Consider the following 72089-nt stretch of genomic DNA (forward strand, 5'->3'; position numbering starts at 1 on the left):
TATTTCATAGACACGTACAAAGTTTAACATAGGTCTTCCCAATAATGAAAATAGATGCTTGAAAGCTCCCCCAATTTGCCATTACATAGAAAATTACCTCTTTATTTGCTCAGCTTCAAGGCTTTTGTTTCCTTTGCTTGTGTTTCCTAAGCGGTATGAATTTCTCTAGAAATAAAAGAGATTTTTAATATGGCTACTCTAAGATAAATCAAGCCTCTGGTTTTAACTGTGCCAGGAACATAGTAGAGAATCAGTAATGGTTTGAAGATTGAAGGAATGATTGAATAGTTCCCTGAACTGTAGGTATTGATTTATGTTAATGTACACCTCTATATTTATTTACACAGGCATGTGCTTTCTTAAGTGGAGTAGTCAATGTTTTGACTCAGTTGACAAGTTCTTATCTTAATGTCTCATTTAATTGATCAGTGACTTAAATTCAGTCAGTTAATCGGTTGCTTTGGTATTATGTAAATATATTTAAAAACTTTTGTATCCTTGAATTTTTCTTCTTTGTATTTCCCATCATCATCTATATTTAATCAATATACATTGAGTAGTTTAAGATAAGACCTCATTTCTCTGAGACTACAGTTTGAAATACGCGTGCAGTATAAGTCAGGTATACCAAATCCTGGAACAGAATTTAACTTCTTTTCTCATACTTCCTGATGGGAGACCTTGAATGACCAGCAGAGCTAATGGTAGCACAGGGGTCAAAAAATTTATTCCTATAAGGTGACAGAAGGAAAAAGCACATCGTTGCTTCAGAATTCTGTAATTAATGCTAATTACAAGTCACAATCTATGGTTGTGTTCTAAGAAGCATTTTGCCCAAACAATGCTAGGTGAAGCAGTTGCCAGTGTTGTCTGGACCGGACACCTGCTTTTTACAGACTTATGGGGGCATGGGGACCTAGGGCTCAGACACATGCATTATTCACTGTTTCTTTCTCTGCTTATTAGCCTTGTGGGTAAGGGCAGCATTAACCACCGGCCCAGCAGCCTTTGAGAACACCATGGCCAAATTCAAGAAAACACACAGTCTTGTGTTTGGGGCTTTAAGAGACTCTAAGGTGACTTGGTGCTCAGGAGGATTTGAGAACATATTGGCTTATAGCCATTACTGTTGGCTAATAATTGCACTAATCTTTTCGAGGTGGGGGTTAGTATTCCCCCCTCCCTCAATCTCCAAGACAGAGAACAATGGGAGAATTGTATTTCTGCACTATTCCATGAGATAGGGTCGGGACTGCAACTGGGTGGATATAAGGTCTTCAGGGGATGACCCACCAGGTGTTAGCCCCAAACCATTGTTAAGAAACCCAGGACCTGAGCATTACAGCTTTGGCCTAATGATAGGGAAGCATTTCCCTAGCTGAGCCATTTCAACAGCAGCTGTTTTGGGGTTCTCAAAAGTATCCTTTGGGTGCTCAGAAGCAAATGCAGTGCTCGCTGGAAGAGAAAGGGGAATGAAAGGGTGTGTGTGTTTGACCTGCACATGTTTCACTTAGTAAAACCATTTTGTCTTCTTTAGCATGGATGATGTTAAACTGAAATTTGGAATTGCAATGCCACGTGGAGATACCTCTGTAGAATGAATTGTGAATGTGTGTGTGTGTGTGGGGGGGGGGTTGTTGGTGGTGGGGGCCATATTTGTCTTTAATATTAAAGTCAAGTTATCAATTCTACTACCAGGAGTTAAAATAATCTACAAGATTAATCTATGCAGAGGGTGTATCCTCTGATGTGGAAAGTATCATTTAAATGTAAAGTTGTGATAAGCAGGCATCCTCTAATTTAGAAAGTACGTGCACAGTAGAAACTCATGCCTAGAAGGTTCCACTAAGAAGTTCAAGTGTTCTTAGATCCAAGGGGCAGGTAAACCTCAGAATATATTTGTCACAGTTCGTCCTAATCTCCTTCACTTTTCCCAAAACGGGGCCCATGATCATTTTAAAGATCTTAAGCCTACCCGTTCCTTTTAGGGAATTTCCACGGGCTAGTTGTTCAAATATGGGGCACTGAGAAAGCCAGGTCCTTGCCACATACCGACTGGGATGGGTGCAGAGCATTTTATTTCTCCTCTGCCTCTCCACCCAAGGTTTCCCTCGTGCTTGAGAGTTCCAGCCCTTTCTCCATCTGCCGCCTGTTAAGCAGCTGCTGGGTTCAGCAACAAGTAGGCTGGTGTGGCTGGTGGACGGAGAACACTGTTAGTGTAACTTGGCAGGAGGTTGCACGCTGGCACAGAGGGGCGGTGAAAACGAGAGGGGGTGAGAATGTCTCCACGGGGTGGGGGGCGGAGGACAGAGAAGGGGGACGACCACTAGGAGACCCACTGCCCCTGGGCTGGAGCTCTTAGGGAGTGGCTGGTCCAAATTGGATGGGGATCCAGCAAAGGCACAGTGTCTCCCCTCCCAGACCCCAGGAGTTCTCCAGCCTGCATTTTCCAGCTCCCCACGAACATTTCCAAATTAAAAAATAAAATAAAAATACGTGTGGAAAAATACAGTAAAAGTGACAGCGCCTTCCCGGTTTCCGACTGTTCTGTTTTGACTTCACAATCAGCCAAACTGGAGCCCCTGAGTAGCCAGCTTAATTTGTCACCTTGAGTTATTAACCGTTTCCCTGCCTCTCTCGGTGGGTGTCCTCCTGGCTCCTCGCCCTGGCTGGCTCAGTGACCTGTTAATCTTGTGCCCTTTCTCTCGGGCTTATGGCTCTGCCTGGAGAGCCCTGTTTCCCTCTTGGAGTCAAATTTGAATTCATTTCACAGTCACCACTCAGCTGGTTTTTGCCAAGTGGTGGCTGAAACAGAAGGGTGATGGGAAAATGCAGGAAAGAATGGCTCCAGAGGCAGCTCTCGCGGGGTCCCTGGTGTCCTTTAGAAGTTCAACAGTTCAGTCTGTTTCTCTTGGTTAAGGGCCAAGAGGCAGAGGGAGGCTCACTTTAGAACTGGGATGATATAGAATGTAGTCTATTGGGAAGCAGAGGAGAGCTAATCCTGATACATTTTTTATGTCAGCAAAGTTAGTATGCATGGTATTCTATCTCTCTTTCCATTATCCCTCTGGTACCTCATACTTTCATGTCTCATGCAGGCTTGGGACTTTTTTGGACAATATCCCAAGAACACCACTATCCAATGTTCCCTTTTTTCTGAAGACTTACATACCCCTCATACCATTCATCCTTGAAGCCTTGTACTTTAGGACATCCAACTTATGAATACAAGCAATGAATCCAAGTTAATGAATTCTCTGGGGGAGCTACTGGTTTAATGTGTTACTCAGAGTACTAAGGTGTCTTTTAGAAAAAATGTAAAATGTAAATTAAAATTTCTTTTTTATTCTTATAAGATGTAAATTTTCTTATATTTAAAGAGGTAGTATGGTTGCATGAACTATAATTCAAAATATAAAAATAAAACCACCTCCCCTAGCAACTCAAGTCCTTTTCTAGAGGCAACTGCAATGATTAGTTTATTGCTTATCTTCCCACAGATGTTTATGCACATGTGGGCAATTATAAAATCTCTACCACTTTTTTTTTATTATTATACTTTAAGTTCTAGGGTACATGTGTACAACATGCAGGTTTGTTACATAGGTATACATGTGCCATGTTTGTTTGCTGCACCCATTAATTCGTCATTTATATTAGGTATTTCTCCTAATGCTATCCCTCCCCCGGCTCCCCACCCCATGACAGGCCCCAGGGTGTGATGTTCCCCACCCTGTATCCAAGTGTTCTCACTGTTCAATTCCCACCTATGAGTGAGAACATGCAGTATCTGGCTTTCTGTCCTTGTGATAGTTTGCTCAGAATGATGGTTTCCAGCGTCATCCATGGCCCTGCAAAGGACAAGAACTCATCCTTTTTTATGGCTGCATAGTATTCCATGGTGTATATGTGCCACATTTTCTTAATCCATTTTCTTAATCTTAATAATTAATATTAATTATTAATAAATGCTATACTTTAGACCAGTTTTAAATTTAAGGAAAAGTTGTAAAGATAATTACAGAGTCTCCATTTACTGCATCATCCAGTTTTCCCTTTTGTTAACATCTCATAGTTTTGTGGTACATTTCTCACAGCTGGGGAATCAACATTTGTATATTAGAACTAATTAAATTCCACGGTTTATCAGGTTTCACTAGTTTTACCCCAGTGCCCCTTCTCGGTTCCAGGATCCCATCTTAAATTGAGCCGTCATGTCTTCTTAGATGCCTCTGATCTGGGACGGTTTCTCAGACTTTCCTTGTTTTTGATGATCTGGACATTTTTGAGGAGGGCTGGTCAAGTATTTTGCAGAAGATTCCTGAATTTGAGTTCGACTGATGTTTTTCTCATGGTTAGACAAGGGTTTTTGAGACAATGACCTCAGAGATGAAGCGCCTTTCTCATCATGTGATATCAAGGGTACGTACTTTAGTATGACTTATTGCTGATGATGTTAACCTTGATCACCTGGCAAAAGTAGTGTGTGTCAGGTTTCTCCAGTGTGAGGTTACTTCTCCTCGCTTCCATACTGTAATCTTTGGGAGAAAGTCACCAAATGCAGTCCAAACTCAATGAGTGGAGAGTTACAGTCCCTCTCCTTGTGGCCCCTTTAATTTTCAACAACATGACAACATACCCTACGGGCTTTGCCTTTTTGTTTGAAACAACATATTTTAGAGATTGTCTCATGTCAATAACTCAACAACTTCCATATTTTCTATTAATTTGCATTTATTCTATGGATGTATGAATACCATAATTGAGTCAACCAGTGATGCCATTTGTGACGGGCATTTAGGTTGCTTCAATATTTTGGTCTTGTAAACAATGCTGAAATAAATAACCTGGTACACGCTCAAGTATACCTGCAGAATAAATTTCTGAATGTTAAATGGCTACTTAAAAAGGTGTGATTTGTCATTTCTTTTTTTTTTTCTTCTTCTTTTTTTTTCTGAGACAGAGTCTCGCTCTGTCACCCAGGCTGGAGTGCAGTGGTGGGGTCTCAGCTCACTGCAAGCTCCGCCTCCCTGGTTCACACCATTCTCCTGCCTCAGCCTCTAAAGTAGCTGGGACTGCAGATACCCGCCACCACGCCCAGCTAATTTTTTTGGTATTTTTAGTAGAGACGGGGTTTCACTGTGTTAGCCAGGATGGTCTCGATCTCCTGACCTCGTGATCTGCCCGCCTCGGCCTCCCAAAGTGCTGGGATTACAGGCTTGAGCCACCGCACCTGGCCTAGTGATTTGTAATTTCATGAGCTGTTGCTGTATTGCCTTCCACAGACAGTCAATTTATAATCCCTCAGTATTATATAATCAGGAAGATTCAGTGAATGGAATTTTGGGTTGGTGGAGGACATATTTTTTAATTGGTAGACCACTGAGTGCTTTTGCAAATCTCCTTAAATCACATTACAGCAGGAACAACTATAGAAAATACAATTATTTAGGAGCAACCTGATCTGTGAGCTAATTTAATGAGTGGAGCCCAGCCTACATGCTGAAGAGCTCACATGCCTCCTACCTAGTTCCTTAACTAGGTTTTCACTTATGCCCATTTTATCATACTCTTGAAACCTTCCTATCTTTGCATAGAACATTATTCTTTCCACTCCCACCTTCTTCCCCAACCAATCATGTACCTGTTGAAAGTTTGTATCTTGGCTAGGCCTATGTGACTCATTCTTTGCTGTTGTAGCACAAATTCACTCCATCTACCTTATATTTATTTGCACCTGTATATTGCTACATTCAGCCTCTTAAGTCATTGTTATATTGAAGACACTTTTGCCTCACATGTACATTATGAAAATGCCAGGGTAAGAGGTTGTATCTTCTCTTTATTGCATCATTCCCCAAGGGCTCTTGAACCCAATGTGAAGAAAGTCCACATTGCTAGTAGACTGCTGGCTGCTCCTCTTCTCCTCAGTTCGCCTCCATCACCTGCTACAAGAGTCACCTGGGAGGAAACCATTGCTGTGAAGATGTCTGCCTATCCCTGGCTTCTTGGTGCTGAGACTCTTTCCTGAAAATAACTTGAGAGGGACAAATATTTTATTGGTGGCTAAGTGACAATTTCACAGGGGTAGTGAGGAATAGCTATAAAGATCACCAGAGAGAACTGAAATTATCCGAAACCACTGGAAATCACAGTGGAGTAACTTTTTTTTTTTTTTTTTTTTGAGATGGAGTCTTGCCCTGTCGCCCAGGCTGGAGTGCAGTGGCACGATCTCAGCTCACTGCAACCTCCGCCTCCTGGGTTCAAGCAATTCTTCTGCCTCAGCCTCCCAAGTAGCTGGGACTAAAGGCACGTGCCACCATGCCTGGCTAATTTTTCTATTTTTAGTAGAGATGGGGTTTCACCATATTGGCCAGGCTGGTCTCCTGACCTCATGATCCGCCCGCCTTGGCCTCCCAAAGTGCTGGGATTACAGGCATGAACCACTGTGCCCAGCCCAGAGTGGAGTAACTTTGGGCCACAAAGGCATGGTGGATGCTAGGGACCATGTCTTCTCTGCTGTGTTGGTGCTGGCTGCCTTGAATTTATTTACTGCAGCTGGGTGGGCTGGCAACCGAGAAGGTTCTCCCTCTTGGCCATTCTGGTATTACACTAGCTGTTTTAATCTGTTCTGGCTGCTGTAAGAGAATACCACACGTTGGGTGGCTTAAAAATAACATACATTTATTTCTCACAGTTTTGGAGGCTGGAAAGTCCAAGATCAAGGCATTAGCAGATATGGTATCTGGTGAGAGTCCACTTTCTGGTTCACAGATGAAGCCTTCTCTCTGTGTTCTTATATGGTGGAACGGATGAGGACTCTCTCTGGAGCCTGTTTTGTAACGACACTAATTCCGTTCATGAGGGTTTCACCCCTATGACCTAATGATGCCTCAAAGGCCCCACCTGAAATTAATATGATGGTTAGAATTTCAATATATTAATGTGGGGGAAACACAGATATTTAGACCATAGCACTAGGGTTTTTTTACTTTTTATTTTTTTCTGAAAATCCAAGTTGAGACAGACATACTCTGCTCTAATGTAGTTGTCTTTTGTCTAAGTCTCTGAAACCTAGCCTTCCTGAGATCAGAACATTGAGAAAGTCAGACATCTGGCCTTTGGGAACGGGCTTATTATTATTATTATTATTTTGTCTAGTGAAACATCCTCCATTGCACTTCTGCTTTGTAACCCTTTTAGCCCATACACACATCTATGGAGATAGTTTATTCATTTGGTTCTTACTCATTCAATCTGTTTAAATGATGAGATTTTAGAGTTAGTAAGGTGTCTTGGAACCCCAAAGGGAAAGTCTCTCTCAAGGTCACAAAGCTGGTTGCAGAAGTCCAGGGTCATCTCAGACAGGTCTCTAACACTCACAAGTTAGTTTCTCTCTATCAGACTCCTTTATTTACCGAGTATCAAATAATAATAACAACAGTAGTGATTAATGGCTGGCACTTACTGAGTACTTTCCATGAACCTATGATACGATAAATGCTTTCCATGTATTGTTTTCTTCCCTTTTTTTTTTTTTTTGACAGAGTCTCACTTTGTCACCCAGGCTGGAGTGCAGCGGCGCAATCTCAGATCACTGCAAACTCCACCTCCCGGGTTCAAGCAATTCTTCTGCCTCAGCCTCCCGAGTAGCTGGGATTACAAGCACCTGCCACTGCGCCCAGCTGATTTTGTATTTTTAGTAGAAACAGGGTTTCTTGGCCAGGCTGGTCTTGAACTCCTGACCTCATGATCCACCCGCCTCGGCCTCCCAAAGTGCTGGGATTACAGGCGTGAGCCACCGCGCCCAGCCCCCATGTATTGTGTTCTTATAACCACTCTCTAAGTCAGGCAACTATCATTATCCCCATTTAGCAGATGAGGAAATTTAGGAAACAGTGACTAAGTTACTTGTCCAAGATCACAGGGCTAATAACAGGTGAAGTCAGGACAGTCAGATTGCTGAGCTTTCACACTTATCCTTGCTATGATGCCTTTCTGTGCTACATTACAGAGCAAAGTGGCACATGGAATGCAGGAAGGACATGGCAGAAACAGTCTCAGCCTTTGAGGGTTTCCATTATAGCCCAGGGGGCAAGATGTGGGGATAGGATTGCCTATAAAATACAGAACACCCAGTTACACTTGAATTCTGGATAGACACTGATTTTTTTGTTCTTGAGTCTAAGTATGTCTCAGATATTGCCTGGGGCATATTTATCCTGAAAACCATATGTGTTGTTAATCTGAAATTCAGATTTCACTGGGTATCCTGCATGTTTATGTGCTCAATCAGGCAAGATTTTATGGGGAAAATAAAGCTTATAAGCTATACACTTTTCCTTTTCCTCGACCCCAGATGATCTTCTCTTTGTTCTCCTTTCCTTCTTCTGCACCTCTTGCTATTGGGCCCCTCTCCCTGCTGTGTGCACTCCTTCCAAGATATGCAACCTTGGGACACAGCAGTAGGTTCTAGAGCTATGTACCAGGCTGCCCAGCAGTCAGTGTGAAAACATTTTCCCTTCTCCCTGGGAGCTCAGCCCTGGGGTGTGCCCTGTAACGCCCGAGGCCTTGACTCTTCTGCGGGAACACTCTTCCTCTTGGCTCTCTCCATTTGCTCTGCTCAACCTGTACGCCACGCCAGACATATTTTACCAGGGTTCCCACCCCGTCCAGTCCAGTGGCTTGCACTGATTTGCATCGGGTCACTTGGTATTCATTAATATTCACCTACATCCCTGAACCCAAAGGGAATGAGGCAGCAAAGGAGCCTGGCTGCTTCTTTGTTCTGTCTCTGAGATAGGCTTTCATGGGAATCGGATGAACCGTTGGGGTGGGGTGGGCAGCTGCTCCGAGCACACTAGCTGTAGTCACTGCCTGTGTACTCTCTGGGATGGGGGCATTCCACTGGCTATTTTAAGGCCAGACTGGTGAATGTTAGGTTCCCCTTCGTTTACCTAGGCTTTCAATATTTTCCCTGGCACATGCTAAGGTGGTCACAGAATGTGGGAAACCAGGCAAGGGAAAAAATTAATGCAGTGTGATGACGCCCCTGGTAGCTGCTGCTAGATTCCATGGAAAAGATGGGGGGCTTGCTATCTGTGTCCAAGGGGGCCTCCTAAAGCTGTTAGCTGTGTTGGCACCTGCTCAACTCCAGAGATGCTGGAAAAAGAAAACTGGCTGCAAACTTGGTCCGCAGCCTGCCTGGTAGCCCCAGCTCCACCCATTCCCGTGGAGTGGCTTTGCCCACTGTGAATGCCCCTTTATCATTACTGAGCGATAATGACTTTTCAAAAATACTGTGTAGGCCTTGTGTCCCGGATGCCTGTGGTACGGAGGCTCTGCTTCCCTTTCAAGGGTGTTGGCTTAAAAACTCACCCAGAAACCTGAGAAAAATATCTCCACTTGGCAGCTCAGGAGGCTGACACCAACCACCTTCTGTGTTTCAGCCTCCTGGCCATGAGCTAACTAGCGGACAGTTATTATAACGGAAGGAAGCAACTTCAGTACAGAGAATTATGCAGCAGGCAAATGATAGTTATCTAAAGTCCTACAGGGAATATTCCCCGTGTCACTTAGACCTGCATGGTGAGGATTTAATTCAGAACCTTCCCTGAGCTGTAGATTGGCTTTGCAGGAATGTCCCCTCTTGGCCTCCTGCAGTCCTAACCTCTTGGTTAGCATTGTGTCATTACAGCCTATAGTGGAAATCAAGTCCTCCTGTGGGTCTGAAGTTGGGTATGTAGTTGGGTATTGGTCTTTCCCGTGGGTCAAACATTTGTTAAGTGCCTACTGTGTACTAGGCACTCGACAGTCATGTAATGCTGTGTACCTTATGTCTATCAGCCTGCATTCACAACAACTCTGTGTGGTAGGTGTCATTGGATCTGCTCTACAGATGCCATCCTCAGTAGCTTGACTATGGTCACCAGACAAGGTCAGCCTGGAAGACCTCCTGTGCAGTGTCTTCCTTTACACAAAGACTCCAAAATAGCAGAACTTTAATCTTGAGCATGCGTTTTTCCATCTAGTTGCAGCTTTACTCTGGAAAAATAGGTCATACCCAGAGGTGATGGGTCCACTTGAAGATTTTTATTTTGGTCATTTATCACATATTAGCAACTGAGTTCTATTCAGATACAGGTAACATAATTTCATTACTTTTTAGTGACTGATATGGTTTGGCTCTGGGTCCCCACCCAAATCTCATGTTGAATTGTAACGTTGGGAGAGGGATCCAGTGACAGGTGATTGGATTACGGGGGCAGACTTTTCCCTTGCTGTTCTTGTGATAGTGAGTGTGTTCTCACAAGATCTGGTTGTTTTAAAAGTGTATATCACTTCCCTTTTCACTCCCTCTCTCCTGCTGTGCCATGTGAAGATTGTGCCTGCTTCCCTTTCACCTTCCATCATGATTGTAAGTTTCCTGAGGCCTCCCCAGCCAGGATTCCTGTACAGCCTGTGGAACCATGAGCCAGGTAAACCTCTGCTCTTTATAAATTATCCAGTTTCAGGTAGTTCTTTATAGCAGCGTGAGAACAGACTAATACAGTGACATCAAGTGAAAAATGCCTCAACCCAAAGCTGTTGTCTTTCTGTCATGTCTGAGTGGGTTCTGTTGACTGGAGGACCACTTACATCCTCAACTGACCAGAAGATAGAGATGGTTCAATGTGGTCTCCAAATTGACTCACACTGGTCACTGAGATGTCAAAGGCAAACTCTTCTATTAAGAGTGTGAAATGCTCCATATGAGCTTTTGTTCCTGCAGAGGTAATGCCCAGTGTGCGCACGTTAAGTGTTGCTAACTTACTGGTGGAAAGTGAGCATTGGGAAAGTGCTTAGAGTCCCTGATGTTTGACTCAATCCAGGCAAAATCATAATCACGGTGTTATTGATTGGTCCTCAGGGTGATCCTAATCCCTTGCCCTCCATGAATGTTACCCTCCCTGACTGTGGTGACTGTGGGCTAGCCTTCATTTGAAGAGTCCCAAGAGCATGTATAAGTGAAATACCTGTTATTAATATCAGTTATGATTTTTAATTAAGTTCTTGACAGCCCAAAGGATCACAGCCTTCTTGTAATAGGCAGACCCTCTCCCTGCCTGGAAGACAGGAGTGAGCAAAGCACAAATATCTAGAAAAAAAATTCTATTCTAGTTCTTACCTCAGAAGACATAAACCCAGCTTCCTGGAAAGTATGGAGAGATGGCCAACCCCCCAAACCTTCCTGTCATTCTTCCTCCCATGATGAACATTTAATATAACATTATGCAGATTTGGGGGCAAGTTGGTTGTTTACTTTTACTGCTTAAGCTTTTGCCAAGCTTTCTACATGTTCTTTATATTGCTCATCAAAGGCCATTCATTCCATACCATTTCTCAAGAACATGCTGTGGACAAATCCCTATGCTTGGTGCTCTGAAGGACATAGATGGGGTCAAGGGTAAACAAGGGAGACTAAATGACCATACTAAAAACAAGCCAACAACTGTAAGGCAACAGACTGTACAACCATGGTACTGACACTGTATCGCAAACCATACATTCTTCTGCCAAAACAATCAATTAACACTCCTAGAAATGAATTAGAATAGTACACTGTTTTCCTGCAGATGCCCTAGTTTGCTGAGGATAATGGCTTCCAGCTGCATCCATGTGCCTGCAAAGGACATGATCCCGTTCCTGTTTATGGCTTCATAGCATTCAATGGTGTATATGTACCACATTTTCTTTATCCAGTCTATCACTGATGGACAGTTGGGTTGATTCCATGTCTTTGCTATTGTGAATAGTGCTGCAATGAACATACGCATGCATGTATCTTTGTAATAGAATGATTTATCTTCTTTTGGGTGTATTCCCAGTAATGGGATTGCTGGGTCAAATGGGGAGGGAGAGCATTAGGAAAAATAGCTAATGCATGCTGGGCTTAATACCTAGGTGATGGGTTGATAGGTGCAGCAAACCACCATGGCACACGTTTACCTATGTAACAAACCTGCACATCCTGCACATGTACCCCCGAACTTAAAATTAAAAAAAGTACATTCACTACTTCATTCTGATATTCACTCAACAAGTGCTTCTTGAGGGTCTTTAATGTCAAACTTCTGCATTAAGCCCTAAGAAGAAAGTAGAATGGTGAAAGATAAGCTCCGTACTTCTAAGAGCTTATAATTAGGCCGATAGGAGAGATTATAAGTAGGTCTTTCTTATATTGTTATTGTGTAGGATAAATAGGGAGTCTGTTGTTTACGAGGAAATTTATGTTTGAAATGCAAACACACAGGTCAAATTCAAACAGACATCACTCTTTTTTAGGCACCCATACATTAAAAATTATGAAAATTTAAAATAAGAGAGAAGAAAGTTTGACACTAAAGTGAATGATTTTTTAAGCATTTCTCTGTGATAAGATCTCCAATTGATGAGGAATGTGTAGATGCACAGGAAGGGTATGGTCATGGAGTGTATTTAATCAGGGCAACAAACCCTCCTGTGTGGCTTAGATTCAAGGCAGCTTTAGTAGAACTTGAAGGTGACAGACATACCTCCAGGAAATGGTAGGGCTTAAGCAGAGTGGAAATAGGGAGAGAGGAAGTCCACACTGTGGTGGGAATGGAGGACAGGAAAAGATTCTCCTAATGTGAATGGAGGAGCAAAGCTGTGGGGTAAGGAAAGAGAAGGATAAAGGGAAGGAATAAATGTAGGGTATGAGTGCTAGCTAGACTGAGGGCTTTTGTTTTAAATCAAAACAAACTTTTGTATAGGTTAAATCTGTGCATGATACAAAAATCAAAGGGTCCAAAAAAACATATTGTGCAAAAATTCAGTCCCCTCCTGGCCTTAGCTCCTAGCCATCCAGTCCCCTACCCCACAGGCACCAGTGGTGCTTCTGGGTATCCTTCCAGGGATAGTATGTGCGTTTATTCAAGCACTAGAACAGTGGTTCCCAACCAGGGGGGATTTTACCCTCCAGGGAACACTTGGAAATGTCTGGAGACTTTTTGATGGTGATGATGGAGAGGGTGGTGGTCTGTGGGTGGGGTGCTAACATCTGGTGGACAGAAGCTAAGGATGTTGCTAAACATCTTATAATGCACAAGACACATACAATCTAGTTAGAAAGGTTATAGAGAGGAAGGAGATAGATTGTCAACTGCCCATACTATTAGGCACTTTGACATTTTTAATTTAAAATATAACTTGAAGACCTTTTTATTTAATTCAACACACACAGAATGGCTTGTATGGATGTAAAATACCGAAACACAGACAGCTGTCTTTGTAAAGCTCCGTAATATTCTATTATATGGCTATGCCATACATTTCTTCCCCCATTGTTGGACATTAGGTTTTTTCTCACAGTCTTCTGCATTATTCCGCACAGCATTAGAGACAATGCTTTTACATTCACCTTTCTATAGATCTGGAAGTATATTTTGTTAAGATTAATTCCTTGAAGTAGAATTGCAGGGTCAAGGATGGTGTATGTTTGAATTCTGATAGATATTTAGAGTAATATTAAATTTGCCATGATCAGGTTTTTTGTTTTTTGTTGTTGTTTTTTTTTTTTTTTTTTTAGAAATTACACCTGCTGTTCTTTGTTTTAGATGTCTGGAGATATGTTCTGGTACTGTGGGCAACAGAAGCAGATAGCACAATGCAGTGCTTTCTCAACTTACACAATCTTAGGAAATACTTAGGGAGCTTGTTAAAAATATAAGTTATCTGCCCCTCTCCGTACACCAAGAAAATCAGAATCTTCAGAAGAGGGGTCTGGGAAGCAATGTGAACAAAGCCAGGAAATGTGGGCAACTATCAGCATGACAAGGCAATGTCCCAGATGTTGATGTGGGGCTCAGGGTAGATGTAATTCAGAGTCATGGGAAAGTGAAAGGAAATCCTTATAGCACAGATACTTGGGAGGGTTAATGAGCTGTGTTAGTTTCATCCTCGGAAGTATTTCACAAAATCCCAGCTTCTTCCTGTTGGGAAAGGTTAGGCAAGATCTGCACAGAGGCAGGTGGCCAGGTATAGGGGGTGGGTAGAGGGTTGGGAGGTGACAATAGATTAACAGGCCTCTGTTTCATTTCTCATTCATGTACTGCGTGACCCTCTACCTATGCTTTATATCAAAAGTGTTCCTTTTTAAAAGTTAGGCAATATCTGTATGAGGCAGGTGGCCAGGTATGGAGGGTAGGTAGATGGTTGGGAGGTAGGGGCAGATTAACAAATTTATGACTTTCTACCTATGTTTTACATCAAAAGTGCTCCCTTTTATAATAATTATGCCAGCTAATGACTATAGAGAACTTTCTGTGCCTGGCCCTCAGCTCTACTGTTCACATATATTGCTTATTCTTCTTATAATGGTGTGATATAGTAGGCCACTTGTTACTTCTTCATTTCGGATATGGAAACTGAGGGTCCCCAGGATTAAGTGATATGCCCAAGTTAATCCATTCTATCAGTAGTATAGCCAAGGACTGAAATTCAGGTGGGTTAGATTCCAAGACTATGATCTTTGCAAATTCACTGTACATACTTTTAAAAAGGGAGTAGGAAAAACCACAGAATAAACAAGCCAATATGGAAGGTCTATTTACACATTTTTACCTTGAAACTAATGAAACATTATTTTAGCACAGAAAGTAAAATTTGCATTTAGCATAAAGATAAAAATAGGAGATACAGAGATGCCATATTGTCAGCTGGCCACTTCCAGACCTCCAGATATCTCGCTTCACTTTTCTCTTAGGGTTTATTTAGTTAAAAACTTTGAGGAATACTGTACTCTATTCAGTCACTGACATTCACCTCTCAGTTTGTACACTTACCACAAGACATGCCATGAAAAACATTTGTACCTTCAAAACAGCGTGGTATCAAAACATGTAAAGCAAACACTGTTAGAATATGCAAGAACAATTTGGGCAGAAAACACACTTGCAAACCTAAACAAGCACAAAACCACAAAAACAGCAAATGGAGTAACTTCTGTTGAAAAGTTCTCCTTCTTGAATATTTTTTTCCTTCTTTTCTCAGGTAAAAATGGTGCTACCCTTGGAAATCCAAGAGCAGCTTCAAGAGTCAACTATACCAGCAATCCCTAAAGCTGGAGAATTTATGCCCATGGAAAAGTCTGTAGCGTTTTGCAAACTGTGAGGCTGAGGAATAGACCTAGTTCCTGCAGCAGATCAAAATGGTAGCCCCTTTTCTTTCCATGAAAAGAATTTCTACGGAGACAGTAGGTTTCCCACTGGATTGTTGTCAGATGAATTGACCTTATCTCTTTTCAACCCTTACTCTCAGAAAGATGCAGAAATGCAGCAACTATTGCAGGGATTCCGTGAGACCAAGGACCTGTCTCCATAGCAGGGTGATGTTGCCTTTAGTAATAATTATAATGATAAAAATATCATCTGATGCTTATGGAACAATGCCAAGTACTAGAACAGTGGTTCTCAACCAGGGGCAATTTTACCCTCCCAGGGGACACTTGGAAATGTCTGGAGACATATTTGATGGTGATGATGGAGAAGATGGTGGTCCGTGGGTGGGGTGCTACCATCTGATGGATAGAAGCTAAGGATGTTGCTAAACATCCTGTAATGCACAAGACAGTGTCCCTAACCTCCAACAAAGAATGATCGCTCACAAAATGAAAAGAGTGTTACAGTTGAGCAACCTTTCAGTAGACTGAGGCTTTTACACATATTTAGCCTTCAAAATAACCCTATAAGACACACAGTTATTGTCCCCACTTTACAGATGAGAATATTTAAGCTTGAAGGAACTAGCTCCAATTGTTTTGACCTTTGAATGCTCTCAGGTTTCTTTGTGAAGATCTATTTGGTTCTATGGCCATAGCAGAACATTTAGGTTTGTTCAGTGGCTGGGAATTGGTTCCCTCAAATGTCAGCATGGAAGTTATTCAGCTTAAGCTGACCCAGTCCCTCTCCCATTCTGCTGACTAACAGCTGGTGGCTGGAGCTGCGGGGAGAAGATATTATATAATGTCTACAAATGTAATGAAAAGTTGATTTAACTGCTAAGATAAGCAACCAGCAAGATAGAATTTACACTGATTTAAAAATGTTTGTTGAGCATAATATCTAGACTGCCCCCCACACCCTCTGTTCTTTATTCCTGACCTCTGATAGTGCTGTGGCATGTGCTGTTGAGAAATCAGAGGTCTCAATGCCATGAGAATCAGACAAGAGGCAATCTCCACACTGCAACCATATACAGAATTAGGTCATTGAATTCCAAGAGTATTGGGTCCTTTGGAAGACAAACTCTGTTATTCTTTTTTTTTTTTCCTTTTTGATGAATGCCTACCTCCTTTTAAAAATATTTCCGACAGTAAAATCAGACTTTTTCTTTTGAATCATTTCTCTGCATCTGGGTTGGATGTTGACTACTTCTTCTCTTTCCTCTGCTCTTTTTCTATCCTTTTCGCTATTTTTTTCAACCTTTTTCACAGTTGTTTCTATTTCCTTCTTCTCCCCTCTCCTTATAATAGCTCCCACTGTGCACCAGGCAAATCAGTATGGTTGGGTCAATAAGGGCAAAGACCTCTTTAGAGTGGTGGGGAGGCACCAACTTTGAAGTCTTTGGTAAATGAATAAAAACCCCCTGAAAGTTTTTGAAACCTAAGTTGGGTACAACAGGGTACAAATAGAAATAATTTTTCCCCTCACAATTTTCAAAAACTTTCTATCCTAACCAGCTATCTGCCTTGTCCTACTGCTCATGCACATTTAAATGTTATTATCACTTCAACTAACTGATTTCAATGAAACTCAAAATACATGTTAATTTAACAAACATTGATTAATCATGTTTTATGGGCCAGGTTGTATATTATGGGCTGTGAGAGGTAGCAGGATGAATATGTTGTAACCTCTGCCTTGTAGGAACTTTACACTTTGGTGGGGAAAATGAGTAAATAGATATCCAGTTGTCACTATAGGTTGAAGTATTCATTATCAATTGCTGTAGAACAAATCACCCCAAAAACTTTGTGGCTTCAGATAACACACATTTATCATCTCACAGTTTCTGTAAGTCAGGAATCCAGATATGGTTTTACTTAGTCTTCTCATTTCAAGGTTTCTCATAAGCCTGCAATCAAGGTGTTAGTATAATATCTGTGGTCTTATCTGAAACCTCAACTAGAGAAAGGTTCACTTCTAACCTAACCCATATGACTGTTGGGAGTATTCAGTGACTTGACAATTGTTGGAAGGAAGGTCTCAGTTTCTCACCAGCCATTGACTGGAGGCCACCCTCATTTCCTTGCCACATGGGCCTCTCCAACACTGCAGCTTGCTTCTTCAAAGCATACAAGCTGAGAAGGCAATTGAGAGAGGCTGTGAACAAAACAAAAGTTACAGCTTTGTGTGAACTAATTTTGGAAATGACAGCTCATCACTTGTGTGTATTCAATTGATTAGAAGAAAACCACTAAGTCCAGCTCACATTCAAGAAGAGAGTATTCCATCAGGGCTTGAATACCAGGAGGGGAGATGATTAGGAGCTGTCTCAGAACTGCCTACCTATAAGGTTTAAGAGATTGTTAAACAGAGGCTCAAAAAGCTGTCATTTGCTAGGCGCACTGGCTCATGCCTGTAATCCCAGCACTTTGGGAGGCTGACGTGGGCAGATCACGAGGTCAAGAGATCGAGACCATCCTGGTCAACATGGTGAAACCCTGTCTCTACTAAAAATACAAAAATTAGCTGGGCATGATGGTGTGTGCCTGCAGTCCCAGCAACTCAGGACGCTGAGGCAGGAGAATCTCTTGAACCCAGGAGGCGGAGGTTGCAGTGAGCCAAGATCGTGCCATTGTATTCTAGCCTGGCAACAGAGTGAGACTCCATCTAAAAAATAAATAAGCAAATAAAAAGAAGCTGTGATTGTGTGAAAGCAGGGAGTGATAAAGAAATCTTATTTTTAAAAGGAGATTGTTTTACTCTACTGATACTAGACTTCTCTAGAAGGTTTGCATCTACCCAGTGATTTGTGGAATAATCCCAGACCTCCAGAATTTGCGATTGGAGTGTTGGTGGCTAACTACTTAAGGTATTATATCTCTAGTCATGATGAAAGATGAAGCCGCAACAGTGTCCCCAAAGCCACATTTATGGTTGTTCTATTCAGGCTCTGTCTCGAGGAATTTTTTGTAATCAAAAGGTCATTCAGTTGTTTATAGTTGTTATTACAGTTGACCCTTAAACAATGCAGGGACTAGGGGCCCCAACACTCCATGCAGTCAAAAGTTGGCATGTAACTTTTGACCCCCCCAAAAACTTAACTACTAACAGGCTACTGTTGACTAGAAGTCTTATTGGTAACAGAAACAGTTGATTATACAAGTTTTGTACATTATATGTATTATACACTGTATTCTTACAATAGACTTGAGAAAGAAATGTTATTAAGAAAATCATAAAGAAGAGAAAATATATTTATTATTCATTAAGTGGAAGCAGAACATCATTAATGGTCTTCATCCTTATTGTCTTCACATTGAGTAGGCTGAGGAGGAAGAGGAAGAGGAGGGGTTGGTCTTGCTGTCTCAGGAGTGGCAGAAGCAGAAGAAAATCCAAGTGTAAGTGGACCTGCACAGGTCAACTGATCTTGTTCAAGGGTAAATTGTACATTTATATGCATTTTTTGTATCAGTTAATGCTAGATAGTTAAACTCAAGGATGAATTACCTTTGAGGGATTAGATAATAAAGCTCAAAAATTAGTAAGATTTACCTTTGAGGGCTTCTCCTCTGTCAAGACCAGGAGTTGAACTATGTCCTTTGGGTTAAATCTGTCCCCATCTCATCTGTTTTTGAATGGCTAATGAGATAAAAAAAAAAGATAGTTTTTATGTATTTTGTTTGGAAAACAAATAAAAAATATTTTATGACATGAAAACGATATGAAATTTAAATTGCAGTGCATATAAAGTGTTACTGGAATGGAGCCATGCCCATTTGTTTCCATATTGTCCCCTGTAGACTGAATGTCTGTGTCCTCCCAGAATTCTTATCTTCAAATCTAATCCCCAATGTGATGGTATTTGGAGGTAGGGCCTTTGGGAGGTGATTAGGTGATATTGTTTTGCTGTGTCTCCATCCAAATCTTATCTTGAATTCCCATGTGTTGTGGGAGGGACCTGGTGGGAGGTAACTGAATCATGGGGGCAGGTTTTTCCTGTGCTGTTCTCGTGATAGTGAGTAAGTCTCATGCGATACGATGGTTTTAAAAATGGGAGTTTCCCTGCACAAGCTCTCCCTCTTTACCTGCTGCTGCCCATGTAAGATGTAACTTGCTTCTCCTTGCCTTCTGCCATGATTGTGAGGCTTCCCCAGCTACGTGAAACTGTAAGTCCATTAAACCTCTTTCTTTTGTAAATTGCCCAGTCTCAGGTATGTCTTTATCAGCAGCATGAAAATGGACTAATACATTAGGTCTTGAGGCTGGAGCCCTCATGCAGGGGATTAGTACCCTTATAAAAATAGATCCCAGAGGGGTCCCTTTTCCCTTCTGCCATGTGAGGACACAGAGAGAAGACACCACCTACAAACCAGGAAGTAGGCTCTCGCCAGATGCGTAATCCACTGGAGTCTTGACCTTAGACTTCTCAGCTTCCAGAACTGTGAGAAATAAATGTCTGTTGTATATAAGCCACTCAGGCTACAGTATTGTTTAATAGCAGCCCAAACAGACTAAGACATCGTCTATGGTTGCTTTTGCAAAAACAGCAGACTTGAGTAGTTGCCACAGAGACCATATGACCTACAAAGCCTAAAAATCTTTACTATCTGGCACTTTTAAGAGAACATTTGCCCCCTTTGGTCTAGAGGAAGATGGACACTCAAACAAATGATTATTGCACTGTGGTAAGTGGTGTACTGGCCTTACAGACAAAAGACATCAAGGAGCACAGAGCAGGAGTCTGCAAACTTTGTGGAGCTCTCCTTGAGGGTAAGTAGGAGTTTTCCCAAAATGGGAGGAGAAAAGACAGAAAAATTGATCTCAAGAGTTTGACCCACTTATGCCTAGTGTTCCATTATTGGAATGCTAAGCATGTGGGAGTTATTTATATCCTACTGCTCAAGATCATCACCAAGATCTGATTGCAAAAATTGCAACCTCAGGCATAAATGGGTCAAGGTGGTAATCACATACTCCTTAGAGAGTGAGGTACTCCCTGAAATTGCTGGCAAAACCCTGTGTTTATGTACATGTGTGTGCTTTTCCCACCTTAGGGATAGAGTTTATCTCTTTCAACAGGTTTTCAACAGCTTAAAAACCACTACCATGGGCGGACATGGCAGCCCATGCAAAGTCACAAAGGTGTAATGTGGAGAACAGCACACTCATGGGGTCAACAGTGAGATCAGTGAGAACACAGAACAGATTTCTATGGAGGACAGTGAGAAATGAAGCTAAATAAATGTCACCCAACATCAGAGGGAGCACCCAGGACGGGGGTGGGGCAGAGGTCTGAGGCTGATTCAATACAGCATAAAGGACTAATTAGTACAAGTATAGTGAACAACATCAAGTTAAACAGATGTGGACTTTGCTCTCAGGTGGCTACTCCATCAAATGCAGTTGGTGGACAGGCAAGAAGAACCCAGCTAGCCTGCAGAGAGGCTGTGGGTTGGCAGTTCATTGTGTTAAGAATAGAAGGGCTGACCAGATGGTCAACTCTTTTTTTTCTCTTTGCTTTTTAAAAACTGATCCAAATATTTGTACTTATTTATGGGGTACCTACTATATTTCGTTACATGCATAGACTGTGTAATGGTCACCTCGGAGTATTTGAAGTGTCCATAACCATTAGTCTTTATCATTTCTATGTGTGGAACATCTCGGGTCCTCTCTTCTAGGTATTTTGAAATACACAATACCTTGTTAACTATAGCAAATAACCAGCTCTTTAATCATTCCTTGGTCAAATCTCCATTTCATATACCCCTCCAAACCAAAACAACATTGACTAAATCTGCCTCTGGCCCTGTGAAAGGCCAGCCAAACAGCAAGAGGCCAGCGCAAGACATAGCTTCCTCTTCTAGAGCTGAGAATTCACTTTTGATTGTACTGTGGGGCACATAGAACAACATCGAACTCCCAGGTGATGGGAGGGGAGAGTTCCTAGGACTAGGGAAACAGAGCCTATGGATGTGAGGTGTGTGAGGAGGGTGGGGTGGGGAGGTAATGGTTTTCACTGGATTCCTTTTTATATTTTATTTAGATTAAGTTCTGCTCAGCAGGGTGATTTCTTAATTAGAGCTGCCCAGCCAAGCAGACCTCCAGCTCAAACCCCGGTGCTGCCTTCTAAGGTTTCATGAGGGACCTTGTCCTGCCTTATTTCCTGAGTTCTAATATTTGAATAGTATGCAGTGGATTTCAATGGGAGGAAAAGACATGTAATTTAATCATCGTTATTAGATTTTGCCTGTGGATGGGGAAAGGAGGGGGAAGCAGGAGGGACATGGGTCCTTTCTTTGCTAATTTTCTTTTTCTTTTTCTCTACCTTTCTTCCAGTGGTCAAAGGAAGAGGAGGATCAATGGCCTTTTTTCCTACCCCCAACCTTTTTTTTTTTTTTTAAACAAAGAAGCAAAGTGAGAACATTAAGCCCGAAAGAGAACTGTGTTCATTGCAGGACTTTTTGAGGTCTGGTTAAGCCATTTATATAAAGAAGTTACACAGTTCCTCTTTGGTAACCTCAATCCTGAGAGTTAGTGTGACAGGCCTACAGCTTTTTGTTCTCTTCATCACTCCAGAAGTTGCAGACTGCGCTCAGCAAGACCTCACAACATGGAGGAAAATTAAAGAGATAAGTGGTCCATGCAGTATCCCCTTACCCCACCATAAATTGACATCATTTTGTGCACAATCCAGGGAGAAGAAAAAGAAGACCAGAAGCTCGCAAACCATTCGAGAGAAGGAAGGGAGCTTTGTCATGTTGCCATCTGAGGCAAGTATACTTGGGATGGGACAGGCAAGCTGAATAGGAATGAAAAAGAGCACTTGGTCAACAAATACACAAATCTATTAAGATTTTTCAAGAAAGAGAGACAAAATTCAGCATGGTTCACCAAAAAGAAAAAGAAAAAAATTATGTCCAGAACTCTCCGAATTGTGCTGCTAAATACACACACACACACACACACACACACACACACACACAAACACACACACACACCAGCCTATAATCCGCCCCCCCCCCACCTCATGCCCCTATCCTGTTGATCTTTCCTCACTTAAAAATTATCAGAAAAGAATTTATTCATTTGGGAGGATTCCAGGCACTACATTTATGTTGAGTTCAGATGAAATGGGATCCAGACTTTTCAAACCGTACTATTTTACAGATAAAACACAAAGGCAGAACTTCATTATCTGGAGACACTGCCCTTTCTTTTTTCTCCTGCCTTTTGTTTCTGAGCAATTTTAAGCTTGTTTGGAAAGTATCATAACAGGGGCAGAGCGTTTTTTACCGCATCTATTTCAGGAGGGTTTTTAATACAGAATAATAAAATTATTGCTAAACAGATGGAAGAGTTTTACTAAAGCTAGAAAAGACACTTTTGCTAATACACCCTATAGGCTGATCTCAATTCTTTCATTGTTAAGAATGCTTGGTCTAAGAGAGTCTTATTTATGTGCCAAATGGCTTTATTAAATCATTATATTAACACAGAAAAAGTCCTATTACAATGACGGTCTCTGTATGATCAAAACTTGTCCATGATCCTGCTGATAGCCTATTTATTCTGAAATTTAAAAAGGTAACATTCCAGTACAGCCTAATGTTTGGCCAAGTTTTACAAAATTCATTATAATATGGCTGGAAGGGTTACTATGTCCTAGCCAGGGAAGGCCTAAGTTTTATCAGGGCAGTAGTCCCCTGACAAAAAGAAAACTGTGAAAAAGAGACCTCTCATCCACTCATAGAAATTAATCCCTGGCAACATTGTAATGATTTCACCTGTAGAAATACAATGGGTCTGTGATTTCTACTTTGATTAATAAAAAAACAAACAAAAACAAAAACGCAGGGTAATCTCAGTGCTTTGGGAGGCTGAGGCAGGAGGAACACTTGAGGCCACAAGTTTGAGACCAGCCTGGGCAACATAGCAAGACCCTGTCAATACAAAAAAATTAAAAACTTAGCTAGGCATGGCGGCTTGTGCCTGTAATTTCAGCCACTCAGGAGGCTGAGGTGGGAGGATTGCTTGAACTTGAGAGTTTGAGGCTACAGTGAGCTATGATCATGCCACTGCACTCCAGCCTGCGTGACAGAGCAAGACTCTGACCCCTCCCTACCGCCCCCCGCCGACCAAAAAGAATCCCAGGGGCAAATTCAAAGGCAAATTAATTGCACTGGTGAACCAGGACTATGGCATGTGAAAAGAGTTTAAAAAGCCAGGAGAAGCAAAGTTTGTTGTATACTGGATTTTGAAACCGAATAAACACAGATGCACACACAATTTTTGAATGTAAAATTAATACATGTTGATTGCAGAGAAAAAAAATCACTCCTAAGCCTACCACTGAGAAAGCATATGTGTTTTGGCCGCCCAAGATTGATTTCTGCCTTCACGTGGAAGTAAGCTTTAAAGGCTCTGTGTTAGGGCATAGTCTAGAAACATGGGGCCCCATGGGCACCAGGAAAACTTACAAAGGGAAGAGATGGAACTGGGAGGGTTCAAGCTACCAGTTCCATCTCTCCATGTTTTAGAGAATTGGGGCACTAAGCCAGGTAAGGTCAGGTCAGAGGAGGGCCCGGATGAAGCATGAGACGCAGAGGGACAGTGCGTGAATGGAGACCTTGGGTAGCACCAACGTGTAGTGGCAGAGGTGGGATGGCTGTGGCTGAAGTCAGGGAGAGAATGGGGAGCATGCACAGGGCTCAGTCTTATACATACATTGAAAATCCTTTAGCCTTTCAAAGATTATTAACCCAAATCACCTTTCTTGCTTACTCCAGATGCCTCAGCCTCTGATATAATTGGTAAGTATCTGCCGTGTTAAAAATAAACATTTGAGAATCAAGGGTGATTTTTCTCTTTTCTTTTGAATTGTAATTGCGATGTACTCATGGCCTGCCATGACGTGAGTTCTGGCTTAGATTAGCCCCTGGCTGAGAGTCCCATGCTAATTTAGTGCCTGCAATTATGCCTGCCTCTAATCGTGTTCTGCTCTTTGTAGGATGTACCCTTTGCAATAGAAGCAACGGCTATGCTGGGTCATCTATACTTTCTTGCCCCAGGCCGCTTGTGACACACATTGGTGAGACAACTGGCCAGGATTAGGGGTATGATCTGTGACCCTGAAACAGAGTGAAATTGATTGGCAATGAGGGATGAGGGGGGTGATCCTATGAAAATTATAAGCACCGTAAGTATTCTAATATCTGACCCCTCACTGTAATGGATGTGCACCTACCTCCCAGCCATAAAAATGCTTCCAATAAAAGAATCAAAAACGAAAACATGCAGAAAAACTTTTATGTATGAATGCATTTGTCTGAGGTGTCATCCCGCCGTAGCTTCAGAGTAGGGGTGTACATGTCAATTGAGAATGATCAGCCTTTGCTTTCTGTCTGCAGAGGCTGGCAAAGGGGAAACAAGCTGCATAGTTTAGTGCTGGCAAAATAAACCACTATGCAGTTATAAACAAGAGTGGGTGGGTGAGTTGAAAGATGGGTGGATGGGTGAGTGGGTTGGTCCCCTTCCTGATGTATAAAAACAGAACTCCTAGGTTTGGGGTTCATGTGACAATTGGACTCCAGGAAAACAGACTATACATTAAAAATCTAAACCAGTTTTAAAGTATAAATTAAAAAGTATTTTCCCTCTAGCACATTTAGATATTATTATTTACTAAGAGAAAGAAGAACAGGCTACATGCCATCTTCGATAGCTCCCTCATGCTCCTAGATTCACAAATGATACCAGGGAAGCCACTGCTTGCCTCTGTGCCTTTGGGGAGGCGGGGGTTGTAGGGGGAAGTCTGAAAGCTCACCATCACGGAGCTCCAACTCCTTCTTCCTGGGATGGGGCACTTGCCTGTGAAGCCACAGGAGGCTGGAGGGGTAGAGGCTGGGGGCAGGAAGAGGAGGAAGTGAGGAAGGGGGCGATGGCCGGGAGGGCTCTGGGAGAGTAACCAATTCCTTCACTGGGGGCAGGCGGGAGTCTCCAGGGTCACTATGGGGCAACCTGTGAAGGGAAGGGAGGAAAGGGATTTCCGGTAATCTCCCGCTCTCCCTCCTGCCTGCTTCCCTCCTTCCCCTAGCGGTTGATTGCGAGGAGCAGCGGAAGGAAGGATGTATCAAACCGAAAGAAGAAAGAACCCCTGCCAGTCGCCCCCATGACATCCGACTCTGAACGGCAGCGATCTAGAGGCTGCGGCGTGTTGCAGATTAACAGCAGCGAGGGCAGGAGGCAAATCAGATGCCGCAGGAGCTGACTGTTTTTTTTAGCCCTGAGAGCTGACTGTAGGCACAGGTTGCATATCAAAGGCAACGGGAATCAGTCTGTGGCAATATTACATCAGGTCCTGGACTGGTGGTGGTGGTGGCTGCGGGGGTGGGCGGTGGGGTCCAAGTCCTAAAAGATGTCAGTCAAACACCAGCTGAGCTTCTAGACCTCCTTCTGTGGCCCTTCTTCTGATCAAGTATGCAAATAATAATACAGTCAGGCTCTACCTCCTGCAATTAGCACAGGGGAGGGCTGAGTAACTGGGAGGACTTAGCCTTCTCCCTGTGGTTATCTTGTAAGGCTTTGAAGTGTAACTTTTGTTTTGTTTTGCTTGCTTTCCCCCTGCATAGAAATTTCCCTTAAGGGAAGGGTGGGTCTAAACTATCTTTAAAATGATTTTTCACTCCCTGAACAAGGCTTGTAAAAGCTTGAGAGAAAATGCCAGGGGAAAGCATGGAAACTTTCTGGGGATAAACTATGGGTCTCCACGTTTGCACTTAATCAGGGGACAGCCACTAACCCCAGTAGCTGCATGCTTTCTGCCACCTTCATCTACCTGAGCAAAACTTCAAGGACATGTATTTATGCTGAATCTCCAGAGAGAGCAAGAGAAGCCCAGCTTGAGGGAAATGACTGGACCTTGATTACTTAGGATAAAAAGAGATCAATTTATGGTAGGACTATCTATTTATGTCTGCACATTCATCAGGTTTGCCTAGGAAAGGAGTCTGAGAAAATGTGTTGGAATTGGGCACTTCTGATGTCTATCCTATTCCTTGTCTTGGTTGATAACACTTTCTGCAGTCCCCAGATCTCATTTTAGGAAATGAGACTTGTTATCAGGCATCCTAGAGCCTCCATATTTTTCTGAGTCTTTCTGTGTCTGCCGGCACCATTGACGTTGTTACTATTGCTGGTTTTCCTCTTATATTTTCTGTGAAAATGCTTAGGAGCTTTTAAGAACTGGTGGCCACCAGAGAGGTTAAACATTATAAACAATATAAAGCAAAGGAATCTTAGTGTGCTGTCTTTGGGGTGTGTCATTGCTGTACAGCTTCTCTTTTTTTCCTAAAAAACCCTAATCATCTTCTGTGGTGGGAGGGGTTGGAGTTGAAGGGATGGCTAGTTGAGGTGGGGGCAATTTGTGCTATACCTGTCTCTGATAGTCTCTTAATTTTTCATTCGTGTATGCAAATTTATTGTAAAAGAGGTATGGCTTTTTCATTCATTCACTCATTGACTTAGCCATTCAACAAACATATATCCAGCACGTGCCTTGAGTAGGACAAGGCTGAACACTGTTTTTAAAAGGTATGTTTCTGTAAAGATGCACTCTTCCCTGACCACCAGACCCTGCCAAACCTTTGAGAGAGTGTCTCTGAGAAAGAATGAGCAAGGGAAAATATCCCATTAGAAGGGAACTCTTGGGTCCTCACCCTTCCTGAGATAGAGGTGAATAAGGGCATCTTCTAAAGCACTGAGAACTGTTAAGCTGTCCTTAAGCGGGTGAGGGATATGACTTTTGAAAATAATAGTAAAAACAGTTTATGTGGGGATAGTTTATGAGAGTTCACAGAACCCTTTCACGTGTGTTACTAGAATGAGTGTTGGGTTGACGATTAGGCAGACATGCTCCCAATAATACTTTTGAAGCGCTGGATACATGCTGTGTTTCACCAAGAAGTTAGCAATTGTTCACAGTTGTAGTATCTGTGACACAGGTCCCAAATGATCAGATTAGGTAACGTGACCAAAGAGGAGAGGCTTGACATCTCTTTCACTTGGTTCCATCTCCTTATTTTGTCACTCAACCTAGTGTGTGTGGTCATCCGTTCACAAAACAAAACAGAGATGAAAAACCAACTTAAAAAACCAGGGCTGGGCACGGTGACTCACGCCTGTAAACCTAGCACTTTGGGAGGCCGAGGCAGGCAGATCATGAGGTCAGGAGATGGAGACCATCCTGGCTAACACGGTGAAACCCTGTCTCGACTAAAAATACAAAAAATCAGCTGGGCGTGGTGGTGGGTGCCTGTAGTCCCAGCTACTGGGGAGGCTGAGGCAGGAGAATCGCTTGAACACAGGAGGCGGAGGTTGCAGTGAGCCAAGATTGCACCACTGCACTCCAGCCTGGGCAACAGAGTGAGACTCTGTCTCCAAAAAAAAAAAATATATATATATATTATATATAAATATATATATATAAATATTTATATATATTTATATATATTTATATATATATAAATATATAAATATTTATATATATTTATATATAAATATATATAATATATATAAATATATAATATATAAAAATATATAATATATATAAAATATATATAATATATAAAAATATTTAATGTATTTTATATATAATATATAAAATACATATATTATATATTAAAAAATATATAAATATATATAGACAGAGTGATGATTTTAGGGAACAAGTCTGATTTCGGGATTTTGGGTTGCTTCTGTTCCTCTGGGTGTTTTCTTGGACCCAGAGTCAACATTTAAAACAAAACAAAACAAAAACACCTACCGATTCTCAAGTTTTGACCCTTGTGTCATTTATCATCAGAAGTCATGGGATGCACAATTATAGGACCCAGGATTGAGTTAATGTTTGAGGGATAAATTGTGGCACATTCTGTTTTTGAGGGCTGTTCCAAATCTAAATATCTTTGTCAGTGATTTATGATCTTCTGTGATTGTTTATTTAGTTTCCTTGGTCAAAAAAAAGGCAGCTTTTAGGGTCAGCCTTCTGTGAACAGCGGCTGGACATCTCAACAGCCTCAGCCCAGCCTTGGGCTTCTGCTGAGATGCAAGCATAATGACCAGGAATGTGATCTATCCCCAGCCAGATGGTCAATAGCTGAAAATACTACTCCCTCCACGGTGATTATAATCTAGGGGACGTTGAGAGGGAGGATCAGCAAACCTGGTTGATCTGAATGGATTTCCACTCCATGTTCAAGCATTTTGGGTTTGAGAAAACCCCCAACACTTCGAGCCCCGGGCATTTTTTCCATTAATATTTTAAATTGATGTTCATGTCAAGGGAAATTTAATACGTAGGTTTCTGATTCATTTACACTTAACTCATCAAAATATTGTTCTATAAGAAGTGATTGGTGTCCAAGAAATCTTAAGAGCCTTTTTATAAGCTTTTAAACTTCTTTTAAACGCTAAGAAACAGAAGTTACAGTCTCCCCAATGTAAACAGGAGTGAATCCCTGGTTGAGGGGGAGGGAATGCGGGAGGGTGGAGAGAGTGGATATAAGGCGCCAAGACACACTGACCTCAGTCCTTGAGGGACAAGAAAGTGGAGCCCAGGACTTTCCAGTCCCCACCTAGTGATCAACGTCTCACCCACGGTCAGGGGAGCAACTGGTGGTTCTACTTTTTTGAATTCTGAAGGCAAAGGCAAGCTTTTTTTTAGGGGTCCTGCCGTTGGCAGAGAAAGCTCCCAAGAGTTCTGCAGAGAAGAAGGATATAGACACCAAAATTTTACTTCCAGGCAAGGCCTCCCCCCACCCTCTTTTTCCCCTTCAAAGAAAGTGCTCATAATGTATCCTTTCATTTATAATTTTATGAAGGTCTCAATTGAACATGTAAAGAAAGTGGAAAAATTCTAAGTTGCCATGGATGTTTGGCATTTTTCCTACTATACTAAAATCTACTTTCTGCCCCAAGCAAAATGGTTTCAGAGATTCCAATAAAAGGGGGTGGAAGACAGTGAGAGCAGAGGTCTGGAATCAGAGTCTTCATGAAATGTATTTGTATTTTAATTATCTGAATATGATCGACTTCTGTTTCACCCTATTTCACTTGGCTTCCTGTGGTAAAATACAGCTCCTTTGCATTTCATAAAGCTTGTAACTTCTGTAAATGAACACTCACGTGTTTTATCTTGTTTTACTCATCCTTCTACAAAATGATAAATGTAGCAGAATTCAGCATCTATGGCTTAGGTTTGTTTATTTGTTATATATTGTTTTTATTTTTCCTCTTTTGTTTTCTTAGAAGAGGGACAGCTTGAGAATAAATCAGCAATGATAAAAATTTTGTTCTGTTTTTGGAGTTTTAAAAAATTCTCATAATTTTAAGAAAATGCAGAAAGCATATTCAGAAAAGGAGCCAAGGAAAAGTGTTAGACACCACTTCAGATTTATCCAATATAATATTTACAAAGTGGTGGCTTTTTTTCTTAGTGTAAGTTTTAATCTATTGGTATTAGCAATATCTGCTTTTCTCCTGCCTTGCTTTACACAGATTCATGATTTTCTAAAAACTAATGTTTTACTCAAATTGAGGTAGGTTCTTTTCTACTGTCTTACATAACTTTGGGTGCATAGACCAAGATTATTTATACACTGTAGAAGTCGATGTTATTAAATCTGCTCAAGAAGTAAGAGAAGTCAGAGGCTAAGTCATGAAAAACCTTTGTCAAAAGACTGTAGGGTGAATGTGGTTTTTGCATCCAATGCTTTACCTGTGGGTCTAATATAGATTCTGTGCATTCATCTTCTGCAGGGACCATTTCAGTAGAGCCTTTTAAGACACATGTTTTGGAATACAGTCAAATGCGTGCTGCTGTATGACCAGCCTATCTGGTAAGGATTGCCCAAAACTTCTGTCTTGTCAGATTTAGATGTGGAGATTTTTCTGAAGAAATTGCATGTAGAAATTCTTCCATGAGTTCTGATAGGAACAATGAAAAACATGCTTCTGAAAAACAGGGTAGACGTCTGAGTACTTTGAGACACTCATCTACTACTATTGTTGAAGTGTTTCTTTTTTTGAATAAAATTTTAAATAGTATTACTATTACCCTAATTATACTATTTATTTCACAGTTAAATTCTTTGCATCTTTTTTTTTCTTTTGAGAAAAAGCTAATGTGACATATATCTTCATAACTGCTATTGCCTTTTTAAAAATCTCTTTTTAAATGATGAATTTTACAACATCCCTGAAAGCTTAGGTTTGAGGTGTGTGCCTCTTACTAACATGAGGTGTCAGTGCTGATCTCTAACGTTGCTTTTGTGCTACTTGAATTATCAGCTGGCGAAGCAAATTCTTGTCCATGCAGGATAGGGCTACACGTATTTTCAGCAAGGTTTTAAATTTTTTTCTCTGTTGAGTTAAAATTATGTAAAAAGAAAAATCAACTGGTGTTAATAACGCTGACACCTATTAAATAATTACTTTGGTTTTGTGATCCTATTAAATAATTACTTTGGTTTTGTGATCATTCCATTTAACTGTTGCAATTGCCCCAATTCATAGTTGAGAAAACTGTGACTTTAAAAAGTCATGTGATGCAGGTATTGATTAGATAAACCAGTACGGCTCCTTGCAGTGCTGGGTAACTTGAGCATGTTGGCTGGATGATCTCTTTGTGATGATGTTTGTGTTAACAGCCCAGCATTAGAATGGGGACTTAATTGACAAACAGAACTGTTTACATTTTCTTTGATGTAATATGTTTTAAGTTAGAAGAATAATTTTTAAACCCAAAGCCACATTTTCTCATGTTAATTGTGTAGGTATATTTCTAGTTATTATTTGTTCATTGATATACTCACTTAATGAACGCTGACTCTTAGCTGAATAAGGCTGGAAATAGGCAAGGCACCTGGCTTTGCGTATATAATCAAACAGGGGAAGTAATACAGAAATAATTAGAAAATCATGTAAGAAAGTCTAATACAAGTATTTTACAAAACAACTAGCTTTATCATATAACTTTCAACTTGAACATGACTTCCTAGTTAGGAAACCATTTTACCAAGAATGCAGGAAGTTAAGCCTTCATAATATTTACAAACACTCCAGAGTTAACTTTTTTTTCTGCCCTGTAAATATCACCTCAAGTATTTGGTTTTGCCACAAAACATTAGATAAGCCCAATTTAAACTGTGATTCCTAATTCTGGAAATATGCAAATGCTACTAAAAGATAAGCTTCATTTTCAGTTCCCTCATGGCTGTTAGTCACCAGAAGAAGGGAGAGTCAATTTCCAATTTATTTCCAATGTTAAAACCTGCATTTTGAACATTGTTTTTCATTCTAGTTATAGCTACATCTTACCTCTTTGCAATGGTGGGAGACCCTTCCCTAAATTGCCCTCTTCTTTATGGACTGTTAAACTAGCAGAAAGCACTAATTAAATGATCATTAGCTTGAGGATGATTGATTACACTTAGATTTACATGTTGCCTTTTATGTTCAAAGAACTACTTAAGCATCAACTAATTAATCTGCAAGTGAAGAATACTTCCAGCATTACTCTATAATTAGACAATCTCAGGAGGAAACAAGAGGATTTCAAAGGGGAGTCAGATGGTTTTGCAGACCGCTACATCATTTATTTTTTCATCACTCAGGTAAAATGGCCAGACCTGAATCCAGTTGCCAACTCATTATTCTTATTTACAAATAAGTTCATTTTTAAAAGGCCAAAGTTGTATAACAGATGAGGAGTTGGAAATAGAAACAAATAAATAACCAAAAGTATTGCCTTTCATCTCAGCTGTTTGGGTTATTTTTAACACTTTATTCCCCATAAAGAGTGAAATTAAACAAGTCTGTTTCATGACATGTGGTGGACTATCCTTTCTCTCTTTTCTTTCCCAGCATACTCTTATTTGCAAGTTATTGCTGTATACGTGTGTGTTTGTAGGTAGACAGAGAATTAATACTTCTTTTGGGCTTTGGTTTCCTAGGTAGTAAGATAGGACAGATCCAAAATATATATGATGGGGCTGACAAACAGAATTTTATAAATATTTTTGGGAAGCAAATGTTTGTGACCATAAGAATGATTGATTGATAGAATGTTGGGAATCTGTTTGGTGTAATAATGCATATATTGAAGTAGAATACATCTTTATAAATTCATCCCAAAATTATATTTAAAACCATAATGACTTTTTCACCAACCTAATACACATAGCAAGGACCTTGAATAGTAATAAAAGACAGTCGTCTTACTCAGGCATCTCATCTGTATGTATGGGTCAGTAGGCCAGCTCTGACCTATACATACAGATTAGGTATGATATTAAAATGATACTAAAATGTCAAGCCTCTGTTGGTCAGATGGTTGTTTATCAAACTTTCCTTGAAGCATAAGCAGTCTTCTCAGCTTTACAAAATAGAGGGATGTAGCAATAAGCAAATTCAGTTCAAGTGTCTGTTTTTTGTTGGTTTCAGATGAGCTTGTGTCGAATGCTAAATTTTCCCTAATTCAGCAACTAGCTTGTATATGAAAATTAAGTGTTTGTGGGGGAAACTGCACCATTTATTTTTTTGAAAACTTATAGCTATGCATTGATTTGTATTAACTTCTCTCCCCCACTTCATCACAGTAAATTAAAGTGATGATCTGTTTTTAGGTTATAATTTGTTAAGTGAGTGTCTTTGGGAGCCGTCACTTGATTTCCTCACCAGGAGTATGCAGTTTCCAACCTGTCAAGGACAGCCTAGATTTACCATGCCACACAGGCATTCTGATACGAAATTCAAAAAGTTGGGATTGTTAGAAGAGCTAGAAAGCACAGATTGCACTCAGCTGGACAAAGATAAACAGAAAGCATGCTTTTTTATGAAATCGGAGATTAAATGAGTTGATGGAATCAAGCCTAGACAGCCACATAAGCCAGAGTGGAAAATTATAGACTAAAATGCATCTGATACTGAAGAGAATGACTCTCTCCAAAAGCCCTCACTTTTTATTTGATTCAAGGAGTCTTTATAAGCTCAGCAAACCCTAAGATTTTAACAAGAAAAACAAAAGCCTCCAAACAGCATGGCTTTCATCCAGCGCTTTTGTGATTTACAAATGACCAGATTTAAAACTTTAATCATCTCACACCTAGGGATTTTTTGGATTTGTTTTAGTTTGTAAGGCATGTCCACAGACAAAATGACTCACAAGAAACAGAATCAGCCTAAACCCCCAATTGGCCCTATTCCTCTGTCAAATCAAGACAGTCAGTTTTGCCCTGGGATTTCAGAGTGTCCCCAAGTGGCCCTTATATTGACGCAATGTTCATCTTGCAGCTATAATCACTGGTTTCTTTTGAAGTGTACTTAAGCTCTTGCTTAAGTAAATCCATTCATGGACAATTATTTAAGAGTTGGAAAATTCTTTGTTCACGTGAAACCTTTCTTTCTGAGCTTCCTTATAACTTGAGATGATGACTTCTTTGGTCGACTCAATGCCGTGCTTCCCACTCTGTGAGCCTGTTTTATAGAGGCAGTATAACAGGTGATGTGAAGCCTTGATATACATTTGGAAGGTATGTGGAAGCTAAGAAAGTGCCCTTTGAGAATCCCTGGTCACTTCTGAAATTGCAATTCCTAGGAAGTCACTGGAGCTAAGACTTCTTTTTAGAGGGAAACAGAAAAAGAAAATAATAGGACTATGAAGATCAGGTCTTGATCCTTTCAGAGTTGCTAATGCTAATGTCACTGTTCTTTTTTTTTTCCTTCCAAAGATAGAATGACACTAGTTAGAAAAATAAAAGTCTGTTATTTAACATTTCAGATTATGCCTCCAAATCCTACAGAAGTATAACAACCATAGAACAGACAAACACCAACAGCATCAACAACAGAGAAACTCAGTCCAGGAGGATATGAAACCCTTTGTAATAAAGAAAGCAACAGCCATGAACATTTGTGTACATGTGTCTTTATGGTAGAATGATTTCTATTCCTTTGAGTATATACCCAGCAATGGGATTGTTGGGTCGAATGGTTCTGTTTTTAGCTCTTTGGGGAATCATTACACTGCTTTCCACAATGGTTGAACTAATTTACACTCCTGCCAACAATGTGTAAGTGTTCCTTTTTCTCTGCAACCTGCAAGCATCTGTTTTTTTTAAAGTTTTTTTATAATAGCCATTTTGACTTGTGTGAGATGGTATCTCATGGTTTAGATTTGCATTTATCTCATGATCAGTGATGCTGAGCATTTTTTTGTTATGCTTGTTGGCTGCATGTATACCTTTTTTTGAAAAATGTTCATTTCATATGAAAAGTTTCATTTCATTGCCTTTGCCCACTGAAGCAGTATTCACAATAGCAAAGATAGGGAATCAACCTAAATATCCGTCAATGACAGATTGGATAAGGAAAATGTGGTACATATACACCACGGAATGCTGCACAACCATAAAAAAGAACAAGATCGTGTTTTTTGCGGGAACATGGATGGAACTGGAGGCTATTATCCTTGGTAAACTAACACAGGAACAGAAAACCAAATACTGCGTGTTATCACTTATAAGCGGGAGAAAAATGAGGAGAACTCATGAACACAAACAGACACTGGCGTCTACTCGAGGATGGAAGGTGGGAGGAGGGAGAAGAGCAGAAAAAATAACTACTGAGTACTAGGCTTAGTACCTGGGTGATGAAATGATCTGTATATCAGACTTCTGTGACACAGGTTTACCTATCCTGCATATGTACCCTTGAACCTAAAAGTTTAAAAAAAGAGAAAGCAACATCTAACTTAACCCATTCACTGATGTGCTACAACTTTCTCCAATAGGAAGATACTCTCCCTAGCTAGTATCTTATAGTGATTTAAAAGCACAAGTTGAAAAATCCCTACTGGCCTGTCCAGACTTGGGACTCCTCCCACTTCAGTTCTTTCATTTGCAAAATGGAATTGAGCCCCTTCCTCATGGAGGGTGACCAGCAGTCCCAGCTTGCCCAGGACACTCAGTTATAGCCAGTGATATGGTTTGGCTGTGTCTCCACCCAAATCTCACCTTAAATTGTAATCATCCCCACGTGTCAAGGGTGGGGCCAGGTGGAGATGATTGAATCATGGGGGTGGTTTTCCCCATACTGTTCTTGTGGTAGTGAAAATCTCACGAGATCTGATGGCTTTATAAATGGGATTTCCCCGGCACAATCTCTCTTGCCTGCCACCATGTGAGAAGTGACTTTGCTCCTGTTTTGCCTTCCACCATGATTGTGAGACCTCCCCAGCCACGTGGAACTGTGAGTCCATTACACCTCTCTTTCTTTGTAAATTACCCAGTCTTGGGTATTTCTTTATTAGCAGTATGAGAACAAACGAATACAGCAAAGTTCCAGGGAACCCATCAGTGGTGAGCAAACTGATATGTTTTGTCACCCTCTATGAGAAAGAAATTAGAAAATGTGTGCAATATATATAACACAGTGCCTGGCACATAAGAAAAGCTCAGTTTATGTTAGCTATTATTACATGGATTGGAGGGGGTCAAACTTGGTCTTCTTCCCCCTGCCCCAACATATGCATTTTATAAAATAAGAAGGAAACACAACTTTCCATGACCAGATGTCAGATTGGGTCACAATCTTCCTTATGACCCTGAGGGACTTGGAGCAGTGTGTCATCCATCCAGGGTAGAGTGTGGAGTGTAGGCAGGATGGGAATTGAACAGCCACATGAACAAGGGCATTTTGTTTTTCTCATTTTCTCTGTGCTATGCTGATGTGGATTTCATCTCAGCCCAATTCTTCCTATGGATATTTTCAGTCCTAAGCTTCTGAGGTCCCACATTTTCAACTTTATAAGGTTAGTGCAAAAGTAATCACAGTTGCCATTAAAAGTAACAGTGGCCAGGTGCAGTGGCTCATGCCTGTAATCCCAGCACTTTGAGAGACCGAGGTGGGCAGATCACAAGGTCAGGAGATCAAGACCATCCTGGCTAACATGGTGAAACGCCGTCTCTACTAAAAATACAAAAAATTAGCCGAGTGTGGTGGCGGGCGCCTATAGTCCCAGCTACTTGGGAGGCTGAGGCAGGAGAATCACTTGAACCTGGGAGGCGGAGGTTGCAGTGAGCCGAGATCACGCCACTGCATTTCAGCCTGGGTGACAGAGCGAGACTCCGTCTCAAAAAAAAAAGGTAATGGCAAAACCACAGTTACTTTTGTACCAACCCAATACTTTTCTTCATCATCAAAATAGCCAACACATGCTTGGCCTTTTCTTTGTCACAGGTGATCTTTAATCACTTTTTAAATTTTTACATTTATTAACTCGTTAAGCCTAACAGCAACCCAGGAAGTAGCAACTGTTGTTTTCCCCATTTTGCAGATGAGGCCACACAGACACAGAGATGGAGAAACTTCCCCAGGGTTTAAGAGTTTAGTTGTCAGGAGACAAGACGCAAATCAAGGTGGGCTGACCTCCTTCAGTCTTACTTTCCTCACCTGTAAAAATGGCCCAATACGAACTGCTCACCTTGTTCATAGGGCTGTTGAAGCAATCAGATGATTTAGTGTACGGGAAAACACGTTCTTAGTTTTCACGTATTAGGAAAATATGCCCTCATTATTTTTTCATCACACTTGCTCACTCTTGCTGTATAGTCTGAAATGACAAACATCTTGAGAGATAATAGACTGCCCCGATGAGGTAGATCCTTTCTGTAATCAGGGACAGAAAGCCTTATTTCTTTGGAACCCTCCCCTTGGGGATGAAACTTAGAGCAAAGAATTGTCCCAAACTTAGGTCAGCGATGGCCCTACCTTTCCCCCTCTTTCAAATAGCTCTTGTTGCTACGAGACACAAAACACAAAATGAGGTCCCCGGCATCACCTTTGCTCAGCACAAAAGTGGACCGTGCCGCTTTGAAGATGGGAAACAGATGATAAAGTTTAGGCAGGTATTGAGTTACCATGCTGCAGCCTCAAACTGCAAACTAATTAGAATTCAGGCGGTTTCTAAGAAGCCAGCCAAATAACGATGTCCTTAGAACGCATAATAAAAGGAGCTGATCATTCGAGCTTAGGTTTGCTTTGGATGAGAAAGTTCAGCAGAGACGGTGTGTGCGCACTGTGCAAACTGTTCACTATTCTCCAGTCCCTGTTTGCACACACCCACATGACACTCACTCTGATTAATGAAGGCTATATATGCACACTGACATCGGCTTTGGAGCTCCAGAAGCATTAGAAATTTCCCCAGGTGTAGCTAGTTTATTTTCAGGTGTGGACAGGATGGTCATTAAAAACAGCCAGATTTGGTCTCCTACCTAAACTCAACACCTCCTCTGCCCCTCCCCTGGCAGCATTTTTATGCCTGTGGAGCCTGTCTTTTCCTTGTTGGGCATGCAAACCTTTCACTCATCAGAGGCCCAGAGTTCTTTGGAAGCCTCGGATATGTCAGTATCAGTAAACTAATGGAAGCCATGTGTTCACAGAATGGAAAAAACCTGGCATCCTAAAGCCCCAGACATGTCTTGCCATAAACGGGTCTAAAGCAGAGACTCCTTGAGTCCTTTCCTCTTCATAGTAGGTTGTTGGCCACCCTGCTGATTAACTGTTGATAATGCTATTTCAAATGATTCCGCTCCTAAACGTGAAGCTCTCATTCTCCAAGGGCAATGGAAGCAGCTAAGATTTTTTAAATATATATTAGGTGCTATGCAATTTAATAATTTAATCATGAGCACAATGATTACATCACCTGCTGTGTATTCGGTGTATAGACCTGCTAAGAGCTCTATGTTGACTGATTTATTTAATCCTGACCCCAAGTTGGGAGGTAGGTATTGTCATCTCATTTTATGGAAAGGAAACCCTTCCTCAGGAGGGTTGAGTAATGTGTCTGCTGGTGGTCAGGAGTAGGTTGGGAGAACCACTATACGTGGTGTACTTCTTTTCCTCCCTGGGGCATAATAACTTGGAAAGATAGGAATTATGGTGCTAATTTTTATAACTAAGCTGAAATTTAGAGAGTTTGAATAAATTTTCCAAAAACATGTGACTGGCTGGTAAATGACAGCAGAGAGGAGATAGTCACATAGTCTACAAAAGTCAGTGTATTCTGCTGTGCGTTGCCACAGGGCAGAGTTTCTAAGGGAAGAAGGGTTAGATTTCCCAATAGTCAGACCAGGTGAGGTGCATACTTAATGTACCACATCATACCAGAAGCATAAAAAGAGAAGTTTTTAAAAGAATTTGGTTTTTCATGGAAATGCCAAATTATCAAAGTAGTCATTAAGGAAACCGAAATCTTTTGGACTTCTTGGTTAGGTATTTTATATTTTTGTATCTTCAGTAAAAAACAACATCAAAATCTCAGTGGCTGAAAATAACCAAGATGGATTGTTTGCTTATACTACATATTCACCATGTGATATGGTTAGGCTTTGTGTCCCCACCCAAATCTCATCTTGAATTGTAAGCCCCATAATCCCCATGTGTCAAGGGAGAGACCAGGTGGAGGTAATTGAATCATGGGGGTGGTTTCCCCCATGCTGTTCTTGTAATAGTGAGTTCTCAAGAGATCAATAGTTTTATAAGGGGCTCTTCCCCCTCCCTGCTGCTGAGCACTTCTCCTTCCTACCACCTTGTAAAGAAGGTGCCTTGCTGCTTTTTTGCCTTCCACCATGATTGTAAGTTTCCTGAGGTCTCCCCAGCCATGCTGAACTGTGAGTCAATTAAACCTCTTTCCTTTATAAATTACCCAGTCTCAGGCAATTCTTTACAGCACTATAAAAACAGACTAATACACCATGGGTCAGCCAGCAAGAGTATGGGATGACAGGGTAAGGTAAGGTGGCTCTGTGCCACTTTGTCCTCATCAGGGGAAGCAATATGGAAGACCTTCCACCAACTGGAATATCCCTGGCCTCAGTGGCATAGAGGAGGCAGCATGGGAAGGTTTGCATTGACTCTTAGTCTTCTGCCTGAAAGTGTCTCCTTTCTTGTTAGTGTTCCCTTGGCCAAAGCAAATCTCATGGCATACCTGACTTTGAGGAGATGGGGAGTGGCATTGTTCCCATGTGCATGGAAGGAGAAAAACCAGCATATTGAGGAACAGCCTCACAATCACCATTTTGCAGATAGACAGCGGGGTGAAGAAGATAGTAATTTTTTCCAGTGCTCAGAGCCCTCAAATGTGTTAATCCTTTCCAGACAGGGAGGAGGGAAGGCTGGTAGCTCCCCCTTGCATTTGAATAAATGCAAGCAGTAAGACTACACATCCTTTCTCCTTCTCCAGACCCCATGATTCCTACATTTCTCCTTCAAATGTCCTACCTTGATCCCAACTAACAAGGACTGGTCTTCTCACTGCAATAGAGGCTGGGTTTATGGCCTTTCCCACCATACACTCAGGGCTGCCTTCTTAGGGAGTTTTGTACGCAGCCTTGACATCTGGATTGTCTTCACGGTGAATCCTTGCTACTCTTGGCATGAAAACAGTTCCAAGCATGGAGCTGATCCTCTGCAGGGCGATCACCCTGGCTGTTAGCTTCCCTTCCTGTCCCCTCTTCCCCAGGCCTTGTTGACCATCTCTTCCCACGCAGCATCTGAATCCTGGGGAGCGGACTGAGGGTGGCCACTTTGGAGCCAAGGGGTTCTAAAGCCTCCCAATTAAAAGATGCCAAGTGAAATTTAGGAGTCATCTGAGGGTTTCATCTTCTCTCACTAACTTATAGGACATCCCTCTTTGCTTCAAATGCCTCATTATAAAAGCCAACTGCCCTCCCAAGGAGCAATCTGCTGTCCAGTCAGCCACAGTTAGCTCACAATGCAGCCTGGTCTCCAAGGCTCCAAGACCGCCTCCCTCGGGCCCATATCACTAGCTTTTACCAGCTTCATCCTTTTTGGGATGAAAGGCTGGGTCTGAAAGGTCAGTTCTGATGAGCCTAAGCTTTTTAACTAAAGTCACCTGAATTGCTCACTCCTTTATTGCAGTCATCCTATGGCCTGGTTTAGCTAGGACATACTCCCAAAGGAATAACTGACATTTATTTAAAAATTTGCTGCAAACTGAGCTGTTTTCAAAAGTAAGGTCTAATTTAAAACTTAAAAAAAAAAAAACACCTTTTCCTTTTGTGGTTCATTATCATCTTCTACATTTCTCTTTCTTTTTCTCTCTCTTAAAACTAGAAGTATTTCACCCTGGCTTGCCAAATGATTTTTATCTCAGTAGAAAAAGAACTCGCTATTTCCTGAAAATCTACCACTGCCCCCATCTCCTTTTTAAAATACATTTTGTGCTGGGAATCAAAGTCAGGTAACTTGATAAGGAGTTAATGAACACAAATTAATTCTGTCTGTATTTGAAAGAGGGACAGCCTGGCCTCACAGAGTTATCTTATTTGCTTTTCTGGACATGACACTTTCTGGTTGGAAAATCTAGGTACTTGAAGGAAATAAATAAAGGCATACTATTTTCCCCCTGGAGTAAGGTGATTATGTATGTGTAAATTATTCAGATAATTTTGGCGGGTGGGTGGGAGAAATTTCATTCCAACACATCTGGCTAATTGCAAGGAAATTGTCATTTTGACCCTCTGTCATGTGGACAATTTGCATTAAATCCTGGGATAGGGAATGGGAATTTTAAATAGTGTTTGTGTGACAGCTGCAAAAACAGTATTTTAATCATCCTTGGTCTCTCCTTCTGGAACAGGCTTGTACAGCCACAGAAGAGGTCCCTGACCTTCACTCTTCTCTGTTTTCTAAGGCTTATGTTCCCAACGACAGAACACACTTACTCCATAATCTTTCTGGACTTGGAGAAAGACTTCCCAGTTTGAGGAAATATGTGTTTTTCAAAGCTGACAACATTCTATACTCTGTACCACTATTGAATGATGTTGCTTTGAAAGTGACATAGAAAAAAGGGAGTATGGGGGGATGGGGATAAGAGGCCACACTCTATTTTTTATTATACTTTTAAGTTCTAGGGTATATGTACATAATATGCAGGTTTGTTACATAGGTCTACATGTGCCATGTTGGTGTGCTGCACCCATTAACTCGTCATTTACATTAGGTATTTCTCCTGACACTATCCCTCCCCCTGCCCCCCACCCCATGACAGGCCCTGGGGTGTGATGTTCCCTGCCCTGTGTCCAAGTGTTCTCATTGTTCAATTCCCACCTATGAGTGAGAACATGCAGTGTTTGGTTTTCTGTCCTTGTGACAGTTTGCTCAGAGTGATGGTTTCCAGCTGCATCCATGTCCCTACAAAGGACATGAAGTCATCCTTTTTTATGGCTGCATAGTATTCCATGGTGTATATGTGCCACATTTTCTTAATCCAGTCTATCACTGATGGACATTTGGGTTGGTTCCAAGTCTTTGCTATTGTGAATAGTGCCATAATAAACATACGTGTGCACATGTCTTTATAGAGGCCACAATTTTATATCTGGTCCTGTTAACTCATATAACTGTGTCTTTGAGGCAGGAAGAATCAGGGCAGTGCTGTGGAGATCACTGTTGTGTGGTGTATGGCAGGAGTGACAGCTGGTGGTCTAGGACTGCCAATGTCATACTTGAGGGTTTGCTCTTAGTATTGGCTTCCAAAGAATATCAAATCATAATGTAGAGATGACCAGAGGTGAAAAAGTGACATCCCAGGAGACTTGTGTAGCTTCTTCTGGCCAAAAAGAACTAAATAAACATCAAGACACTTCTCTTTTTTCTTCTCCTTTTCTAATTAATTATTAGCAGCTCTTTCTAATGATGTTAGCTAGTGGGTGATGCTAGAGGAACTGGAGGGTGGAGGGAAAGTTGGAGATGTGTCTGATACCACTCCATTTCTTTGTCCAAGTGCACTTTCTCTCTTCCCTTTATTTTCCTCATTGGAGAATGAGGCTATGCTTTTTTAAAAGAATCAGATGAACATCTCAAGTCTCTCTTCACCTACTTTCCAGGTTCCCTGCTTCAGGACAGTCTGGTATTCATGGAGTTACCATCTCCCAAGAATGGAAAGCATCTTCTTCATTTACCAGTGGCGACATATGAGAGCATCATTTTCATGATAAACAAATTCAGGTTGCAGCAAGTTAAGTGACTTTCTTCCAGGGCAAATAAAAAGTATTATCGGAGGCTGGGCATGGTGACTCACGCCTGTAATCCCAGCACTTTGGGAGGCCAAGGGGGGTAGATCACGAGGTCAGGAGATCGAGACCAGCCTGGCTAACATGGTGATATCCCGTCTCTACTAAAAATACCAAAAATTAGCCAGGTGTGGTGGCACGCACCTGTAGTCCCATCTACTCAGGAGGCTGAAGTCGGAGAATTGCTTGAACCCAGGAGGTGGAGGTTGCAGTGAGCCGAGTTCGTGCCCTTGTACTCCAGCCTGGGCAACAGAGTGAGACTGTCTCAAAACAGAAAAAAAAAAAAAAGAAAAAATAAGTATCACCCGAATCAAGGCCAGGTTTTGGGTCTTCCTTAATTCCTAATATGTTTCTATATGAGTTAATTGTGTTTTACTGTATGCTCTTTGCATGTACGTAGAGTATAACTTATCAGTGGAAGGTTGACCTGCCAGGAATCGCTTTGTGCAATATCTAGGACTTTTGAAAGGACTCACCAGAAATCAAGAATGATATAAGCAAAATAAGATAATTTTTGTTCTGAGTAGCATCTCTCAGAACACAAGACCAGAGTATAGCTGTCCTCAAGAAATGATGAAACTAGGCTGGATAGCTTATAAATACACTCCTCTCCATACATTGAAGCTTGTGTGTGCGTTCGCACACTCTTTCTTTCTCTGTTTCTTTCTCTTTCTCTTTGTTTCTTTCTCTTTCTTTCTCTTTTTCTCTGTTTCTCTCTCTCTTTTCCTCTCTCTTTTTCTCTCTTCTCTTTCTCTCTCTCTCTCTTTCTCTTCCCCATTGATGCAGCTTCCTCCACACACTCCTTGGAACTTAGGCTTGAGATGAGTTTAAAATAAGCACTCGAGAAATTATGCTAACTTAGATGGAAAGTCTCCAGCTGCATATTATTTTTATATTAAACATTCTCTTGAAATTTAAACAGTAAAACCAAAAGACATGACGGTGTCTCTTTTTTACAAATATTCTTTTCAACAAAGGTGAATAATTTACCAAATTTTCTTTAGCATTGCATTCTTGGTGAGACCAATTATAATAAATGAGTTGGATTATTTCCATTTATTTGTTGCCACTAACATTTGGGGAATGGATTTGTATTTGTGTGCACATGTGTAGAAGTCTGGGTAGTCCTTGCAGAATTTATCTTAAGCTCAGCTAGAAATGTAAAGGCTCTGGCAAGCTAAAATGCAATTATTAGGCCGAAACTGAAATATCGACAGGAATTTCTAAAGTGAACATTTCTCATCAATTGTATTTTGAGGATATTTCCCTAATCATTTTGCTTCTTTACGGATCTCATTCTAGAAAGTGGAGGATGTGCATTCCACTTCTTTATGATCTCAGCTGAAATGTTACATACACGATTTCACCTTTTTAAGGGTTCCCTCCATGTGTTGGGTAGCTATCTATCAGCTCCAGCAGAAACCACCTGAATCTTTCTCCAGCTCTGGATGTTTTGAATGAGGTGACTTGGAATGGGGATGGATCTGTGGTCGGGTCTCGCAACCCAGCAGAGTACAAGAGTTATTGGCCTCAGGATTCTGGGGTTTGAGGTGCTTGGTCAAGAATGACAGAGGGTTGAGATGCTTGGTTGAGAGGTGCTTGGTTGAGGTCTCTTAGTTGAGAGACAGAAAGGGGCAAACCCAGGACACCAAAAGGATAATGCTGGCAATGCTGGTGGAATTCAGATGGGTGGGGAGTGGGGAGGACTCCAGTGTGCTCCAAATAAGGCTCCCTTAAAATAAGTGGGCAGTTGCCTGTCTTGAGTTCCTGGATTCCATTCTCAATATGCATGCTGAATCATTTCATTTTCTTCCTAAGGCTTTTCAATTTGCCTTCCAGGATTACAAATTGATTTAATCTGCTAAGGCAGACTCAGGCTTGTTGGTACCAAGGTTATTCAATGTTGCCAAGTGGCCATGAGATCTTCAGAAAAGTGCAATAGAGAATTATTGAAGCATTGATTTGTCATCTAAACCAAAATTCTCCTTCTCCCAAGTATCTAGCTATCTTTGGTATTTTTTTTCTGAGTTATCGGTGAGTCAGACACCCAGGATTACCTATTGATGATGTGACTTCAGCTATAAATAATCCAGATAAGTCTCTATATTCCTTTTCCATGTGCTAATACAACATACTTTCTTGTAGCCTATTTACTAAATGCATTCTCTTTGAATTCCAGCCAGTTTTCATAATAAGTAAGAATTAAGGTTAATGACATGAAAAAATTAGGATAAGACAGTAGAGGACTTGAAATCAAGTTTCTGATTTACTAATAACCAACTATATGACCTTAGAAAAGCCATCTAACTTTTCTGAAGGTCTGAGATGTTCAATGGGAATTGGATGGGCTAAGACACTGTGTTGGAAAGCCAGTGGAAGGTGCCACTGATTTCTATGTCACCCTTGCTTAGTTCTTCTTTTTGCAGATATTTTTTAATAAAAGAGTTAATCACACTCTAGCCATGACATGGAGGTGAGAAGGTATAATCTCCTAGGGGCAATGGTAAATACAGGTAACCTAGAGATGGGATTTAAGATTGCCCTATCACAGCAATCTATTTCTTCCCTAACACTCATCTCCTTCCTAGGCTATTCTTGGGCTTCCTTGACATTTATTCATTTGGATGAACAAATTTCTTTCTCTGGAGCCTTTTGTGGTTGCCTGTGTTAGTTTTCTATAGCTGCCGTAACAAATTACCATAAACCTAGTGGTTTAAAACAACACACATTTATTATCTCCTAATTTCTGTAGGTAAAAAGTCCAACATGGGTCTCACTGGGCTAAAATCAAGGTATTGGCAGGGCTGTTTCTTACTAGAGGCTCTGGGGAAGAATCAAGTTCATTCAGATTGTTGTCAAATTCATTTCCTTGTGGTTACAGGATGGAGGCCCCTGTTTCCCTGCTGGCTGTCAGCCGGGTCACCTGCACCCCTTGGCTCCTGTCTCTCTTGCTCCTTCTTCAGAGCTAGCAAGTCAAGTCAAAATTCTCATTTCGACCTCCCCTTTGGCTTCCTCTCTTGCACATACCTCTGCCTTCCTCTCCTTTTAAGGGCTCATGTGATTACATTGAGCCTACCTGGATGATCCAGGCTACTCTCCCTACTTTAAGGTCAGCTGATTAGCAACCTTAATTGCATCTTCAAAGTCCCTTCACAGAAGTACCAAGGTAAGTGTTTGAATAACCAAGGGACAGGAATCTTGGGATGAAGAAAAGGATCTTTACAATCCTCTGTGCTGCACCATCCTACAGGGTGTATTAAGCCATTATCAGTCACTAACACCTTTGTGGAATTAGCCTAATGGGTGGATTTCCAGTATTACTACCAGCTAAAAGGAGTATGATGATTTTTTTTAAATTGCTACATGAGAAATTACATGGGAGATTAATTACTTCAGTGTTTGAGATGGTCAGGGGTTAGAAATTTTTGGCAAGAGCACATGAGGGCAGTGGGGTTCTAAGCTAGGTAGCATAGATGGAGAAGTTTTCCCTAGAGAAAAACAAAATGCGAGACTTTCCAAAGGGAAAAACAGTCATTACTTAACATTGGTCTGATATGTTTGAGGTTGAGAAGTACCTCCTGATTTATAAATAATAAAATGCTATTGAAACATACATTGTCTTCATTTGAAGTATAGCTTCTAAAATAGGTTTTAAAAAAGCTTTTAAAAAGTATAGCTTTTTAAATAAAAATTCAGTTTAAGAAAAAACTGAATTTCTTAAACATTTGAGAAAATATTTGAAAACAATTTGCATGAGCTGGGTATAGAAGAAATCCTTTTCTTCTCCCTTTTCCCTTTCTTAGTTTTAAAAGTTGAATTCAATTACAATTTAATCCTAGACACATGAAATGTACTCTTTGTAGTATTGTGCAAATAGCTTGATAGATACAGATAATGTTAGCATATAATATCTGCTGCTTCAAAATACCTGCAGGGGCAAAAATTTACTGCCTTCTTTGATGATATAACATACATAAAATATGCATAAAGATATACTTTATGTATATTTCTATTTGTCCATATTTCTACCTACAGAGACATATTTCTGTTTCTCTCTCTCTCTCTCTCTCTATATATATATATGTCAAAGTCTATATAATATATGCCATGTTTTTATATGGACATAAATACAAGACTTTGCATTCTTGAACAAAAGCAATTGCAATATTACATAAGTATTGCACAAGTAACTGCAATATTACAAGTTTTATTTTCACTCAGATTCCATTATTACATGACTCTTTTCTTAATTCCCCTTGGAATGGATGTAGGTCTCATCCAAATACCCAAACAGAATCACTTCCTAATTGCAAGTCCTTTCTATGGCAATGGAAAATATATTCTTCTTACATGTTTGTTTTGTGGTCATCAAGGTTTCCCATCCACGGTCTTTCTGTGAATTCCCTTTGGGCTTAGTTTGGCCCAAAGGAGTGTTTGCAGGAGTGACTGGAAGACAGGTTCACTTTTGATAAAGGCATATCATTTCATCAGATTTGACACATTCAGAATCCGACCCACCCTCAGTACCTGGGGTTTTTCAAATCATACATTAATCTGTGTCAAATTGACTATTGTCTGGTATGTTCAGGCCCTTGACTGGAAGTAACAGGGCTGAGAGAGAAAAGAAATCATATCCTGTCAATAAGCGCTGGAAATATTTAGTGTGGCAAGCTCTGTGTTTTCTTTCTTATGAAAAGCTGATTAATATTCAGTGGTTGAAGGTTAATACCCCATTCATTTTATTCACTTTACATCCTGCACACAGCAGTGACTGTTCCAATTTCAACCCCTAATTCATACAAATCTGGTTCCAATCAGGAGATTAGTAACTTACTGCCTAAGCAGAAACAAATCACACAATTGCTAAGCTTATCTTTCTACCCATGCACAGACACGTACATGTGCTTGAAATGGACTCATTCATGGGCAGATGCAGATTCATACAGACAGCAAAGCTTCATCAATGTGGATATAGCTAGGAAATTTCATTTGCTGGCACAGCATGTGATAGGGACAGATACATGAAACTGACATGAAGAAGGCACTGTCTACATATATTCAGATGTGCCCAAGTCTCGAAACTGATTCAATAATTGTGTCCCTATTATGTCTTCTATATCACAAATATTTCTGTACTGAATCATATTTTAAACATATTAGGATGAGTCATTATTAAAAGACTCCCTACACTTTGTTCTTTCACAGACTATGGCTTTATTCTGTGAGTTAACTACCACAGCTCAGTATGTTTGTTTACAAATTCATTTTTATGTTCAAAGGGTTTCCACACAATTGGACACCACTTTTTTTAAGGAGGTGAAATTGCAGCAGGATGAACCTGACAGTAATGATAAGCGAAGTTTTTCTGATTATATACGTAAAACTTCAACACAAGTCACCAAGGTAGGAAGAGAATTCACATTTCCTGAATATTTTTTGAAATCATATCTCATTTGTCTGGAAAGGATTAAGATCAGCCCTGCAGAGGTCTGTTCTGAGGCTCCTTGTTTAGCGAGTCTGTGATTTAGGGATATCTGTCCCTAGTCATTCTGCAGGAAAGATGAGGGTAGGTGGGCATCTGCACTCAGGGTAGGAGGGAAGGTAGGGTAGGTATGTGAAGCGGTTTGCTCTTTAGATGATGGCACACAGAAGTTGACCTAAAGAACGAATCATCACAGCGACTGGCCATCAGATGGCGAGAATAATGGTGATTGTTTTGTTGTTTTTAAATATTGTGTATATTTTTGCTCAACACATATGTTATGCTGCTACAAAACGGACACAGTGAGACTAAAAATATGTCTCAGTGTTTCATACTACCAGTGCTTTATTTAGGGGACTTGATTTTGATTCCTTACTGAAAAGGATGTTTTCCAAAGCCTTGGAGAGATGGGAATGAACGTGATGCTAATACAGCTTAATTGAAAGCCTAAAATCGATTCATCACCCAGAGACCTCTAGGGTTTCATCCTCCTTTCCTTTCCTTTTTGACTCCTATATTACAGAAAAAGGCAAAGTGCCAGATTTAGAGCTTACAAAACAAATACAAAAGCAAAAAACCCACAAAAATCACCACCACCATCATCACTGAACAACCCTGTCTTAGAATCATATCTCTTTCACTTGCTGGTTAAATGGCCTTGACTTCTCTGAGCCTCTTACTCTAGATGGAAGATGAAACAATGCAAACGTGATGCTTAGAACATCACAGGACCTCAATGGTGGCCATTAATTACAGGTTTGATGTGAGGACTATGAATTCATATTTGTGAAAATATTTGGAAATCTATGCATTGTTAAATTATGCATCGTTACTATTTCTTGGTGTAATTATATATACATTTTTTAACCTTTAAGTTCAGGGGTGCAAGTGCAGGTTTGTTTCATGGATGAATTTGACTCATGGGGGTTTGTGGTACAAATTATTTTATGACCAAGGTATTAAGCCTTGTACCCTTCGGTCATTTTTCCTGATCCTCTCCCTCCTCCCACTCTCCACCCTCCAAAAGGCTCCAGTGAGTTTTATTCTTCTGTGTCCATGTGTTCTCATCATTTAGCTCCCACTTATAAATGAGAACATGCAGCATTTGGTTTTCTGTTCCTGTGTTAGTTTGCTAAGGATAACGACCTCCAGTTCTATCCATGTCCCTGCAAAGGGCATGATCTCATTCGTTTTTATGGCTGTGCTGTATTCCATTGTGTATACATACCACCGTTTCTTTATCCAGTCTGTCTTTGGTGGGCATTTATGTTGATTCCATGTCTTTGCTATTGTGAATAGTGGTGTCTTTATAACAGAATGATTTATATTCCTTTGGGTATATACCCAGTAATGGGATTGCTGGGTCAAATGCTGGGTCAATTTTTGTCTTTAGGTCTTTGAGGAATCACCACACTGTCTTCCATAATGGTTGAACTAATTTACACTCCTACCAACAGTGGATAAGCATTCCTGTTTCTCCATAACCTTGCCAGCATCAGTTATTTTTTGACTTTTTAATAATAGTCATTCAGACCAGTATTAGATGGTATCTCATTGCGGTTTTGATTTGCATTTCTCTAATGTTCAGTGATATTGAGCTTTTTTCATATAATTGTTTGCCACATGTATATCTTCTTTTGAAAAGAGTCTGTTTATGTCCTTGGTGCAATTATATTTCAAATAGGTGAGTTTTTACCTGTCTGTGTCTACCTACTTGATATGGTTTGACTATGTCCCCACCCAAATCTCATTTTGAATTATAGTTCCCATAATCCCCAAATGTTGTGGGAGGGACTCCATGGGAGGTGACTAGATCATGGGGGCTGTTCTCATGATAGTGAGTTCTCATGAGAACCGATGGTTTTATAAGAGGCATTTCCCCCCTTCACTCTGCACTTCTCTGTGCTGCTGCCATGTGAAGGATGTGTTTGCTTCCCCTTCTGCCAGATTGTAAGCTTCCTGAGGCCTCCCCAGCCGTGCAGAACTGCGAGTCAATTAAACTTCTTTCCTTTATAAATTACCCAGTCTCGGGTATTTCTTCATAGCAGTGTGAGAATGGACTAATACACTACTTTCCCCAACCAAGCTTCAGCCCTAGCCTACCACCTGCTGTGTTCTCTTTGAATTGGAGGAAACACCATCACCTTCATTTTTAGGTAAATCTTAAGCATCTTACAACTACTGCTAAAGGCCTGGGTCAGCAAGCGCCTGAGGAGCTGGGGAAGTTTCTATCAGCAGGAATTGCAGTTCTGATGAAATTCATAACATGCCTGTCATACAGTGCTTGAGAATATGGAGGCCCAGATCTCAGATTAATACCCAGAAAGCCACATTTTATTCATGAATGCCAAGTCACACTAACCTGGGGAAGTCCTTGGAGTCTTAACTGGGACTTTCCAGACCGCTTTCTGACCTGCACCATCTTTTTTTTTAACTGTGGTAAAATATACACACCATAAATTTATCATCTTAACAATTTTCAAGTGTAGAATTTAATGGAATTAAGTACATTTACATTGTTGTGCAACCATCACGACTATTCATCTCCAGAATGCTTTTCATCTTATAAAACTGAAATTCTGTACTCACTAAACACTAATTACCTATTCCTCTTCCCTCAGCCCCTGGCAGCCACCACTCTAGTTTCTATCTCTATAGATTTGTCTACTCTCAGTATCTCATATAAGTGGAAGCATACACTATTTCTCCTTTTGTGACTTATTTCATTTAGCATCATGTTCGCAAGGTTCATCCTTGAGACATGCATCACCCCTTTTTGTGTGAGGAGGAAGCGGTAGCTACACCCCTAGAAGCATTTAGGGGGTGTCGAGGAACCAACACCTTGAGTCTCCGTGAGGTCATTGGGTACTGACAACAATCCAAGGTGAGATATCAATGCTAGCCTTACTTGTAACTGGTGATGATAAACCACGATCAGCAGCTCTTGACATTCCAGGGGTTCTGAAAAGAATTCTAGGAGACAAGGACTCGCACCAGAAAAGCACTGGGAGGCAGCTCTTACGTGCAGGCAGTCACTACATGGAAACTTGTGATAGGGTTTCTCACTGCAGGGGAAGGCTCACTATAGCAGCACTTTCTCTGTCTATTTCACAGATGCCATCAGGAGGGATCTTTGGCTTGGGGAAACACTGTTTTCTCTTCCTGCCTTTGGGTGACTGTACAAACTTAAAAAAAAAAAAAAAGGAAAAAAAAAAGAAATCCTCCAGCTTCAGCACAGCTCCACACAGGGTGTCTAGCCAAAATGCAAAGTTTTACCACAGTGCACAAGCAGACAGTGTTTTTCAAGTGCGGGAACAGAGTGAGGTGCCTTTCAGCACCTTTTTCGGCACTTCTTTAAAAAATGATTTAAATTGGAGGCAATAGCACCAAATGCTGAACATCTGACATGCAGACAAGACTTAATGAATCATACACTTTAACAACATCACTCTTCTCTAGCCACTTGACTTGGCGTCCATGGTTGTTGGTTTTTTCTCCCCCACAAAAACATTTGTTCTGCAGACCATTTGCTTGTTAGAGTGTCCTGGGCAACTCTTCATATTCATGGCAGGGAGAACTGGCCCAGGAAAACCTGTAGACCTGAGTTCCTCTTAGAGTCCTCTCTTTTTCTCTGGATCTGAATTTCAGAGGGAAAAGACAGCAGTGCTCCTTAGAGACTGGACTTAGAACCACCTTTAGTCTATCCCCAGCTTAATCTCTTGCAGAATATTCAAGTTGCACAACCAAATGTTTTCAACCCTACAACATCCAGCATCATCATGACTGATTTGAATCAAAATACCAAAAAGCACGTCATTTTGTAGGTAGAAGAATTCTAATTCAGAGGAAAAGACAGTAATTCTGAGTATTGCGTTGGAGCGAATCATTATCCTTGGTGTCACAAATTAAACCTCACTTGGCAGGGGATGGTAGTATAGCTCATAGCTTGCTGATAATTGCCAAGGGCACAGGCAGAGTGCACAGAGGCTGCCCAGCTTTGACAAGGATTGTGCATCAGTGTCTCACCTGCCTTTCTGATGGGTAACTGTCTGATCATTAGTCTGCTGGCACTCAGCACCATGGGCAGGGAGGATGATGAGGCCATTCCTTCTGTGACGGCAACGCATGCAAACAATTTAATCTTCCACTCCAATTCTTAATGTAAATGTTTAATATAAACCTGATGTTAACATGATGTACATGAATTTACTGGCAGGCAAAGCTGGGATTTACATTATGCTGAAAATCAGATGTTCTTTACAGCAGGGGTTGGAAAGCCCTTAGAGAAGGCAAGGATTTCTTTTTCAGTGGCAGGTGTACCATGCCCATGGCATCATGGGGGACCAGCCACTCACCAATGCTGACCCTGTGACTAGCAGTTAGAATTTAGCTAATGTCAAAAGAGTACAATGGCTCAGTAAAAATATGAATTTCTATGTCTAAAATTTTCTATGTCTTCCTCTGACACAGAAAATGTCCACTCTTGGCTGTGTGTGGACATTGGATGATTATTGGATCACCCCACACCCAAATCCAATAATTTCTTTGCAGACTGTTCCATGAATAACAACCTAGACTCTAGACCACCAGCTGACAAACTAAAGTCCGTGGGCCAAATTAGGCCCGCAGCCTGTTTCTGTATGGCCACAAGCTAAGAATAGTTTTTACATTTTTAAATGGTTGGAGGAAAAAAGCAAAATATTTTATGGCATGTAAAAATTATATGAAATTCAAATGGCAGTCTCCATAAATAAAGTTCCATTGGCACACAGCCATACTCATTCATTTATGTACTGTCTATGGCTGCTTTTGCACCATGATTGCAGAGTTGAACAGTGGTCACAGTGACTATAAGCCCACAAAAATTAAAATATTTGCTATTTGTCTCTTCACATAAAATGTTGGCACAGCCTTGCTCTGGATAGCCCATACTCTATGATGCTATTGATAACAGTAGCTAGCAACTGCTGATTGTTTTTTTGTACTAGGTGTGTACATTGACTGCCCCATTGGCACATGTAGTATACAAAATCACTTTTAAAAAATTAAGTGTTTATAGCATTGTCATCTACCTTTTTGTGCTCCTTTAGATTTAGGCTCTTCTACATGTTAATGCTTATTGGGAAGGAGATTTGTAACAATCCTTCAAAGTTTACCATATTCCCAGATGTTTGATGCTTTATAAATCAGGTAAGTATTTCACAAAACTGGCTGATCATCAGTACTACCAGGGGATCTTAAAGGATGCCTGTGCTGGCTTGGTGCAGTGGCTCATGCCTGTAATCCCAGTACTTTGGGAGGCCGAGGCGGGTGGATCACCTGAGGTTAGGAGTTCGACACCAGCCTGGCCAACATGGTGAAACCCCGTCTCTACTAAAAATACAAAAAATTAGCTGATGTGGTAGCACGTGCCTGTAATCCCAGCTACTCAGAAGGCCGAGGCATGAGAATCGCTCAAAGCAGGGAGGCAGAGGCTGCAGTGAACCGAGATTGCACCACTGTACTCCAGCCTGGGCAACAAAGTGAGACTCCATCTCAAAAAAACAAAACAAAACAAAACAAAGCCTGTGCATAATGAAGCAGGATCTGGGGATGGAAGCGAAGACTTTTGTTTGATTTTTATAAGTCCCACCAGTGATGCTAAGAATCAACCTGATTTGGGAACAACTGGACAAGCTACAGTCATGCACCATATAACAGCTTTTTGGTCAATGGCAAGCTGCATATACAATGGTCCCATTAGATTATAACGGAGCTGAAAATTCCTATCACCTGGTGACATTGTAGTCACCATGTGATAAGATATTTCTCACGTGTTTGTGGTGATGCTGATGTAAAGAAAGGTACACTGCCAATAACATAAAGCTCTAGCATGTACAAGTACATATGGTACCTAATACTTAATAGTGACAATAAACGACTGTTACTGGTTTATGTATTTACTATACTATCCTTCTAACACTATTTTAGAGAGTACTCCTTCTACTTACATTTTTTTAAAAAGTGAACTGTAAAACAGCCTCAGGTCCTTCAGGAGGTGCTCCATAAGGCAGCATTGCTATCACAGGAGATGACAGCTCCATGCATATTATTGCCCCTGAAGAGCTTCCAGTGGGACAAGATGTGGAGGTGGAAGAGAGTGATATTTATAACCCTGATCCTGTGTTAGGCCTAAGCTAACGTGTGTGTTTGTGTCTTCGTTTTTAACAAAAGTGTTTAAAAAGCAAAAAATAAATAATTTCAAAATAGAAAAAAGGCTTATAAAATAAGGACATAAAGAAAATATTTTTGTACAGCTATACAATGTGTTTGTGTTTTAATCTAAGTGCTATTACAAAATAGTCAAAGTTTTAAAAAATTGGAATGTTTATAAAGTAAGAAGTTATAGTAAGCTAAGTTTAACTTGTTATTGAAGAAAGAAAAACTTATTTTATATATTTTTTTGAGACAGTCTCGCTCTGTCGCCCAGGCTGGGGTGCAATGGTGCAATCTCGGCTCATTGCAACCTCCGCCTCTCGGGTTCAAGTAATTCTCCTACCTCAGCATCCCGAGTAGCTGGGATTATAGGCATGTGGCACCATACCCAGCTAATTTTTGTGTTTTTAGTAGAGACGGGGTTTCATCATGTTGGCCAGGCTGGTCTTAAACTCCTGGCCTCAGGTGATCCACCCGCCTCAGCCTCCCAAAGTGCTGGGATTACAGGCGTGAGCCACCGTACCCGGCCCGAAAAACACTTTTTAAAATAGATTTAGTGTAGCCTAAGTGTAGTGTTTATAAAGTCTATAGTCATGTACAGTAATGTCCTAGTCCTTCACATTCACTCACCACTGACCCACAGCAACTTCCAGTCCTGCAAGCTCTGTTCATGGTAAGTGCCTTATACAGGTGTACCATCTTTTTCTCTTTTATACCATATTTTACTGAACCTTTTCTATGTTTTGATATGTTTGCATATACAAATACTGGTCATTGTGTTACAATTGCCTACTTCATTCAGCACAGTAATATATTGTATAGGATTGTAGCTTAGGAGAAATAATTCTCGGAAAGGATCTCCGTCATTAAATGACACAGAACTATAATTTTATGTTTCAGAGAGATATGTCATGTATTGTAGATAGCACCTGATTTGAAACTCCTTCAGAGAAGCTGACTTCCCTATTAAAAAAAAAAAATCTCTAGCCTTTCAGTCTATCTATCTATCTATTATTATTATTATTATTTTGAGATGGAGTCTCGCTCTGTCGCCCAGGCTGGGGTTAAGTGGAGTGTTCTTGGCTCACTGCAAGCTCTGTCTCCCAGGTTCACGCCATTCTCCTGCTTCAGCCTCTCGAGTAGCTGGGATTACAGGCATCCACAACCATGCCCGGCTGATTTTTTTGTATTTTTAGTAGAGATGGGGTTTCACCTTGTTAGCCAGGATGGTCTCGATCTCCTGACCTCGTGATCCGCCCGCCTCGACCTCTCAAAGCGCTGGGATTACAGGCGTGAGCCACCGCGCCCAGCCTTCTATCCCTTATTGAAGTAGCAAGATAGGACCCTGTATACAGAGTGCCTAAACCTAGTAACTTGAATGACTAGATAGCATGATTCCTGATGACATGTATTGACTCCCTTTCCCTTCTTGTGAAAGAATTCCCCTATGCAAACAACATTGCACCCATAGAACACTGAATTCTTAGATGAAGATATTACAGCAGCCTAGGACTTACCTCATTAGAGCACTCCAGCACTCCTTCTGTTCCCAGCCAAATTTTTACTAGAGAGCCAGATTGATCTTAATTGAGAATGAAATTTTCTACCTGGTCTTAGTGTAACCTCCTAGGAAGGTGAGGTGAAATTATCAACAAATTCAAAATCTGCACTTTTATGATGGGAACCTAATTTTTTCCTCTAAGCTTTTAGGATTAATTTCTCTAGTTTATAGGCTGTATGGAAATGTCCCAAGGTCCCTTCGGCTCCCTGAATGAAATAATTAGCTGCACATGCTATCCAACACTCTTCTATACTTTGGCCCCTCATTAGTTTCAAATCTCAGTTTAATTTCCAGAAGAAATAGTTCAGGGTTTCCTGAGACTTAGCAATTGAATCTGGCTGACTACAGGGGGTCTCATATCCAGACTGCCTTTTTCCTGATTCTCCACCGACCTTTCGCCACCTTTTCCCCCCAGTCAGATCTCCGTAAGATGCAGTTTTGCTGCCTCTTGCGTGTGCAAATGGGGCAGACCAGAAATTGTTTCCTGAAAACCAAATGCTTCTGTTTGCTCTCTTTCTAATTACTCCTGGAGTTTGATGTGAAACCAGTAGCTTTCTGGCATAGGTTTTCTTAAGTCTATCCCCGGTAAACTGGTGCAACCCTAGAATCAAGTGGTTAAGCTGTTAACTCAGAAAAATGATGCGAATTCATGTCATTTATTCATTCGATGTGAATCATATGTAAATACCAGGATTTTTTTTTTTTAACATTGTAAACCTGAACTCTATGGTTAGTGCTTTTTTCATTTCAACCTTCATATGCATGCTGTGGGTTTGACCAGCCTAGAGAAAAATGAGAGGTTAGATCTCATCAGGGCGTTTTGAATCTCGTTTTCAGCACCAAGTCAAGTACACAGTAGATCTTAAATAAGACGAGACTATTTTAAGATAACACTCTGTTATTGTTATAAAGTTTCAGGTTTTAAAAACTACTTCGATTAACTCATATATTACTCTTCCCGGAAATGTAACAAAATGAAAAGTATATTCCATATATTCTATTACTTTGGGTAAAAGTTCTCAAAGTTCTTCCCTGGATGATTTGTTAGCTCAGATGTTAGATTGATTAGGTTACTTTTAAAAAAATGTTTGTTTATAGAGACAGGGTCTTGCTATATTGCCCACGCTGGTCTTGAACCTCTGGGCTCAAGCGATCCACCTGCCTTGACCTTCCGAAGTCCTGGGCTTACAGGCATGAGCCACCACACCCAGCCCCAATTAGGTTTTCACTGATGACTTTGGACAAATTAATTTCTCTGATACTTATTTTTCTCATCTATAAGATGGGAGTAGTAATACCCTAAACTAGAGGGTTCAAATGAGAATGAAATAAAAACTTATTTAAGTACAGATTTTGGCACACAAATATGTTTCCACTCGTCTGTACCCCAACTCCCTCCATCCCATGTCTTCATTCCAGGAAAACAAAGTTTTAATGGGAGACTTCTAGGTGACTTTACCCTAAGTTATGCATTCAATTCCTGGGAATCACCTCTGCTCCAATTTACTTTTGTATGATGGCTTGAAGAGTTGGGTTATTACAACTATGTCTGGGCAGGTAAACCCTTGTTAGATGGGCTGAAGGCAGACTGCAGATAAACTGGGCTGAGTTCTCCCATATACTTATTTTCATCAGTCACATGCCTTACCAAATGTTTCTCTTAAATTGTTAAAGAAAGTTAACGTGATGGCTAATCCAAGATGGTGTTTAGAGAGCCTACTTTTCCTCTGGATTTACAAAAATAAGCAAATAATGTGGAAATTTTGAGATGTTAGGAAGCTGTGAGAGATAATATATAAGGAAGAGATATAAGAAATGGTCTTGTACTATTTTGCAAAATGATATTACACTGGCCATTTGTCATGTCTAGGAAAATGTGAACACGTCTAAAGTGCAGTGTTTTGCGTATAATTTACATAAGAAGTGGGGAGGTGAACTGGGTGAACACCCTCCAGTAAGTACTACTTCTGGACATTTCTTTTGCATCTTTGATATAGATTATTTTTTCCTCCTGGCGTTTGAGACCTCTGATAATTATGTTTTTGACAAGCAGAGATACTCTGGAAAACGTGAATTTTAGTATCAAGGAGAAATAAATTGGATTTTCAATTCTGTTTATCAGCTGTTCCCGATTAGGCAAGGGTCTCAAATTTGTTGACCTTTAATTCCCTCATAGCTATGTTTTTTCCTGTGTTTGTATTGAGAATTAATGGGTTAATGTATGTGTACACTCAGCATATACTAGCTGCTTAGTTCTATGTCAGGGTTCATATTTCAGTGTTCAAAATGTGGCCAGTTTTGTTTTAGGCACTTAAGTCTTCCCTTAAGCTTTCCTGGATATATTGTAGGCTTGTATTTGCTGCCTTATTTGCCTTTTGCTTCTGTTGGGTGGCTTTCCTCCTGTTGAATCACCTACTCAAAATGATCTTCTTACCCAAGTCAGTAACTTCAGTCTTTAGATTCATAGTCATCAATTCATTCACAACCTAGTTCAATGCCTAAATCCTCCAAAAATCTTTCATTGACCAACTGCATTTTATGACCCATCATTTATTCATTGTTGCATTCATACTTCTGTGCATATTTTGAACTATAATACTTTTGCTTTCTTTCCAGCTGTAATTATTTGACACATGCCTATTTTCTCGTCTCTTTCAGACAATAATTTAAAAGGCAGAGATTGTGGCCTAATGCTATGTCAATCAAAGGAATGATAGTATCTAAGACCATGCCGATCATACAATAGGCAACTACAGAAGGCTTGTTAGTGTGAATTTACTTGATTTCATATAAAAAATGACTACAAAATTACTTATTGGTCTTGTCCTTTTATTGCTTGGTTTATATCCTTGTTGCTTACTTGATACTGGCTGAGAATGGAGGGTATTGATTAAAAGTTACCATTATCATGTATCAAGGTCGGCAAAGCAGTTAGTTCTCAAATATCCAGCTTATTTTTTTTTGTACATTTTTGTGGGTATGCAGTAGGTGTGTAAATTTATGAGGTATATGAGATATTTTGATATAGGCATACAACGCATAATAATCACATCAGGGTAAATGGGGTATCCATCACTTCAAGCATTTGTCATTTCTTTGTGTTACAAACAATCCATTGATACTCTTTGCATTATTTTAAAGTGTACATAATTACTATTGACTGTAGCCTCTAGTAGCCATCCTTCTGTCTTCATGAGTTCAATTGTTTTAAGTTTTAGCACCAACAAATAAATGAGAACATGCAAAGCTTGTTCTCATAAATCTCATAAATCTGTGTTGTCAGATTTATTCTGGAAGCAGAGTTTGGCTTCTTGAAGTTGAAAAAAGATGAAACTGGAATCTGGTTACTTTTCCCAGAGGTTCACTCCAGCTCCTGGCCTGCTGATTTCCACTAGAATGAAATTACTAGCTTCAGGATGACACTCCTATGCCCCATTCCTGCCTGGTAGCTTGTGGGTTATGATACAAATTGTGGGATACTAACTTGGTAAATTCTCCCCAAACTAACAGAACATTTTTGGAGTGATGCTACATTGAATTTCAGTTGCCATGGTAACTCAAGTCCCCTTTCCTCCTACATATTCCCCATTGCACGTCTTCATCTTTAATCTTCTGCAGTCTTGAATCAGTGATCGTCCTAGAAATGGACAAAAAGAGAGACTTGTATCAGGATCCCCTTAGGTTCAGGAAAAAAAAATTGTGACACGACTGTCTCAATAAGAAAGATTAAGTGACACAATAAAATATCCTATTGATAGGAAAATGTAGGTTTGATTAATTCTTCAGGTCAGAGACATTCTTCAGGGACTTGGGTTCTTTGCAACTGCTTTGTCATTCTCTCTCTCTCTATATATATACACACATACATATATGTACATACATATATACATATATAGAGAATTGTATAGAGAAATTCATATAAAATATATATTTAAAATCTATATATATAAATAAATATATAAAAAAATTATATATTTATATATAATTTTTTTTTCCAAGACTGAATCTTTCTCTGTCACATAGGCTGGAGTGCAGTGGTGCAATCTTGGCTCACTGCAACCTCCGCCTCCTGGGTTCAAGCAATTCTCCTGCCTCAGCCTCCCGAGTAGCTGGGATTACAGGTGCACACCACCACACCTGGCTAATTTTTGTATTTTTAATAGAGACGGAGTTTCACTGTGTTGGCCAGGCTGGTCTCAAACTGGCTGGTCTTGACCTCCTGGCCTCGTGATCCGCCTGCCTTGGCCTCCCAAAGTGCTGGGATTACAGGCGTGAGCCACCGTGCCCGGCCCATTCTTAGCATATTATCCTTGTCTTCATCCAGCTTTCCTGGCATGTGCAAGATGGGTCCTGCAGCTTCAAGGGTCACAGACATTATCCTATGCAAAAAGGGGCCTTTGCTTTCTAGTTCTTTATAGTAACAAGAAAAACATTCCCTGAAACGTTTCCCCTCAGACTTTTCTTATGTTTCATTAGTAAGAATTGAGTCATGCATCTTTTTTTTAAATCAATCCCTCTCAAGGAGAAAAGGAATACCATGATTGAGTTTGATTAGTCAATATTCATCACTTTTGAGTCACATGTAGGAGGAATGAAGAGCTGAACAAAATAGGGGCAGGCCAGCACGGAAGGGTGGGGAAGGGTCAGTGATGTGGTCAATAAAGGAGAGTTGGCTGCTCTACAGCACAATGTACAATAAAGGGGGCTTATGGGATGTTTTCACTGATATGGGTAAAAACGGTTCTTCTGAAAGATGACAAAGGTTAATTAACTTAGCCAAGTATCTTTCCTGAAATACTCAGGACTGTGTGCTTAGATAAGTGGATTCTGAATTCCATATTATTTGATTGCCCTTGTCTGTCCTTATTAGACCATGGCATTGGTTTTCTGGGTAATGTTACCAGAAGTGACATTGAATTCTTGTAATTTTGTCATTGACAAAGCCATAACATGGTGAATCAGTGTCCTTTGAATGTTTTGGTGGAGACCCGTCTCCAATAGAAACAACAGTAGCAACACTGTGTAAGACCTGCATCAGGACTCAAGTTGGATTTAATGCCAAATCCACAAAAATAAAAGAGGAAAATATAATTGGGAAATAGATATTTAGGAGTATAGACCTCATATTGAGTTGTTTTCCTTGGATGAAATTATGCATGGATTATTTTCCTCTTTATGGGACAAAACATGATGCTGCATTTCTTTACAATTAAATTAAGGCTAAAGAATGACAAAGACATTATCGTTCATATGATGTATTTAAAAGATATTACTTGTGCTTTACCAGAATAGAGTGTAGAATGCCTTTACTTTGTTGCTTTATGTAATGCCAAATTATCAGGGCAAATCCTATTAAGGGGTTTTAGTTCCCATTTGATATTTGGCTTTCTTCTCTGCTAGCTGCCAGCGCATGGAGATGCCTCAGGATTCTTTAGGCTGTGGTTGGACTTAATTTAGAAATGCAAACTCTTAAATTGAGAATATTTGTCCATTAATTCTGTCAAATATTTATCATATCTATAATCATTGACTTCTTTCTTACAATTGTCTGCTCACTTGTAATTTTCCTCCAGTAGTCTGTAAGCTTCTGGTGAAACTTGTTCTTAGTGTGTCTTCCATGTCTGACATACTTATTGAGTGATAGGGGCTTGGTAAATAGTTCTCCAGTGTTTGAACTCTCAGTGAGCTTTTAATCTAGGAAGAAGATAAGACATGTAAGCAAAATAATATGCTGGGTAATATGCTGTCATAAGAGATGGACAGAGATTTATTGAAATTTTGAAGACAGAAATCACATATAATATACTCATTCATATTTTGAAACAATTCCATCTAGTTGCTTAGATAGCACACTATAGTCCTCTATTCATAAACAAACCAAATCACTTGTTAAAAGTTCACAGAATCTAAATATTGATATTTATTGTTAGTGTTTTTTCTTCAGCTTGGTCTTTGCTGTTAATACTTCTGATTGTATTATGAAAATTGTGTAGTGAGTTTTTCAGCTGTATCAGATTACTTTATTTCTTCCTTAAAATTACTGTCTTTCAGCTCTTGTATCATTTTATTTGGTTCCTTAGATTTCTTGGATTGGTTTCAACTTTCTTCTGAATCTCAATCATTTTTGTTGCTATTCAGATTCTGAATTCTGTGTCATTTCAGCCATTTCATCCTGGTTAAGAACCATTGCTAGGGTGCTAGTACAGTCATCTGAAGGTAAGATGCTCTGGCTTTTTGAGTTGCCAGAGGTTTTACATTGGTTCATTCTCATCTCTGTGGGGTGATATTCTTGTAATCTTTGAAGTTGCTGTCCTCTGGATAGGATATTTTGCTTTTATATTCTTTGGTAGCTTCGAGGGTTTGACTGTGGTAAAAGTTGAGTTCAGTTGACTGGCTTCATTTCTGGATGTTATTGGGGCCCAGTGCTCAACTCTGCCTTCCAGGCTGTGTGCTCTAACACTATTACCAGGCCCACAGCTTTGTTCTCTGTTCCTCCCGAGGTAAAGCACCTGCTGTGCTGAAGGGGCCAAGGTGTTCCCAGTCTGCTGGCAGCAGTGTCAGCATGCCTGCTCTCATGCCGCTGGCAGCTATGTGGTGGTTCCCATGCATGTGCATAGTGGAGGTGGTACAGCCAGGATTGTGCACGTGCAGATGGTGGTGGGGCAGCGGGCTATGCACACTTGCACCAGTGGTGGTGGGGTGGCGGGGTCTGCACATGCACACTCCCACCAGTGTCAGTGGGGCACTGGGGCCCACACATGTGCACTCATGCCGGTGGTGCGAGGGCTGTGATGTCTACGTATGTGCTGGCAAAGCAATGGGGGGAGGCTGCACATGAATGCATGCTGGCCAAGCAGTGAGAGGAGGCTGCAGGTTAGTGCATGCCAGCCAAGCAGTTGGGAGAGACTGCTGGTGATTGTGCACTTGCCAAGCAGTGGGAAGAGGCTGCAGGGGGGTGCTTGTCAGCGAAGACTGCCCTGCTGAAGCTCTATGATTGTTAAGTGGTGTGTGCTGGGACAGGAGCTGTGGTGGTGGCCACTGGGGAGAACCTCAGTTAGGCATCCGAGGCTGTGCTGCAAATGGGCATGGCCAAGCAGGAACTCTAGGAAAGGCTGGCAGATGGGGACACTCAGATCACACTGGTTCCATCCAATGGGCAAAATAACCCTGCTCTATCCAGGTCTGACAGTCAAAAAGGGTCAAAATCACCTAGAGGTACGTTATAAGCTTTGGAGGATGGGCATCCTTGACCATGCTCTACTGCAGTCTTTCCTATGCCAAACCCTCTGTGCTCTGCACAGGCTGGAGTCCTGTCCCTGCCACTCCTCCAAGCTGCTCTCTGTCAGATCAAATATCCATGAGGGTCATGGGGTCTCCTGTAGCTAGGATTCTGGAGGTCTATGGTGAGAATGGGCCACTCCTCACCTACTAAAGTCACCCCTTCCCCAGGAGTCGCTGGGGGCCAGGAATGAGTCTTTATGATCAGCAGCCCTGTGCAGGGCTCCTACTTTCCTCCCACTTCAGCCCTCAGTCTACATCCTCCTTCTGTTCACTCTCAGTGCCTTCCTCCTGAAGATCTGCTGAGAGTGCCTGTCTTCTTGATGGTTTGGTATCCTGGTGAAAGATGCTCTTCCTAGCTGCATCTATTCAGCCATCTTGGGTTCCTTCCCTCCATTTTTATATCGCTATAAAATAATACACGAAGCGTGTTAATTCATAAGTAAAAGAGGTTTATTTGCCTCATAGTTCTGCAGGCTATACAAGAAACATGCTGCCAGCATCTGCACCTGGAGGACTTGAAGCTGCTTCCACTCGTGGTGGAAAGCAAAGGGGAGCCAGGGTATGCAGAGATAATGTGGAGAGAGAAGGAAGCAAGAGAGAGGGGAGGTGCCTGATTCTCTTTAACAACCAGCTTTCATGAGAACTAATTGAATGAGAACCTACTCATTACCTGAAGGCCAGCACCAAGAAATTCATGAGGGATCTGCCCCATGACGTCCCATTAGGCCCCACTTACAACATTGGGGATCAAATTTCAACATGAGATTTGGAGAATCAAATATTCAAACCTATAGCAGTGATCTCTAAAGTCTTGATTTTTATTGTCAACCTCAAAGTAGTCTGTCTCCAAAGCCTCATGGAATCTCACCATGCACATTTGCAGCACAGCCCTTAGTCTTGTAGAGAACCCCACACAGACCTCTCATACCACTCCTTACTTTCCCCAACCCATGCACTTCCACTTTTTCTAGAATAATGCCCTGAAATTTCCATTTTCATTAATATTCCTAAACTCAGATCATGGCCTCCTCAGCTCAGCAGGACTGCTATGCTCTTTGGGTTCTACTTCCATGTGCCACAGTTGGGAAATCGTCCCTGGCAGAGAGCCCAGGTGAACATGGGGCTTACTTTATCCGTTTTCCTTGTTTCAAGAATCTCACCTGTAATCCCAGCACTTTGGGAAGCCGAGGCGGGCAGATCACGCGGTCAGGAGATCGAGACCATCTTGGCTAACATGGTGAAACCCCATCTCTACTGAAAATACAAAAGATTAGCTGGGCACGGTGGTGGGCGCCTGTAGTCTCAGCTACCTGGGAGGCTGAGGCAGGAGAACGGCGTGAACCCGGGAGGTGGAGCTTGCAGTGAGCCGAGATCGCGCCACTGCGCTCCAGCCTGGGCGACAGAGCGGGACTCCGTCACCAAAAAAAAAAAAAAAAAAAAAAAAAAAGTCTCAGTAGAGGGCTGTCTAGTTTGCTGTGCCTAGAAACAGGTGCCTTATTTGTGCTGTTCAATTTTATCATTGTTTACAGAGGAGAGCAATTCCAATACCAATTATCTATCACAGCTTGAAGCAGAAGCCTTCTCTCATTATTAAAAAGTTAAAAGCAGATGACTATGCTGTAATAAGAAGACTAAGCATGTACACATTCTGAATAATTAAAGTGAGGAGAGCTCAGAGCCGGCAGAGCCTGGGTTTGGTTCTTTTTATCACATTCTGTAGTGATTACTGAAGCCCTCTACACTCGCCCAGCCTGAAACGGATGCTTTGATGGGAGTTGTGATCTTTTCAGGATTTGAATGATGGCTCCTAGTTAGAAGTCAATATATCATCAAGAAATTCCAGAGGATTATAATTGATTAAAACTCACCATAACATATATCTGTTAGATAATTATTTATTTATTTATTTTTTGGGATGGAGTCTTGCTTTGTCACCCAGAGTGGAGTGCAGTGGTGCAGTCTTGGCTCACTGCAACTTCCGCATCCCAGGTTCATGTGATTCTCCTGCCTCAGCCTCGCAAGTAGCTGGAGCTACAGGTATGCATCACCATGTCCTGCTAATTTTTGTGTTTTTAGTAGACATGAGATTTTGCCATGTTGGCCAGGCTGGTCTTTAACTCCTGACTTCAGGTGATCCGCCTGCCTCAGCCTCCCAAAGTGCTGGGATTACAAGTGTGAGCCACTGTGTCTGGCCATCTGTTAGATATTTAATGACATGTCTCTACCTACTCCATGAGAACAAACATTTTAAAGTACCTTCTAAGGGCTAGGTCATATACTAGATTCTAAAAAAAGAGAGAAGAAGGCACAGCCCCTCAAAGACTTCATAGTCCAAGAAGAGAAAACAGACATGTCAAAAGAATATTGTGATGTGAAAAATCTGACACGTGAGATTGGACAAGTTGGAAAATGCCTGAGGTAAGCCTTTACTGGTTAGTAGCAATTTATCACACAGTAGGTCCATGTATGTGTGATGGGCATTTCAGGCAGAGCAGAGCACCTGAGCAGAGCCAACCAAGGAGTGGAAAGAGAGCACGTGCTGTATGCTTGAAGTTGATAAGCAAGAGGTAGTGGGGGAAGAGACTAGATTGGCACACAGGGTACAGCTCATGAAAAACCTAGCAGAATATAATAGGGAATTCATATTTTACCCTTAAACAATGAGAAGCCATTGAAGGACTGTTGAGAAGTGATATGATCAGATTTAGATCAACACTTTAAATTAGCAAGGTTCAATTGAGTGGAAGGGATTGAAATCAAGAGGGGTAATCATTGTGGTGCACAAAGAGGGATCTTTCAACTAAGGCAGTGACCCAGAGGCAGTGGGGAGGGGTTAGATTTCAGAAATACTTTAGAAGAGAATTTTGGGGGATAATTTTATGATGGGTTTAAGTAAGAGAAGTACCTAGGATGAAACCTAACTTTTTGGTTGGAGTAATTGGGTGAATGGCAGCAACATTTGCCAAGGTGGCGGAAAAAGGGGGAAGAACACATCTACAGGGGAATGATGATTCATGGATTCATTCACTCATTCATCTGCTCAACACACATTTAGTAAAGGCCCACTACGTGCCAGCACTGCTCCAGCATAATATTAACTAAGGCGGGCAAAGTTGCTGCTGTCGTTGGGGGGAATAAAGCATTTTTAAAAGGAATAAGAGCTTTTGATGTTGAAGATAACATAAATAAGATAAATCAGAGTACAGCAATAGAGAGAGACAGAGAAAAAGGAGCCTGCAGGACAGGAAAATCCTCTTGGAAGAGCTTCCTTTGAGCTGAGACTTGTGTGGTTATCAGAGCACAGATATGCAAATATTAGAGAAGCATCTAGAAAGTGAACTGCAAATGCAAAGTCTTCCTGGTTGGAGTGATCCAGACTTGTGAATGTAATGAAGGTCCCATGTGCTTGGGGCAGAGTGGGTGTGAGGGAGGGTGAGAGAATATAAGGAGGGATCTTGTAGGATATGACAGGAAAGGGTTAGGGCTTGGATGTTACTTGAATTGCAGACTCTCCCTTAATATGTATGCCATGGGGTTCTAATTCCCCTTGTGAAGCAGTCTTCGGTTTGGCATGAAACATATTAAGTTTGAGGTGCTTGTCAGACACCTAAGTGGAGATGTTTACCAGACAGTCAGATGAACTTGTAGAATTTTACAGAAATAAAAGAACTGGAAAAAATAGATTGGAGAGTTGTCAACCAACAGCATACAAGTGACAGTTAAAGCTGAGGGTGTGCATACATTTTCATAGCATGAGTGTGTAGAAGCAGAGAATCTCAAATTAGCCCTCTCATATGTACAGTGTGAAGACAGGCATTGTTTAGTGTTAAAAGACAATGCAAGATGGCCTATCTTTACTTGCAACATAAGTAGCTGGGCATCTCTCTTTTATACCTGGTTCGCTCTATGCATTTAAAAGAAGTACACATTCTCTGCAGGCATTTGTGTTTGATGAAAAGTAAGGAAGAGAAGCAGGTTAAAAATGGAGTGTTACTGTACACATTGCAGACTGGCCAGACTGTACATGATAATCTGGTGTGAAAGTTAAGTAGTGCATATATTCTAAATTCTATTTTACCACTTTAATAAAACAATTAATGCCTTACTCAGACTGTAAATTGCCTGTCAAATGTAGCATCAGATGGGTAAAAAAAGAAGCTAGCTTGTGTGTACTATATAGCTTCAGACAGTAGTCTTAACACATGGTGTGTATCTCAGCAGGTTATTTTCCTTAATTTTTGCAGGCTGTTGCTGAGACTTTAGCATTGATTCCGTGTAGCTCTCTTATGGTAAAATTTCAGCCAAGTTGCTTTACTTTGGTAAAGGCTTCTTTAATTTATGTTCAATGTCCCACCTCTATGGAGTACTAATGATCTGTTTGTATCACTATATCCCTTTCCTTTCTTGTGTGTACGTGTACACACAATTATAAAAAATTTCCTAATTAGATACTTTGAATTTTGAGATAATAAACACAATTGCAGATTTTTTTTTAAAGTTCTGTTTAGTGTTATCTTTCAATGTGTTTCTGCTGATGTAGTGGGAATTTCCTCTAAGCCAAACAACAAAGCCACACTGTGGCTCCAGTAACTTGGAAAGACCTGGAAGGCAATCTGGTTTATTCATCAATCCTGATTGATTTCTTTCTTCAACTCATTCCATCTAAGGAACATGTTTCTCATCCATTAAATAGATGTAACACACCAAATTAAATCAAGCTTTTCTGTCTTAAAATTTGCCTTGAAGTCTGTGATGGTGATCTTTTAGGTTTTCATGTATTCTCTTGAAGACTGAAAGTCAAGGAAATGTAAACAGAGAAAGCAGGATGTCAACATATAAGCACATTTAATAAAGGAGGATGCATATCAAAGGTGATGATTTCAAATAGTATTATAGACTAGACAGATTCTCCCATCTTAAAAAGTGGGATAAATAATACATAAGCACTCTGCCATGAGGGGTGGCGGATTCTGACTGGTTACAAGTACAGCATCTCTAGGGTCCCCTGGTTGATAAACACAGCATCCTCCTGCAAGAAGCATGTTGTATTCAGCAGGTTGAGGGAGTGGTCTGGGGGACATCCTGAACTTTCCAGTGGGAGCTCTGTTATTGATTCTGGCATTTAGGCAAATTCCAGTGGTATCTCAGGTCCCCAAGTCTGAGAACAGGATGCTGGTAGGGACTCTAACTGCCTTTGGCTATGACACACCCTTTGGCAGACACTCTCAGCAGTTGTCAGTTTCAGTTTCAGTGTGGAAATAGATGATTTATTGTCCCTTGAAAATTGGTGGTGGTTGAGCGGGGGCGTTGGCATTGAAGGGGACCCTGAAAGACAACTCTCTGCGACTTTAAGAACATGGACTGGGCTTGAAGGTGAGAAAGCGTGCCTTGGGCTTGCTTCTAAAAAACAAATGTTTCATTTCAGAATAATGGCTTTTTAGGGGAATAGAAGACATAGAGAAATAAATGAAATATGAAAGTATTATGGGAAAAATACACAGACCAAAATTGTTTTGTGCATAGTATGTGCTCAATGTTTATTTGTAATACGAGCACTTGAAAATGGGTGGGAATGGCCTTTATGAGAAAGAGACTGTTTTTATCCTCTGAGATTTGTACATTATCTGATAGAGTTCAATGTAGCTAAAAGTTTGTCCACATAGAAATGCCTTCTTTTAGTTGTGAATTACATGGCATTGTACATAGTGAGGGCCCCATCTGTAAAATCAATTGGAAGAAAGTTCAGGAAAGAAATATCATTGATTTTTTTACTGTCTTGAATGATAGAAGCAGCCTGTGGAAAGGAAACATTGGATCAGTGGATGTTGGTTACTTGGGGTTTGCAAATGAGTTCCATGAATTATAGGAATCCATTTCAGAAATTTAACCCTAGATAAACAGTCTTAACAAGGAAGAACCAGTTCTTTTCATCTTTGAGCCATATTACTCAGCTGGGGGTTGGGGAGGTGGGTCAGTGAGAAATGTCAAATGACTAACTGCTATGTTGTGGACTAGATTCAGATGATCTTAATATCATTAAAATCCAGAACTATAGAACTTTAAGAAAAGAAATTATAGTCCATCAATTATTATTTTATATCTTATAGCTTCTTGGATTCGTTACAGGTAAGAGAAGAAATTTAGGATTGTGAGGAGAAACAAAAGGAGATACTCCACATTCCACTTCCCACTTTCCCAGGATGTTTCTGGACTTCCTTGTGAGACTGATGAAGTATTGAGTCCATAAAATAGAAACCAGGCTTAGTGATGTCCTTTTAGAGGTCTCAACATGAATGTAGTATGAATCTAGTATGAACTCATGAATCCTAGAATTTTATGAATCGTGAATGTTGTATGAAAAACAATTAAGAGGCAGAGAGAGCATAAAAAGTACACAAGAATGCATGAGTTTCCCACCTCTTTTTGTTTCCAGACCCTTCAATCTGCTATTGGAATTGGGCTTGTGGACTGGAGAGTTCCACAACTGGAGGCTTCTAGGTCTTCTGTGATGAGATTTTTCTAACTTGGTTTAGACTTCTTGAAAAAGTTACCATCTTCTCTCTGCACTTGACAGAACAGGTGAAAGTGGATGGATGCATATCTACAAGAATCAAAGTACAGATGGAGAGTGGAGGAAATAGGGTCTTCATGTTATCCTCCACTACCAATATTGACAGAGTCAAGACAATAGGACCATTTATCCTATTTTTGTGGAGGGGCTACAAAAATGTTGCTCCCTTTGAAGTGAGGTTGAAAAAAATTCTGCCTGGGATCCAACCATTTCATCTTTGACTCTGCCACTTTGAAAGACCTAAGCATAGGCTTTGGACTCTGTCTCTATGGATGTAAATAATTTTGTGTCCAGGTTCCCAGGCAGGCTGTGTCTTTAATTCTTAAGGTGAGTCGTCTTTCTTGGATGTTGGTTCAGAGGAGGATGTTGGCAACCCAACATGGATGTAAATGGAAGGTTCATGCGGTTTTTTTAGTAGGGAGCTGGATGGGTGTTTGGGAAAACCTGGTCTTTGTGATATTATCCTCACCAGAGAAGGGGCTTAGATTCTGAGCTAAACTATGCCACACTAGCTTCAAAGAACTGCAAAACTGTCCTAGGATATTGGTGACTCCACTGTGTGGTTACCATCAGGACAAGCCAGAACAGCACCCATTGGGAAGCTGGCTCTCCCAAGTGTGATGCTTGGGAAGCACCCTGCAGCCCCAGTGTGAGGCCTTCCTGAGCTTTTTGAGGCCTGACACCATCACAGCCCTTTGCCACCACATCTGGGCTGTGATGGTGTCATGCCTCACTCAACAAGCTTGCCTAGGCTAGGGGATACTTGAATAGGAGACTTTCAATGAATTTTTTAGAAAAAGATGATTTTGTTGAGGGCAGATTGTTCTTGACACACCCAGTAGTCTATTGGGGAAGGCAACAGAGGACAGTCAATACATCCCCATCATTCCTGCTACTGCACAGTTTTATTTATGAGACTTTGGGTCATATGAGGCTTGGCCAAGAAGACGTCTGATGGGTGGAGTGATACTCACCTTAACCACACCTCTGCTATGCTGAGACACCTCAAGGAGAATGTGTGTGTGGAGAAGGCAGGCAGGGATGCCACACCCTGAGCCTGCTTTACTCCTTGCTGTGAGAACCTAAGGAAGGCTTCTAGAAATCATTCCTGTTTTCCCAGAGGTCTGCCACTGCCTATCTTGGGATATATTTAGGAGGGAGAGGAATGACGCAGAAGAGTGTTGTTCTGAGGAGTTAAAGCCTTTTTTTTTTTTTCTCGGCAGATATTTATCTGAAAATAGTTGAAGTAGTTCAGATTTCATGGGGCTTTGAACACATTGGCATATGTGATTTGGGCAATAAAGTGTTGGTTGTTTTGATGAGGATCGCATTAACTGCTCTGTAAATGAGATATGTTTTCAAAGGGCATCTCCTCTCTCTCTTCTGTCTTCTTTCTCTCTCTTTCTTTTGATTCTTTTTTCAGACTTTTGATTCTCTTTTCAGACATGAGTTGAGATAATTTGACAGACAAGTTCTCTTTTTGCTTTCTATCTCCTGGACAATCAAATTTGGCTAAGAGGTAACATTTGTAAGACACTCATTATGTACTGGACACGTCCCTAGGCACTTTACAAGCAAATGTTTTTTATCCATTTTATGAGGCGAGTGCTGCAATTTTCTCCCTTTGACAAATGAGGAAATCGATACTCAGAAGTTCAGAGTTGCTCATGATCACTCAGTTAAGAAGAGATTGTATTTGTAAGAATAAACTAGTTTATACTGTAGTAATCAAAACCCACCAATAACCCTCAAAGCTCACCTACAACCCTCAAATTATATGGCACGACGCAACAAGTTTATTGTTACTTACGTTACACACCTAGACAATTACTCCAAGGCCCAGAATAAGGGAGGCCTTACTATCTTGAAACATCACAACCTGGGCACATAGCCCCATGGATGCCATAGCAGGGAAGAGAGTGCTGGGAAGTCTCACTAGGGGTTATATTCTGGGAATGACACGGATCACTTCCACTCACAGCTTATTGGCTGAAACTAGCCGCATGGCCCCAGTGGCAAGCTGGTAAGCTGGTACTCCTCCCTCCCCTTCATGAGGAGGCAAACCAAAATGGCAGACTAATGGAAATTCCTGCGTCTGAGACAGACTTTGAGCTTTTAACCACTACGTGATACTGCCCTTCAGAAAAATGCTTTCATACCTGACTAGAGATACAAAATAGCTGTGTGGGGTTTCATAATTCACTTTCTCCCATCCCATTTTAATGTTACCACACCTGCTGCTGGATCCCAAGGGGGCATAGATAGTACCTCCTTTCAAGGGTCCTTCTGGCCCCCACCTAGCTGTTGTGCTGCACAAGACCAATACTCAGTGCCCTGTGGCCCGTGTTTAACCTTTGGGATTCATGTAATCAGCACCCACACAGATAGGAATCACTGAGTCACAGGCTGAGTCGCTGCTTGCATCTTCTGTGCCTGGAAATGAGATCTGTGGGGAAGAGTAGCTCTGCCTCCTACACCCCTGGCAGGTTCCCATGGCTCTGTGCAGTCCTGCTGCAGAGTCGTATGGGGTATGTCTCTGACATCTCAGAGGAGCACTTAACAAATGTCACCATCCGTAGATCACAGCATACGGTAGTCTTAGACCTGGAAG

General features: G+C 41.0%; 2 long non-coding RNA genes across 2 annotated transcripts; one reads left to right on the forward strand and one right to left on the reverse strand.

The window, feature by feature from the left end:
* Positions 1–13817: 13817 nt before the first annotated feature.
* Positions 13818–25345, reverse strand: LOC109026824 (uncharacterized). Its single transcript, XR_002005867.4, has 3 exons — positions 25051–25345; positions 18777–18863; positions 13818–17891 (listed from the first exon to the last, which is right to left on the reverse strand). It is a non-coding gene; the product is annotated as an uncharacterized lncRNA (long non-coding RNA).
* On the forward strand, positions 22253–34191 carry LOC109026823 (uncharacterized). Its single transcript, XR_008679675.2, has 5 exons — positions 22253–24315; positions 25321–25581; positions 30042–30121; positions 31746–31897; positions 34063–34191. It is a non-coding gene; the product is annotated as an uncharacterized lncRNA (long non-coding RNA).
* Positions 34192–72089: the final 37898 nt, after the last annotated feature.

The sequence above is a fragment of the Gorilla gorilla genome, chromosome 4 (assembly GCF_029281585.2).
Source record: "Gorilla gorilla gorilla isolate KB3781 chromosome 4, NHGRI_mGorGor1-v2.1_pri, whole genome shotgun sequence".
Taxonomy (NCBI): Eukaryota; Metazoa; Chordata; class Mammalia; order Primates; family Hominidae; genus Gorilla; species Gorilla gorilla.